At 41.0% G+C, this 72,089-nt stretch overlaps 2 protein-coding genes across 6 annotated transcripts in view; both read right to left on the reverse strand.

Annotated features, from left to right (window-relative positions):
* Positions 1 to 10,621: 10,621 nt before the first annotated feature.
* GPR83 (G protein-coupled receptor 83) lies at positions 10,622 to 36,035 on the reverse strand. 2 transcript variants are annotated; one of them, XR_004250289.2, is made up of 5 exons: positions 35,306 to 36,035; positions 30,851 to 30,976; positions 27,860 to 27,993; positions 12,936 to 14,075; positions 11,456 to 12,360 (listed from the first exon to the last, which is right to left on the reverse strand). XR_004250289.2 is itself a non-coding variant. In XM_032167175.2 (4 exons), exons 1-4 carry the CDS (start codon positions 35,690 to 35,692, stop codon positions 13,451 to 13,453), a joined length of 1,272 nt encoding a protein of 423 aa, XP_032023066.1. In that variant the 5' UTR covers positions 35,693 to 36,035; the 3' UTR covers positions 10,622 to 13,450. The 2 variants fall into 2 exon arrangements, 1 of the variants encoding a protein (XP_032023066.1); XM_032167175.2 differs by having other exon boundaries at positions 10,622 to 14,075.
* An 18,263-nt stretch (positions 36,036 to 54,298) lies between these two features.
* The window catches only part of MRE11 (MRE11 homolog, double strand break repair nuclease), a 353,252-nt gene continuing 335,461 nt past the window's right edge, over positions 54,299 to 72,089 (reverse strand). For all 4 annotated transcript variants that reach the window (XM_058446191.1, XM_058446190.1, XM_032167179.2 and 1 more), the window contains 4 exons: positions 71,702 to 71,760; positions 70,371 to 70,438; positions 64,453 to 64,528; positions 54,299 to 54,746 (listed from right to left, as the gene is read on the reverse strand). In XM_058446191.1, the coding sequence (XP_058302174.1) occupies positions 54,690 to 54,746; positions 64,453 to 64,528; positions 70,371 to 70,438; positions 71,702 to 71,760 (260 nt within the window). In that variant the 3' untranslated portion in view covers positions 54,299 to 54,689. The remainder of the gene's footprint in view (positions 54,747 to 64,452; positions 64,529 to 70,370; positions 70,439 to 71,701; positions 71,761 to 72,089) is intronic.

Here is a 72,089-nt window from a genome sequence, read left to right on the forward strand (position 1 = left end):
ATCCAGGAGAACTTCCCAACCTAGTGAGGCAGGCCAACATTCAAATTCAGGAAATACAGAGAATGCCGCAAAGATACTCCTCAAGAAGAGCAACTCCAAAACACATAATTGTCAGATTTACCAAGGTTGAAATGAAGGAAAAAATGTTAAGGGCAGCCAGAGAGAAAGGTTGGGTTACCCACAAAGTGAAGCCCATCAGACTAATAGCGGATCTCTCGGCAGAAACTCTACAAGCCAGAAGAGAGTGGGGGCCAATATTCAACATTCTTAAAGAAAAGAATTTGCAACCCAGAATTTCATATCCAGCCAAACTAACCTTCATAAGTGAAGGAGAAATAAAATCCTTTACAGAAAAGCAAATGCTGAGAGACTCTGTAACCACCAGGCCTGCCTTACAAGAGCTCCTAAAGAAAGCACTAAACGTAGAAAGGAACAACTGGTACCAGCCACTGCAAAAACATGCCAAATTGTAAAGACCATCGATGCTAGGAAGAAACTGCATCAACTAACAAGCAAAATAAACAGCTAACATCATAATGACAGGATCAAATTCACACATAACAATATTAACCTTAAATATAAATGGGCTAAATTGTCCAATTAAAAGACACAGGCTGGCAAATTGGATAAAGAGTCAAGTCCCATCAGTGTGCTGTATTCAGGAGACCATCTCAAATGCAGAGACACACACAGGCTCAAAATAAAGGGATGGAGGAATATCTGCCAAGCAAATGGAAAACAAAAAAAGGCAGGGGTTGCAGTCTTAGTCTCAGATAAAACAGACTTTAAACCAACAAAGATCAAAAGAGACAAAGAAGGCCATTACATAATGGTAAAAGGATCAATTCAACGAGAAGAGCTAACTATCCTAAATATATATACACCCAATACAGGAGGACCCAGATTCGTAAAGCAAGTCCTTAGAGACACACAAAGAGACTTAGACTCCAACACAAAAATAATGGGAGACTTTAACACCCCCCTGTCAACATTAGACAGATCAACGAGACAGAAAGTTAACAAGGATATCCAGAAATTGAACTCAGCTCTGCATCAAGCAGACCTAATAGACATCTACAGAATTCTCCACCCCAAATCAACAGAATATACATTCTTCTCAGCACCACATCACATTTATTCCAAAATTGACCACATAGTTGGAAGTAAAGCACTCCTCAGCAAATGTAAAAGAAAAGAAATTATAACAAACTGGCTCTCAGATCACAATGCAATCAAATTAGAACTCAGGATTAAGAAACTCACTCAAAAACCACAAAACTACATGGAAACTGAATAATCTGCTCCTGAATGATTACTAGATAAATAACGAAATGAAGGCAGAAATAAAGATATTCTTTGAAACCAATGAGAACAAAGACACAACATACCAGAATCTCTGGGACACATTTAAAGCAGTGTGTAGAGGGAAATTTATAGCACCAAATGCCCACAAGAGAAAGCAGGAAAGATCTAAAATTGACACCCTAACATCACAATTATAAGAACTGGAGAAGCAAGAGCAAACACATTTAAAACTAGCAGAAGGCAAGAAATAACTAAGATCATAGCAGAACTTTAGGAGTTAGAGACACACAAAACCCTTCAAAAAATCAGTGAATCCAGGAGGTGGTTTTTTGAAAAGATCAACAAAATTGATAGACCGCTAGCAAGACTAATAAAGAAGAAAAGAGGGAAGAATCAAATAGACGCAATAAAAAATGATAAAAGGGATATCACCACTGATCCCACAGAAATACGAACTACCGTCAGAGAATACTATAAACACCTCTATGCAAATAAACTAGAAAATCTAGAAGAAATGGATAAATTCCTGGACACATACATCCTCCTAAGACTAAACCAGGAAGAAGAATCTCTGAATAGACCAATAACAGGTTCTGAAATTGAGGCAATAATTAATAGCCTACCAACCAAAAAAAGTCCAGGACCAGATGGATTCACAGCCAAAGTCTACCAGAGGTACAAAGAGGAGCTGGGACCATTCCTTCTGAAACTATTCTAATCAATAGAAAAAGAAGGAATACTCCCTTACTCATTTTATGAGGCCAACATCATCCTGATACCAAAGCCTGGCAGAGAAACAAAAAAAAAAGAGAATTTTAGACCAATGTCCCTGATGAACATCGATGCAAAAATCCTCAATAAAACACTGGCAAACTGAATCCAGCAGCACATCAAAAAGCTTATCCACCACAATCAAGTTGGCTTCATCCCTGGGATGCAAGGCTGGTTCAACATATGCAAATCAACAAACATAATCCATCATATAAACAGAACCAAAGACAAAAACCACATGATTTTCTCAATAGATGCAGAAAAGCCTTTGACAAAATTCAACAGCCCTTCATGCTAAAAACTCTCAATAAACTAGGTATTGATGGGACGTATCTCAAAATAATAAGAGCTATTTGTGACAAACCCGCAGCCAATATCATACTGAATGGACAAAAACTGGAAGCATTCCCTTTGAAAACTGGCATAAGACAGGGATGCCCTCTCTCACTGCTCTTATTCAACATAGTGTTGGAAATTCTGGCCAGGGTAATCAGGCAAGAGAAAGAAATAAATGGTATTCAATTAGGAAAAGAGGAAGTCAAATTGTCCCTGTTTGCAGATGACACGATTGTATATGTAGAAAAACCTGTCGTCTCAGCCCAAAATCTCCTTAAGCTGATAAGCAACTTCAGCAAAGTCTCAGGATACAAAATCAATGTGCAAAAATCACAAGCATTCCTATGCACCAATAATAGACAAACAGAGAGCCAAATCATGAGTGAACTCACATTCACGATTCCTTCAAAGAGAATAAAATACCTAGGAATCCAACTTATAGGGATGTGAAGGACCTCTTCAAGGAGAGCTACATACCACTGCTCAATAAAATAAAAGAGGACACAAACAAATGGAAGAACACTCCATGTTCATGGGTAGGAAGAATCAATATCGTGAAAATGGCCATACTGCCCAAGGTAAATTATAGATTCAATGCCATCCCCATCAAGCCACCAATGACTTTCTTCACAGAATTCAAAAAACCACTTTAAATTCATATGGAACCAAAAATGAGCCCACATTGCCAAGACAATCCTAAGTGAAAAGAACAAAGTTGGAGGCATCACGCTACCTGACTTCAAACTATACCACAAGGCTACAGTAACCAAAACAGCATGGTACTTGTACCAAAACAGAGATATAGACCAATGGAACAGAACAGAGCCCTCAGAAATAATACCACACGTCTACAACCATCTGATCTTTGACAAACCTGACAAAAACAAGAAATGGGGAAAGGATTTCCTATTTAATAAATGGTGCTGGGAAAATTGGCTAGCCACATGTAGAAAGCTGAAACTGGATCCCTTCCTTACACCTTATACAAAAATTAATTCAAGATGGATTAAAGACTTAAATGTTAGACCTAAAACCATAAAAACCCTAGAAGAAAACCTAGGCAATACCATTCAGGACACAGGCATGTGCAAGGACTTCACGTCTAAAACACCAAAAGCAATGGCAACAGAAGCCAAAATTGACAAATGGGATCTAATTAAACTAAAGAGCGTCTACACAGCAAAAGAAACTACCATCAGAGTGAACAGGCAACCTACAGAATGGGAGAAAATGGGAGATGAGTAGATTTGCAATCTACTCATCTGACAAAGGGCTAATATCCAGAATCTACAATGAACTCAAACACATTTACAAGAAAAAAACAACTCCATCAACAAGTGGGCAAACAATATGAACAGACACTTCTCAAAAGAAGACATTTATGCAGCCAGCAGACACATGAAAAAATGCTCATCATCACTGGCCATCAGAGAAATGCAAATCAAAACCACAATGAGATACCATCTCACACCAGTTAGAATGGCCATCATTAAAAAGTCAGGAAACAACAGGTGCTGGAGAGGATGTGGAGAAATAGGAACACTTTTACACTGTTGGTGGGACTGTAAACTAGTTCAACCATTGTGGAAATCAGTGTGGCGATTCCTCAGGGATCTAGAAATAGAAATACCATTTGACCCAGCCATCCTATTCCTGGGTATATACCCAAAGGATTATAAGTCATGCTGCTGTAAAGACACATGCAGACATATGTTTATTGCAGCACTATTCACAATAGCAAAGACTTGGAACCAACTCAAATGTCCAACAATGATAGACTGGATTAAGAAAATGTGGCACATATACACCATGGAATACTATGCAGCCATAAAAAAGGATGAGTTCATGTCCTTTGTAGGGACATGGATGAAGCTGGAAACCATCATTGTGAGCAAACTATCGCAAGGACAGAAAACCAAACACCGCATGTTCTCACTCATAGGTGGTAATTGAACCCTGAGAACACTTGGACACAAAGTGGGGAACATTATACACTGGGGCCTGTTGTGGGGTGGGGGGAGGTGGGAGGGATAGCTTTAGGAGAAATATCTAATGTAAATGATGCATTAATGGGTGCAGCACACCAACATGGCACATGTATACATATGTAACAAACCTGCACGTTGTGCACATGTACCCTAGAACTTAAAGTATAATAATTAAAAAAAAAAAACAGTAAGAAGATTTTAAAAAGTGTGTGGTGGCACATGCCTGTAGTCCCAGCTAACTCTGGAGGCCGAGGCAAGGAGGATCGCTTGAACACAGGAGGTTGGGGCTATGGTGAGCCATGATTCCACCACTGCAGTCCAGCCTGGGTGACAGAGTGAGACTCTGTCTCAAAAAAAAAAAAGAAAAAAAGTCATTTGAATTTCTTAAAATGCAGTAAGTAGTAGACTTGATTCAACTGAAGAGAGAAAGAATAGAATAAAATATCTCCAGAAATTATATGGATGTAACACGGAGACATAAAGAGATGAAAAATATGAAAGAGAAATTAAGAGTCAAAGGAGATCTAATAGGAAGCTCCCAAAAAATGACAGTGCTCCAGAGTGAGGAACAGAGAAAATGGGGATAGGTAATTTATATGGTTTGGATGTTTGTCCCCTCCAAATCCCATGTTGAAATGTGATTCCCGATGTTGGAGGTGGGGTGTGCTGGGAGGTGATTGGACCATGGGGATGAATCCCTCATGAATGGTTTAGCAACAACCCCTTGGTGGTAAGTGAGTTCTCTGTCCATTAGTTCATGCACGATCTGGTTGTTTAAAAAAAAATCTGGGACCTCCCCGCCGCTCCCTTGCTCCCACTCTTGCCATGTGACATGCCTGCTGCCTGATCCCACTTCGTCTTCTACCATGAGTAAAAGCTCCCTGAGGCCCTCACCAGAAGTCAGGCAGATACCAGTGCCAAGTTTCTTGTAAAGCCTGCAGAACGATGAGCTAATTAGACCTCTTTTCTTAATAAATTACTCAGTCTCAGATACTTCTGTAGAGAAACACAAAAATGGACTAATGCAATGATATTCAATATGATAATGTCAGTTTATTTTTCAGAACTGTAAAAACTATAATCTTTAGAGTGAGGATCATAGAGTTCTAAACAGAATAAATAAGAACAAATATGCACCCAAATACTCAATAGTAAAAATTCAAAATGTCAAAGATAAAATCTTAAAAGCTACCTACAAATGAACCTGAAGAACTTTATGTCAAGTGAAATGAGCCAGGCACAGAAATACAAATACTGCATGATTTCATTTATATGCGAAATCTAAAAAGTTGAACTCATAGAAGTAGACAGTAGAATGGTGGTTACCAAGGACTGGGTCATGCCAGGAGGGAGGTGAGAGAAATGGGGAGATGTTGGTCAAAGGCCACAAAGCTTCAGTTAGCTAGACAGGATGAATAAATGCTGGAATCACAGCACAATGACTACAGTTAGTAATATTGTAGGATATACTTGAAAACTGCTAAGAGTAGATCTTAAATGTTCTCCCCACTAGTAAAATGATTATTATATGAGATAATGGGTGTGTTGATTATCTTGATTTAATCATTTCACAATGGATATTTATATCAAAATGTTACACTGTACACCATAAATCTATATAATTTTTATTTGTCAATTATGCCCTAATAAAGCTAGAAAATAAAAAATCAGATAAAATAAAAAGGAAATATTTTTCCTACCAAGGAAAGATATTCCAAAAGCAGATTCTGCAACATTAATAACAGATGCCAGAAACAATAAAATAAGGTTCTAAAAATGTTAAGGGAAAATGACAGTCAACCTGCTATTCATCACACAGCTAAACTAATATTCCAGAGTGAGTGCATAGTAAAGTGACTTTTAGACTTTCAAAGTCTGAGAGTGATTACTTCCTATAATCTTTGCTATAACTAATACATCAGACTGGTTCCTTTTTGATATCCATTCCAATGGCTTTCTTACGTTGTAGAGGCTGGAATGCTTTTTAAAAATGACATATCCTGAACCCTTTTGTAGTTAGTGATCTGCATGTGACCCAGGTTCTGGTAGGGGACAAACTTACAGGGACTTGGAAAGCAAAAGAGCTAGTAGAGACTGTGAGAAGGTCAAGGAGCTCTTCTAGTGAATACTAAGTTGGGGGCATTTTGTTCATTTGTGGCATTTGCAGCAGAGATTCTACTATCTTAAGTGTTCATTGATAACCAATTGCAGCAATAGGTTTTCTTCCAGTGCAGTCCCATAGAATAATTGGGCATTTCTCTTGGCTGACTACTTCTGATTGTTAAACTTCCAAACCCCTCTAGTGTTCCTGACAATCTTGCAATCTCTCTGATATTGTGTAAAATTGCTTTTACATTTAAGCTAGCTAGAATGATTTTTGTTTTCTACAACAAAGAACAGTGATCAATAAAGAATTCATTCCAGAAATGGTGGCAGACTACAGATTTGAAGGACATGGGAATCTGGAGTTTATTCTTATTTCATAGGGTTTGAAGGCAATGAGGATTGGGTAGCGTTACAGGATGAGGCACAGGTGTCCCAGAGCCTACAGTGGCCAAGCAGTCACCATTCACATTCCCACCAAAAGTGAATTTGTGAGGGGTCAAATGATAGAGGGAATATCGACTTATGTCTTGCTCATGAGTTGGGGGCATGCATCTAGCCTGTAGTTAGTCCCTGACTTCCTAAGTGTAGAGTTGGAATACTTAAAACTGTCAGAATGTACACATGAGAACAATTATAGCAGTGTCACATGCAGGCCCCTGAAGCTTCTCCTCCCAGTGAAGACAGTAAACCGAAAGCAATATCGCGTCCTTGGAGGAACCACAAAGCCTTGTGCTAACTTCAAATATTTGAAAGGTATGGAGATGGGGATTCCTATTAAAGCCTATTCGAGTCACTTGCTTGGTCTCTACCTAAGACAGATGGGTCTTAGTTCTCATACATAGAACTGGGAATAAGCAAAGTATCCAGTTTCTCAACCGAAGTGCTGGAAAATAGAAAAGAGAAATGCTGATTGGCAGCATAATGGCCTCCCAATGATGTTCGTCCCAACCCCTAGAAGCCGTGAATATGTTCAGGCAAAGGAAAAGTACGTTTGCAGATGGATTTAAGGTTACTAATTAGTTGACTTTAATAGATTATCCTGGATTACTAGGTAGATCCAATGTAATCACAAAAGTCCTGAAAAGTAGAAGGCAGGGGCAGAAGAAGCAAGTCAGGGAAATATGACTATAAAAGAAGTTCAGAAAAGTACAAAGTGGATGGCTTTGAAGCTGGAGGAAGGGACCAAGGGCCATGGGATATGGACAGTCACAAGAAGCTGAAAAAGGCAAGGAGACGGATGCTTCCCAGAGCCAGTAGAAAGGAGTGCAGCACTGCTGATGCCTTAATTTTAGCTCCAGGACACCTGTGTCAGACTTCTGATGTACCTACGGAACTGTAAGAGAATCCATTTGTGTTGTTTAAGCAACTTAGACTGTGGTAACTTGTTAAGGCAGAAATATAAAACTAATCAAATGTCTTCAAAATTCTAAGAGAAAATGCTTTTCAACCTATTATCCTGTATTTAGACATACTAATTAAATGTGAGTTTAAATTAAAGACATTTTCAGGCATGCAAGGTCTCAAAAAAATGAGGTCCTATGCACCTAAGCAGTCTTGGGAAACTCCTGAAAGATATGGACTTCCAAAATAAAAGAGTAAACTAAATAAGAGGAAGACAGGAACCTTGGAAACTTGACTATAGCTAACACTGGAGAAAGTAGAAGGAAAGTCCTGGGAGGACAGGTATTCTGCAGATGTGGAGAGCAACTAGCCCAGAGCAAAGCAGCATAGATAGCTTAGGAGGTCGAAGGGAACCAATTCTGGTGGTGGCTGGCAGAGCACTCGATGTGTATGGCCATGTCACAAAGGGGTTTTAACTTGGCAGTGAACTGTATTTGCATGTTTTAATAATGCAAATATAGATTCAACTTGATTGGAAGGCTCTAGGGAAGAAAAGTGAAGGCCTAGACCTTTAGGCCTCCATTTTCATTGGCTGTTTGTTTGTTTGTTTATTTATACACCACAGGGTTACAGAATTGGACTCATCATACTCCAAATCTGGCAATCTTTTAATGTTGGTCCATGTATGACCTACTTTTAGCCATTGGTTATTTTAAATAATGTAATAAGAACACATGAACTCACTGCCCAAAACAAAATCTAGAACCTAGACAATTATCTAACCTTGTCCCAACCCCATACTAACCCATACCCCTTCTCCCCCATCTGAGGTCACAAACATCCTGAATTTGGTGTTCAAGATTCCTTTGCCTTCCTCATATTTCAGCTGAAGATCTTAAATTCATGACTAGTCTGAAGACAGCATCCCCAGTGGACTAGACGCAGAAATAAAGAAGGAGCTATTAAAATCAACCACTTGTCCCGATGAAGTAGCAGATAGCTTCTTCTCTGCAAGAGAGTTTATAAAACCTCAGAAAGGAGACTAAGCTCCAGAGTTTTCTCACATTAAACACATCATTGTTGTTGTTTTATTATTTCAAAAATGCATCTAGCATTGCATGTATTTCATTTCTTCCTTCCCTAACTACTCCTTGAAATGAAAGAGAATTGGGGGGTGCATAGAGATGCAGAAGATGATGAAGTAAGTTTTACCTGTGCTACCTGAGGACCTTTAGGCCCAGGCTGGCTATGGAATGGCTGTTTTCCTTGACAACCTGCCATCATCAGTGATGCAGTTTAGATATTTGTCCCCTCCAAATCTCATGTTGAAATTTGATCCCCAATGTTGGAAGTGCACATGGTGGGAAGTGTTTGGGTCATGGGGACAGATCCCTCATGACCAGCTTGGTGCCATCCTTGTGGTAATGCATGAGTTCTCACTCTATTTGTTCCCGGAGGAATTGACTGTTAAAAAGAACCAGGCACCTCCCTCCTCTCTCTTGCTTCCTTCCTCTCGTCATGTGATGCCTGGTCCCTTCGCCTTCTGCCATGAATGGAGCTTCCTGAGGTCCCTCAGCAGTGGCAGATGCTGATGCCATGCTTCCTGTACAGCCTTCAGAACTGTGAGCCAAATAAATCTCTTTTCTTTATAAATTACCCAGTCTCAAGTATTCCTTTACAGCAACTCAAAACGGACTAAGACAATTAAGCAGGATTCAGCAAACTTGGGAGTCACTTAGAAGCTTTTTTGGAAGATAATTCTAATCAGAATTGACCTCACAAAGCAGTCATAGATCTTGCCTGTACTACAATGATGGATTCCTTGACCACTGAGCTGCAAGAGACTTTGGAGCTCATCTAGTTAAGCATTTCCCAAAGTATGGAACTCAAGCACTGGTTTTTTAGGATGGTTGATAGATTTTACCCAAAAAGATGTCTCTTAATCAGGGAAATTTGGAGAATGTTAGATTTTTTAAAAATTAAGATTCTATTCTATACACCTTCTCAGAACCTAATCTCCAAGAGGATAGCCTTTTCCCAGTTGAGCTGTGCATGATCTTTAGCAGGCTGCCTAAGTTAGCTGAGCCTCTGTTTCCTCATCTGCAGTAATAATGCCCACCTTGGAGGACTGCTGTGAAGGTGAGTGAGATAATGAGCTCTGAGGCATTTAGCACAATACTGCACATAGGCAGTGGTAACAAATTCTTAGTTCCCTCTCCTTCTCCCACGCCTTTCATTTTTCTTTCAAATTTTTCTCTAGGCTTAGCAAATTACTCCTATTTACAACCTTCTGTGAAATTGTTTGAAACTAATTTCCTGAACACTGAATGGCATCAGGTAATTATGTATGTAATGAAGGCTTACCCAGCTTACCTGGTAGGATAGTAGGACCCCAGGCTACAGTGGCAGAATGGTAAACACAGGGAATGTGGTGTGCACTGCACACTGCCAAGTAGGAGAATTGCTCTCAAGGCTTGAGTGGCAGCTTTGTCACCTCATGAGTCACTGAGGAATAGATGGAGTCCCAGGTTAAAACATGCAGCACAGATTTATAACTACAAAAGAGGGAACTTGGGCAGCTGATCAGTGGAAGAAACACTAGACAAAGAGGCAGAGGATCCTCAACTGGCTATTTAATTTCTCAGGGCTTGAATCTCAGCATCTGTAAAATGCAGGGTTGAGTAGATACTCTTCATGCTCCCTTCCTCTAATCCCTGCTGACCCCATTTTAAAGGTTACCAGTTGTGACATAATTGCAAGTCCAAGAGGCACAGTCCACACACCTGAAATAAATTTTATTGAGATGAGCAATTTACAATAAAACACTTTACAGCACATTGGAAAAACTCAAGTTTCACAAATTTTACCTTCACAAACACAATTCACTTTTTGCTCAAAGGCACACAGGGACCTCGGGGAAGGGACAGATCTAATGAGCCATCAGTGGGTGCTCCCCAGAGAAAAAAGGTTTTCTTTGGGACTTGGCAGTACTGAAGGTCCCTAACAATGGTTCAACTTAGGATTTTTTAAAATTTTATGATGATGTGAATGCAATACACATTCAGTAGAAACCATACTTCGCATATCCATACAACCACTCTGGTTTTCACTCTGAGTACAGGATTCAATAAATTACATGAGATATTCAATACTTCATTACAAGATAGGCTTTGTGTTAAATGATTTTTCCCAACTGTAGGCTAATGTAAGTGTTCTCAGAACATTTAAGGTAGGCCTGGCTAAGCTACAATGTTCAGTAGGTTGGGTTTATTCAACGCATTTTCGACTTCCAATATTTTGGACTTACAATGAGTTTATTGAGATGTAAGTCAAGGAGCTTCTGTATTCCTAGATACCCTCAGAGAGGAGTGAAGTGCAACATCCTCCATGCTTCCCAGAGCAGGATAAACCTTCTGTGTGCCTGCTGCCTTGTCTCATTCTGGTTCATAGAATTTCTATGGCAGCTTTCAGATGAAACCATTAGCTACTTCTTGACACACCACAGAGATAATAAGTACAGGCACATGAGCCATTTGTGCTGAAAAATCCATCTGGGGATCCCTGTGGGCTTAGAAGACTCTGTCTGCCCAATGAAAGTCACGGTTTTGCCCATAATTCAGTAAGTGAGTTTTCAAAATCTTGTCTTGAAAATTTTCAACCATCTTCATAAATAGAAACTAGGATAAAGAACCCTCATAGTTCATTACAGGGAAGCAGATGACGTGACCAAGTTCAGTTTCAGTTAACAGCCAAGAGGTCTAAGTGACAAACTCTCCCTCAAACCTTAGTTTCCTACTGAGCTCATATCCATGCTTTGCTTTCAGAGTTTATCTGGTGCTAGAAGAAAACCTAAAAGCAGTGTGTCAGTAGCAATTGTTTAGAGCAGGTGAATTAAGCTTGATTCTGCCTGACAGGTCTCTTTTCTGGGTGACACAGTGAGTCACTCAGGACCAGACGGAAGGTGATTAAAAACAATCAGTCCCTGGAATGAGATTTCTCTGGCACGTTAGACCCTTAAGAATTGAGGTTTCTTAAGGAGGCATAGGTTTCTGTAAGTGAAATTGACACCTGAAGCACTAAAATCATGTTGACAGCGAATCTCCTTTTGAGAAATGGTGTGACAAAACCCTCATTATTCAGACAACACAGCGAAATGGCCTTTCTAGACAGCTTGGGAGGATGAGGTGTCTAAGCACAATTACTTCCAGCATATTGGAATGCCTGCTCCTTCATCTCTTGTAAAAACAGAACAATGTTTCATGACCACTTGTTTTTGCGGAATTGCAGGAGAGAAGCAATCATGCCTCCTGGCTGAGTTTGATTCCCTGGTTCATCTTGAGGCTGCCTCTAAGGAGGGGCATGTGAGCCAGGCCCTTCCCACCACTGTCTACAATAGGGGGCAGTTCTCTCTGCGTGGTGACAGGCTTCACCTTGGGTTCTTCTCACCTCTTCTTCAACTCTTCTGGTGGACATCCTTGGGAAAGGTACCCCTGTTTCTGTTAATCATTAGAACCTAAATGAAAAAGTATAAATGAAAAAAAGGGCCGGGCACGGTGGCTCATGCCTGTAATCCCAACACTTTGGGAGGCCTAGGCAGGCAGATCACGAGGTCAGGAGATCGAGACCATCCTGGCTAACACGGTGAAACCCCATCTCTACTAAAAGTACAAAAGATTAGCCAGGCATGGTGGTGGGTGCCTGTAGTCCCAGCTACTTGGGAGGCTGAGGCAGGAGAATGGCGTGAACCTGGGAGGCAGAGCTTGCAGTGAGCCGAGATCATGCCACTGAACTCCAACCTGGGTGACAGAGTGAGACTCCATCTCAAAAAAAAAAAAAGAAAAAAAAAAAGGTCATGCACACATGCACACAGTCACACACACAAAGGAAAACATTGCAAATAGAGCCACAGCATGTTCACAGATGTTATCACAAATGGATGGGATGAGAGAGTGATTTTCTGTGTGTGTGTGTGTGTGTGTGTGTGTGTTTTCTGAATTTTTCTAAGTGGCAATAATAATTTCCCTTTGTTTCAAGGAACCAAAGTTTGTCCTTTCTTGTCTGGATATTGCTAGGCCACTGAAGACTTACGATTCATCATGGCCCAGTGACTCCAGAAAGTGAGGCATAAAAATCTCCACGCCCGCTCTGGCTTGCTGGCATTTCCCTGGCCCGTGTACCTGTTTCAAGCAGAGCTCTGTGCATCTGGGTCACCACACCCAAAGTATGATTTAGGTCTCCCTTCGGGATACTCAGCAGTAGGAAGGGCTGTAAGGCAGCAGCTGCCCCATAGATGGAGGCAGTTGAATGATTCAGCCCCCATCTGGGCCAAAGTTATCCTCGCTCCTCTTGCTCAGAGATCTAGGCTGCTGTGCCTCCCAGTGTTTCTTAGATGGGAATTTATGAACACATGTCTAGTTGGTGGTGCCTTTTAGTTTTCACATCACATGGGGCTAGGAGGCAGGATAGTTTCCAAGGAATTCAAGAGTCCTACAGCTTCTGCAGGAGTGTGTTTCCAGCACTCTGAAGATCATGTGTGAGAATAGGCTCTCTTTCCCTGCCTCAGGTAGAGACAGACCCCTCCCACTCCCTCTTCCCAACCTCCTCTAATTCATAGTCACAATGGGTTCCACAGATGACAGGTCTGTCTTCCCAGACTGGAGTTGGGAGGTGGGCAGGAGGTTATTGGCAAGGGGAGCCCTCTGGCCATCATTCTTCTCTGTCCAGGCCACCCTGAAGGAAGGAACCGGGGAGGGTGGCCTGTCCTCCTGAGTCTTGGGAGGTCTTTGGCACATGCTCAGTAATGCCTTTAGCTCAATCCTGAAGTTCTCGTTCAGCCAGCAGTATATGAAGGGGTTATAGCAGGTGCTGCTCATGGCAAACCAGTGGAAGGCAAAGTAGAGGGCATTGTTGGTGCGGATGACCTTGCTGGACAGGAGGAGGACGTAGCAGTTGAGGGGGAACCAGCAGAGGGCGAAAAGGACCACCACCAGCATCAACATCTTGATGGTCTTCTTCTTTTTGCACCGCAGGGCAAGGTACTGCTCCGTGGTCACATCGCCAATCATGTTACACAGCCACAGTTTCCTGGCCACACGAGCGTAGGCCACAGAGATGATGAGGAGGGGCAGGATGTAGAGCAGGATGAAGGTGGCCAAGTCCAGGTACTTCCAGAAGAGGTCAGCTGGCTCAGGGAAATCTGGCAGGCAGAGGGAGCGCACTACGTCCTCGCTGGGGGCAGGAAGTGGGGAGGGGGAAAGAGGTAACAGAAAGGAGATATTAGTGTGGAAAGGCTTCATCCCAAGAAGCACTGGCCTCTCCTTCCACTGGGCTCCTGGTACATCCATCTAATATACCACTTTTGATGCTGTAGCCTAATTATCTGATTACATTTCTTCCTCCCCCACTAGGCTGGAAATTGCATAGAGGTAAATAATACACCTGAATTTCTCTGTGTTCTCTTAATCTTGTGCAATTCCTATCCCACAGTAGAGACCCAATAAATATTTGTTGAATGAATGAATGAAATGCTCGTGTTCCAAGGTTGAAAATTAACTCATCCTTGAGGAAATCCTAGAATTTCCCATTGTTCTACTTCCCCATTTTAAAGGGAAAACTAAGGCATAAAGAAAAGAAATGATGGATCTTGAGCATATAGTGGTAAAGCCTGAACTAACATCCCTTCAACCACTCATAGAACAAGTATTTATTTTATGTGGAATGTACCCCGGTCCTCTTCAGCCTTTTTAGGAATATCCATGTGGCTTGGTGCTCTAGTTCTATGTCCCAGTGGTCATCACTAACAAAAGAGAAAGGAAACTTCCTTTGCTTTTGTTAGGGGGAAAAATAAAGTCCTCCATGTGGAAAGGTAGAAGGGCAGCCTGGATGTTGGGGGATCTGGGTGTGTGATTCATTTTAATGTCCTAGAATTCCTGGAGGGGGCCTTTATAAATTAGTTGAAATCCGCCTTCCGGAAATGTTTCTCTTGACCCTGCTTTTGTCACAGGAGTGAGAGTGTGTGTGTGTGTGTGTGTGTGTGCGTGCTTGTTGCAGGTGGGGTGGCACATGGCTCCTGTGGCAGACACTCCCTGGATCCCTGCAGAGCCCCTTTGCCAGTCTGGAGAACCAACTCCCTAGCAAGAAACAGCTGGCACCTGTGATCTTCTAGGTGCCTAGGACTCCCCTAAGGCCACTCAAGGCCCTTCCCACGATTCACCACAGCCATAATTGGCCGGGAGTTTCCAATTTTCCTAGGAAAGACCTGTAACAAAAGACCGAGAGACGGAGAAATAGGAAAGCCCAGTTACCTGGCCTCAAGGTGAGACAAACTCTGCATTTTCAGTTCTGCCCCAGAGCCTCTTGTGGGGCAGGGGAAGCTTCCTCTGAAATCATGCCCTTCCTTAGTCTCTCCCTGGTCCTGGTCTAGCCTCTGCCACTCTCTTTCCCATTGCTCCTGGGAGCACTGCCTCAATTAGCCACTTGCAGGTGCACCTGCCTTTATCGTAAAAAATATCCAGAATCTACAATGAACTCAAACAAACTTACAAGAATAAAACAAACAACCCCATCAAAAAGTGGGTGAAGGATATGAACAGACACTTCTCAAAAGAAGACATTTATGCAGCCAAAAAACACATGAAAAAATGCTCATCATCACTGGCCATCAGAGAAATGCAAATCAAAACCACAATGAGATACCATCTCACACCAGTTAGAATGGCCTTCATTAAAAAGTCAGGAAACAACAGGTGCTGGAGAGGATGTGGAGAAATAGGAACACTTTTACACTGTTGGTGGGACTGTAAACTAGTTCAACCATTGTGGAAGTCGGTGTGGCGATTCCTCGGGGATCTAGAACTAGAAATACCATTCGACCCAGCCATCCCATTACTGGGTATATACCCAAAGGATTGTAAATCATGCTGCTATAAAGACACATGCACACATATGTTTATTGCGGCACTATTCACAATAGCAAAGACTTGGAACCAACCCAAATGTCCATCAATGACAGACTAGATTAAGAAAATGTGGCACATATACACCATGGAATACTATGCAGCCATAAAAAATGATGAGTTCATGTCCTTTGTAGGGACATGGATGAAGCTGGAAACCATTATTCTCAGCAAACTACTGCAAGGACAAAAAACCAAACACCGCATGTTCTCACTCATAGGTGGGAACTGAACAATGAGAACACATGGACACAGGAAGGGGAACATCACACATTGGGGACTGTTGTGAGGTGGGGGGGAGGGGGGAGGGATAGCATTAGGAGATATACCTAATGTTAAATGATGAGTTAATGGTTGCAGCACACCAGCATGCACATGTATACATATGTAACAAAACTGCACATTGTGCACATGTACCCTAAAACTTAAAGTTTAAAAAAAGAAATCTGTCTCTAAGGAAGCTCATCTAACACAACAAATGAAGCCTGGCATGGTGGCTCATGCCTGTAATCCCAGCACTTTGTGAGGCCGAGATGGGCGGATCACCTGAGGTAAGGAGTTCGAGACCAGCCTGACCAACATGGAGAAACCCTGTTTCTACTAAAAATACAAAATTAGCTGGGCATGGTGACGCATGCCTATAATCCCAGCTACTCGGGAGGCTGAGGCAGGAGAACCCAGGAGGCAGAGTTTGCGTTGAGCCAAGATTGCACCATTGCACTCCAGCATGGGCAACAAGAGTGAAACTCCATCTCAAAAAAAAAAAAAAAAAAAAAAGCAGGAGTTACAATCCTAATCTCTGATAAAACAGACTTTAAGCCAACAAATATCAAAGGAGACAAAGAAGGGCATTACATAATGGTAAAGGGATCAATGCAGCAAGAAAAGCTAACTATCCTAAATATATATGTACCCAATACAGGAGCACCCAGATTCATAAAGTAAGTTCTTAGAGACCTACAAAGAGGCTCAGACTCTCACACAATAATAGTGGGAGACTTTAAAACCCCACGGTCAATATTACACAGATCAATGAGACAGAAAATTAACAAGGATATTCAGCACTTGAACTCAGTTCTGGACCAAATGGACCTAATAGACATCTACAGAACTCTCCACCCCAAATCAACAGAATACACATTCTTCTCAGTACCTCATCACACTTATTCTAAAATTGACCACATAATTGGAAATAAAACACTCCTCAGCAAATGCAAAAGAACGGAAATCATAACAGTCTCTCAAAGCACAGTGCAATCAAACTAGAACTCAGGATTAAGGAACACACTCAAGGCCCGGCACGGTGGCTCATGCCTGTAATCCTAGCACATTGGGAGGCCAAGGCGGGTGGATCACGAGGTCAGGAAATCGAGGCCATCCTGGCTAACATGGTGAAACCTGTCTCTACTAAAAATACAAAAAAAAAATTAGCCGGGCTTGGTAGTGGGCGCCTGTAGTCCCAGCTACTCGGGAGGCTGAGGGAGGAGAGGCAGAGCTTGCAGTGAGCTGAGATCATGCCACTGCACTCCAGCCTGGGCGACAGAGTGAGACTCCGTCTCAAAAAAAAAAAAAAGAAACTCACTCAAAATCACACAGCTACATGGAAACTAAACAACCAGCTACGAAATGACTACTGAGTAAATAACAAAATGAAGGTAGAAAAAAAGATGCTCTTTGAAACCAAGGAGAATGAAGACACAACATATCATAATCTCTGGGACACATTTAAAGCAGTGTGCAGAGGGAAATTTACAGCACTAAGTGCCCACAAGAGAAAGCAGGAAAGATCTAACATTGACACCTTAACATCAAAATTAAAAGAACTCAAGAAGCAACAGCAAACAAATTCAAATGCTAGCAGAAGGCAAGAAATAACAAAGGTCAGAGCAGAACTGATGGAGATAGAGACAAAAAAACCTTCAAAAAAATCAATGAACCCAGGAGCTGGTTTTTTGAAAAGATCAACAAACTTGATAGACCACTAGCAAGATTAATAAAGAAGAAAAGAGAGAAGAATCAAATAGATGCAATAAAAAATGATAAAGGGGATATCACCACTGATCCCACAGAAATACAAACTCCCATCACAGAATACTATAAACACCTTTACACAAATAAACTAGAAAATCTAGAAGAAATGGATAATTGCTGGACACATACACCCTCCCAAGTCTAAACCAGGAAGAAGTCAAATCCCTGAATAAACCACTAACAAGTTCTGAAATTGAGGCAGTAATTAATAGTCTACCAACCAAAAAAAGTCCAGGACTAGACGGATTCACAGCCAGATTCTACCAGAAGTACAAACAGGAGCTGGTACAATTCCTTCTGAAACTATTCCAAACAATAGAAAAAGAAGGAATCCTCCTTAACTCATTTTATTAGGCCAGCATCATGCTGATACCAAAACCTGGCATAGACACAACAAAAAAAAGAAAATTTCAGGCCAATATCCCTGAGGAACATGAATGCGAAAATCCTCAATAAAATACTGGCAAACCGAATCCAGCAGCACATCAAAAAGCTTATCCACCATGATCAAGTCGGCTTCATCCCTGGGATGCAAGGCTGGTTCAACATATGCAAATCAATAAATATGATGCATCATATAAACAGAACAAATGACAAAAACCACGATTATCTCAATGATGCAGAAAAGGCCTTCAACAAAATTCAGCACCCTTTCATGCTAAAAACTCTCAATAAACTGGATATCGATGGAATGTATCTCAAAGTAATAAGAACTATTTATGGGGTGGTTCCAAGATGGCCAAATAGGAACAGCTCCAGTCTACAGCTCCCAGCGTGAGCGATGCAGAAGACAAATGATTTCTGCATTTCCAACAGAGGTACTGGGTTCAACTCATGGGGGATTGTTGGACAGTGGGTGCAGCACACTTAGCATGAGCCAAAGCAGGGCGAGGCATTGCCTCACCTGGGAAGTGCAAGGGGTCAGGGAATTCCCCTTCCTAGCCAAGGAAAGGGGTGACAGATGGCACCTGGAAAATCAGGTCACTCCCACCCTAATACTGCGCTTTTCCAACAGTCTTAGCAAACGGCACACCAGGAGATTATATCCCGTGCCCAGCTGAGGGTCCTACGCCCACGGAGTCTCACTCATTGCTAGCACAGCAGTCTGAGATCAAACTGCAAGGTGGCAGCGAGGCTAGGGGAGGGGCACCCGCCATTGCTGAGGCTTGAGTAGGTAAACAAAGCAGCCAGGAAGCTTGAACTGGGTGAAGCCCACCGCAGCTCAAGGAGGCCTGCCTGCCTCTGTACACTCCACCTCTGGGGACAGGGCATAGCCAAACAAAAGGCAGCAGAAACCTCTGCAGACTTAAATGTCCCTGTCTGACAGCTTGGAAGACATTAGTGCTTCTCCCAGCATGCAGCTTGAGATCTGAGAATGGACAGACTGCCTTCTCAAGTGGGTCCTTGACCCCCGAGTAGCCTAACTGGGAGGCACCCCCCAGTAGGGGCAGAATGACATCTCACATGGCCGGGTACTCCTCTGAGACAAAATTTCCAGAGGAACAATCAGGCAGCAACCTTTGCTGTTCACCATTATTTGCTGTTCTGCAGCCTCTGCTGCTGATACCCAGGAAAACAGGGTCTGGAGTGGACCTCCGGCAAACTCCAACAGACCTGCAGCTGAGGGTCCTGACTGTTAGAAGGAAAACTAACAAACAGAAAGGACATCCACACCAAAACCCCATCTGTATGTCACCATCATCAAAGACCAAAGGTAGATAAAATCACAAAGATGGGGAAAAAACAGAGTAGAAAAACTGAAAATTCTAAAAATCAGAGTGCCTCTCCTCCTCCAAAGGAATGCAGCTCCTCACCAGCAATGGAAAAAAGCTGGACGGAGAATGACTTTGATGAGCTGAGAGAAGAAGGCTTCAAACAATCAAACTTCTCTGAGCTAAAGGAGGAAGTTCCAACCCATGGCAAAGAAGTTAAAACCTTGAAAAAAGATTAGACTAATGGCTAACTAGAATAATTAATGCTGAGAAGTCCTTAAAGGACCTGATGGAGTTGAAAACCATGGCACAAGAACTACGTGATGAATGCACAAGCTTCAGTAGCCAATTCGATCAACTGGAAGAAAGGGTATCAGTGATAGAAGATCAAATGAATGAAATGAAGCAAGAAGAGGAGTTTAGAGAAAAAAGAATAAAAAGAAATGAACAAAGCCTCCAAGAAATATGGGACTACGTGAAAAGACCAAATCTATGCCTGATTGGTGCACCTGAAAGTGATGGGGAGAATGGAATCAAGTTGGAAAACACTCTGCAGGATATTATCCAGGAGAACTTCCCCAATCTAGCAAGGCAGGCCAACATTCAAATTCAGGAAATACAGAGAATGCCACAAAGGTACTCCTTGAGAAGAGCAACTCCAAGACACATAATTGTCAGATTCACCAAAGTTGAAACAAAGGAAAAAATGTTAAGGGCAGCCAGAGAGAAAGGTCGGGTTACCCACAAAGGAAAGCCCATCAGACTAACAGCGGATCTCTCAGCAGAAACTCTATAAGCCAGAAGAGAGTGGGGGCCAATATTCAACAAACTTAAAGAAAAATTTTCAACCCAAAATTACATATCCAGCCAAACTAAGCTTCATAACTGAAGGAGAAATAAAATACTTTACAGACAAGCAAATGCTGAGAGACTCTGTAACCACCAGGCCTGCCCTAAAAGAGCTCCTGAAGGAAGCACTAAACATGGAAAGGAACAACTTGTACCAGCCACTGCAAAACCATGCCAAATTGTAAAGACGATCGAGGCTAGGAAGAAACTGCATCAACTAACGAGCAAAATAACCAGCTAACATCATAATGACAGGATCAAATTCACACATAACAATATTAACCTTAAATGTAAATGGGCTAAATGCTCCAATTAAAAGACACAGGCTGGCAAATTGGATAAAGAGTCAAGACCCATCAGTGCGCTGTATTCAGGAAACCCATCTCACGTGCAGAGACACACATAGGCTCAAAATAAAGGGATAGAGGAAGATCTACCAAGCAAATGGAAAACAAAAAAAGGCAGGGGTTGCAATCTTAGTCTTGGATAAAACAGACATTAAACCAACAAAGATCAAAAGAGACAAAGAAGGCCATTACATAATGGTAAAGGGATAAATCCAACAAGAAGAGCTAACTAACCTAAATATATATACACCCAATACAGGAGCACCCAGATTCATTAAGCAAGTCCTTAGAGACCGACAAAGAGACTTAGACTCTCACACAATAATAATGGGAGACTTTAACACCCCCCTGTCAACATTAGACAGATCAACGAGACAGAAAGTTAACAAGGATATCCAGGAATTGAACTCAGCTCTGCATTAAGCAAACCTAATAGACATCTACAGAACTCTCCACCCCAAATCAACAGAATATACATTCTTCTCAGCACCACATCGCACTTATTCCAAAATTGACCACATAGTTGGAAGTAAAGCACTCCTCAGCAAATGTAAAAGAACAGAAATTATAACAAACTGTCTCTGAGACCACAGTGCAATCAAACTAGATCTCAGGATTAGGAAGCTCACTAAGAAACCGCAAAACTACATGGAAACTGAACAACCTGCTCCTGAATGACTACTGGATACATAACGAAATGAAGGCAGAAATAAAGATGTTCTCTGAAACCAACGAGAACAAAGACACAACATGTTAGAATCTCTGGGACACATTTAAAATAGTGTGTAGAGGGAAATTTATAGCACTAAATGCCCACAAGAGAAAGCAGGAAAGATCTAAAATTGACACCCTAACATCACAATTAAAAGAACTAGAGAAGCAAGAGCAAACACATTCAAAAGCTAGCAGAAGGCAAAAAATAACTAAGATCAGAGCAGAACTGAAGGAGATAGAGACACAAAAAACCCTTCAAAAAAATCAATGAACCCAGGAGCTGGTTTTTTTAAAAGATCAACAAAATTGATAAACCACTAGCAAGACTAATAAAGAAGAAAAGAGAAAAGAATCAAATAGATGCAATAAAAAACGATAAAGCAGATATCACCACTGATCCCACAGAAATACAAACTACCATCAGAGAATACTGTAAACACCTCTATGCAAATAAACTAGAAAATCTAGAAGAAATGGATAAATTCCTCAACACATACACCCTCCCAAGACTAAACCAGGAAGAAGCTGAATCTCTGAATAGACCAATAACAGGCTCTGAAATTGAGGCAATAATTAATACCCTACCAACCAAAAAAAGTCCAGGACCAGAAGAATTCACAGCCGAATTCTACCAGAGGTACAAGAAGGAGCTGGTACCATTCCTTCTGAAACTATTCCAATTAAAAGAAAAAGAGGGAATACTCCCTAACTCATTTCATGAGGCCAGCATCATCCTGATACCACAGCCTGGCAGAGACACAACAAAAAAAGAGAATTTTAGACCAATATCACTGATGAATATCAATGCAAAAATCCTAAATAAAATACTGGCAAACTGAATCCAGCAGCACATCAAAAAGCTTATACACCATAATCAAGTGGGCTTCATCCCTGGGATGCAAGGCTGGTTCAATATGTGCAAATCAATAAACATAATCCAGCATATAAACAGAACCAATGACAAAAACCACATGATTATCTCAATAGACGGCAAAAAGGCCTCTGACAAAATTCAACAACACTTCATGCTAAAAACTCTCAATAAATTAGGTATTGATGGGATGTATCTCAAAATAATAAGAGTTATCTATGACAAACCCACAGCCAATATCATACTGAAGGGGCAAAAACTGGAAGTATTCCCTTTGAAAACTGCCACAAGAGAGGGATGCCCTCTCTCACCACTCCCATTCAACATAGTGTTGTAAGTTCTGGCCAGGGCAATCAGGCAGGAGAAGGAAATAAAGGGTATTCAATTAGGAAAAGAGGAAGTCAAATTGTCCCTGTTTGCAGATGACATGATTGTATATTTAGAAAACCCCATCATCTCAGCCCAAAATCTCCTTAAGCTGATAAGCAACTTCAGCAAAGTCTCAGGATACAAAATCAATGTGCAAAAATCACAAGCATTCTTATACACCAATAACAGACAGACAGAGAGCCAAATCATGAGTGAACTCCCATTCACAATTGCTTCAAAGAGAATAAAATACCTAGGAATCCAACTTACAAGGGATGTGAAGGACCTCTTCAAGGAGAACTACAAACCACTGCTCAACAAAATAAAAGAGGATACAAACAAATGGAGGAACATTCCATGCTCATGGGTAGGAAGAATCAATATCGTGAAAATGGCCATACTGCCGAAGGTAATTTATAGATTCAATGCCATCCCCATCAAGCTACCAATGACTTTCTTCACAGAATTGGAAAAACTATTTTAAAGTTCATATGGAACCAAAAAAGAGCCCACATTGCCAAGTCAATTCTAAGCAAAAAGAACAAAGCTGGAGGCATCACGCTACCTGACTTCAAACTATACTACAAGGCTACAGTAACCACAACAGCATGGTACTGGTACGAAAACAGAGATATAGATCAATGGAACAGAACAGAGCCCTCAGAAATAATGCCACATATCTACAACTATCTGACCCTTGGCAAAGCTGACAAAAACAAGAAATGGGGAAAGGACTCCCTATTTAATAAATGGTGCTGGGAAAATTGGCTAGCCACATGTAGAAAGCTGAAACTGGATCCCTTCCTTACACCTTATACAAAAATTAATTCAAGATGGATTAAAGACTTAAATGTTAGACCTAAAACCATAAAAACCCTAGAAGAAAACCTAGGCAATACCATTCAGGACACAGGCATGTACAAGGACTTCATGTCTAAAACACCAAAAGCAATGGCAACAAAAGCCAAAATTGACAAATGGGATCTAATTAAACTAAAGAGCTTCTGCACAGCAAAAGAAACTATCATCAGAGTGAACAGGCAACCTACAGAATGGGAGAAAATGGGAGATGAGTAGATCTGCAATCTACTGATCTGACAAAGGGCTAATATCCAGAATCTACAAAGAACTCAAACAAATTTACAAGAAAAAAACAACTCCATCAACAAGTGGGCAAAGGATATGAACAGACACTTCTCAAAAGAAGACATTTATGCAGCCAACAGACACATGAAAAAATGCTCATCATCACTGGCCATCAGAGAAATGCAAATCAAAACCACAATGAGATACCATCTCACACCAGTTAGAATGGCCATCATTAAAAAGTCAGGAAACAACAGGTGCTGGAGAGGATGTGGAGAAATAGGAACACTTTTACACTGTTGGTGGGACTGTAAACTAGTTCAACCATTGTGGATGTCAGTGTGGCGATTCCTCAGGGATCTAGAACTAGAAATACCATTTGACTCAGCCATCCTCTTCCTGGGTATATACCCAAAGGATTATAAATCATGCTGCTATAAAGACACATGCAGACATATGTTTATTGCGGCACTATTCACAATAGCAAAGACTTGGAACCAACCCAAATGTCCAACAACAATAGACTAGATTAAGAAAATGTGGCACATATACACCATGGAATATTATGCAGCCATAAAAAATGATGAGTTCATGTCCTTTGTGGGGACGTGGATGAAGCTGGAAACCATCATTCTCAGCAAACTATCGCAAGAACAAAAAACCAAACATCCCATGTTCTCACTCATAGGTGGGAATTGAACAATGAGAACACTTGGACACAGGAAGGGGAAATCACACACCAGGGCCTGTTGAGGGGTGGGGGTAGGTGGTAGGGATAGCATTAGGAAATATACCTAATGTAAATGACGAGTTAATGGGTGCAGCACACCAACATGGCACATGTATACATATGTAACAAACCTGCACGTTGTGCACACCTACCCTAAAACTTAAAGCATAAAAAAAAAAAAGAACGATTTATGACAAACCCACAGCCAATATCATACTGAGTGGACAAAAACTGGAAGCATTCCCTTGGAAAACCAGCATAAAAAGGGATGCCGTCTCTCACCACTCCTACTCAACATAGTATTGGAAGTTCTGGCCAGGGCAATCAGGCAGAAGAAAGAAAGAAAGGATATTCAAATGGGAAGACAGGAAGTCAAATTGTCTCTGTTTGCAGATGACATGATTGTATATTTAGAAAACCCCATCATCTCAGCCCAAAATCTCCTTAAGATGATAAGCAACTTCAGCAAAATCTCAGAATACAAAATAATGTGCAAAAATCACAAGCATTTCTATACACCAATAACAGACAAACAGAGAGCCAAATCATGAGCAAACTCCCATTCACAATTGCTACTAAGGGAATAAAATACCTAGGAATACAACTTACAAGAGACGTGAAGGACCTCTTCAAGGAGAACTACAAACCACTGCTCAACAGAAGAAAAGACAAACAAATGCAAAAACATTCCATGCTCATGGATAGGAAGAATCAATATCATGAAAATGGGCATACTGCTCAAAGTAATTTATAGATTCAATGCTATCCCCATCAAGCTACCACTGAGTTTCTTCACAGAATTGGAAAAAACTACTTTAAAATTCATATGGAACCAAAAAAGAGCCCGCATTGCCAAGACATTCCTGGGCAAGAAGAACAAAGCTGGAGGCATCACGCTACCTGACTTGAAACTATACTACAAGGCTACAGTAACCAAAACAGCATGTTGCTGGTACCAAAACAGAGATATAGACCAATGGAATGGAACAGAGCCCTCAGAAATAACACCACACGTCTAAAACCATGTGATCTTTGACAAACCTGACACAAACACACAATGGGGGAAAGATTCCCTATTTAATAAATGTTGTTGGAAAAACTGGCTAGCCATATGTAGAAAACTGAAACTGGACCCCTTCTTCACACCTTATACAAAAATCAACTCAAGATGGATCAAAGACTTAAACTAAGACCTAGGATCATAAAAATCCTAGAAGAAAGCCTGGATACCATTCAGGACATAGGCATGGGCAAAGACTTCATGTCTAAAACACCTAAAGCAATGGCAACAAAAGCCTAAATAGACAAATGGGATCTAATTAAACTAAAGAGCTTCTACACAGCAAAAGAAACTAGCAATCAGAGTGAACAGGCAACCTACAGAATGGACAAAATTTTTGCAATCTATCCATCTAACAAAGGGCTAATCTCCAGGATCTACAAAGAACTTAAACAAATTTGCAAGAAAAAAAACAAACAACCCCATCAACAAGTGGGCAAAGGATATGAACAGACACTTCTCAAAAGAAGACATTTATGCAGCCAAGAGACATTTGAAAAAATGCTTGTCATCAGTCGTCATCAGAGAAATGCAAATCAAAATTACAATGAGATACCATCTCATGCCAGTTAGAATGGCAATCATTAAAAAGTCAGGAAACAATTGATGCTGGAGAGGATGTGGAGAAATAGGAACGCTTTTACACTGTTGGTGGGAGTGTAAATTAGTTCAACCACTGTGGAAGACAGTGTGATGATTCCTCAAGGATCTAGAACTAGAAATACCATTTGACTGAGCAATCACATTATTGGGTATATACCGAAAGGATTATAAATCATTCTACTATAAAGACACATGCACATATATGTTTACTGCGGCACTATTAACAATAGCAAAGACTTGGAACCAACCCAAATGTCCATCAATGATAGACTGGATAAAGAAAATGTGGCACATATACACCATGGAATACTATGCAGCAATAAAAAAGGATGAGTTCATGTCCTTTGTGGGGACATGGATGAAGCTGGAAACCATCATTCTCAGCAAACTATCACAAGAACAGAAAACCAAACACCACATATTCTCACTCATAAGTGAGAGTTTAACAATGAGAACACATGGACCTAGGGAGGAGAACACCACACAGTGGGTCCTGTCGGGAGGTGGGGGGCTAGCGGAGGGACAACATTAGGAAAAATACCTAATGTAGGTGACGGTTTGATGGGTGCAGCAAACCCCCATGGCATGGTTTGATGGGTGCAGCAAACCCCCGTGGTAACAAAACTGCACATTGTGTACATGTACCCCAGAATTTAAAGTATAATAAAAAATTTTTTTTAAAAAAGACATACCAGTGACCAACACCACCACCATCAATAAATGACAAAAATCACTCTATGGGGCCGGGCGTGGTGGGTCATGCCTGTAATCTCAGCACTTTGGGAGCCCAAGATGGGCGGATAACCTGAGATCAGAAGTTCCAGACCAGCCTGCCCAACATGGTGAAACCCCGTCTCTACTAAAAATACAAAAAATTAGCTAGGCATGATGGTGCGTGCCTGTAATCCCAGCTACTTGGGAAGCTGAGGCAGGAGAATTGCTTGAACCCAGGTGGCAGAGGTTACAGTGATCTGAGATCCTACCATTGCACTCCAGCCTGGGCAATAGAACGAGACTCTGTCTCAAAAAAAAAAAAAAAATCACTCTAAGATGATTCATTCATTCAGTAAATATGTACCAAGAGCTTGTTATGTGGAGGTGGTAAGCTAAGTGTTGAGATCACTGAGATAACAAAGAAACAGGGCCAGTTCTTCCCAAACTGACAGTCCAGCAGGGAGATCACCTAATGAACCAGTTGAAGTTTTAAAAAACTGAGTGTTGAAAGAAAGACGTTCTCATTCAGTGAGAGCATATGATAAACACGCACGGTAGGTGGGGGAGGTAGAGAAGCCTGTCTCAGGCTCAGGTGCATGCAGATTTTGTTTGTAGATAGTGTGAGAGGTTTACACCTTGCTCCTTTTCAACAAGGCCTTGGTGACTCGGATCTCAGGCTGTGTAAGTACGGCACCCTGGTGACAGATGCTGATAATTATTGCTTTGTCCTTGCAGAGAACCCGGAAAGAGAATAAGGGAGAAGCTAAAGAAGAGAGAAAGCAGACAAAATGTAGAGGACAGGCATGGACCAGGAGGTAACAGAATGGGAGCGAGCCAGAGAAAGACTCAGTAAGGCAGGTACTAGTTGCTCAGAGAGTTGTGAGCTCCTGGGGACCTCAAGTATCCCTTGGTCAAGCCTGATTCGGGAGAAGACACAAGTCCCCAGGTGGATACCTACGAATTCACCTCACCTGTATTTGAAGGTAAATAATTTCTGGCAGATAGCATGTGGGAGTGAAAAGAACGTAGCCATGGTCCAGATGACAGCGATGTAGATGACACCCTTTGTGATTGAGATCCGGGGTTTCAAGGGGTGCATAATGACCTGGAAAACAAGCAAACCACATCACTAACTGAAGACGTTTTGGGGCAAATCAGAAATCTGGGTCAGGCGCAGATGCTCGCGCCTGTAATCCCAGCACTTTGGGAGGCTGAGGCAGAAGGATCACTTGAGCCCAAGAGTTCTAGACCAGACAGGGCAACACAGTGAGACCCTGTCTCTATATGTTTAAAAAAATGAAAATACATAAATAAATAAAAAGAAATCTGGATGGCACAGCTCACTTGTCACATAAGGCAGGCCCTATTGATAAAGTCAAGCACCGCTTGTGTTCATTATTGAGCCCCTGAGCTACACCAGGTAGCTGCTGGGGGAGAGGAGGCCCAGCCATGCCCCATCCAACAGCCCACTTCTAGAGGAGGAAAGAAAGGGTCATCTGGATTCAGAGACCCGGGGCAGGTTATCTGCCTCGCTGGTCATACTCAGGCTGAAACAGGGTCCAGTGAGAGGACTGGGGAGGGGTCCAGGAGGAAAGCTGCTTGCATGGCACCACAGCAAGGCTGGGAGAGGAGCAAGCCCATGGTCAGCCCCCACCTTCTCGGGACCTGAGCTCATCTTCCCATGATTCTGGACCCCTTAAGTTATGATGGACTCTGGGAGGGTCTGAGCTGACAGACAGGAAGAGGCCATTCTCATCTCTCATCCTGGGAAGCTGCACGGACACTTATGTGGGAACTCCCAACATGTTTATGAAAGTCATTACTAAAACCGCACCAGGGCCCAGCTCTCACACAACTATAATAAAGTCAATGTTACAGGCTTCAGGCTGAAATGCATCTTGGAGTTGCTACTGTATATCAATCAATTATCCTAAAATGTTTAAATAAAGACTTAGGGATTTAAAACCATCCTCATTTTCAGATGAGAAACATTATTTTTTGAAAAAGGCCTTTGGGATAGGTTAGTCCAGGGTTGGGGGAAGAGGTCAGGAAGAGCTGGCACCACCTCTAGATGCCATCCCAGAACACACTGGACATCCTGGCTGTGTCCTGAGCTTTTTTTATTCCTCCCAATGTTTTCAAGGTTTTATGGGAGGAAGCAATGAGGCTTCAGAAGTTGACAGCACATCTCTGTTCTGGATTCAGCCATCTCTGCCCCTCATACTCTTGTGTTCAGATTGCTGAAGGGAGTGGCAGCCTGGGGCAGAGGCTCCAAGCACTTCTCAAGGACTCTGTTGGCCTCGGGACAGAGCCCCTTGTTGGGGTATATGTTGCAGTAACATGGTCAACATGAGCAAGGCTTTGCCCCCATTCCCCAGACCCACCCTTAGCCCATGGTCAATGCTCGGTTGCATTAATCTGGGGTAAGCATAGGCCAGGTAAAATAATCAGAAGTCCTTCTAGTTAAATTAAGGGAGACGGTTAAGAAAAGGCAGGAAATATTTGTATGCAAACTTTTCACACTTTACACTAAAGCACCTGCAACATAAATTAAGAGTTGATTCTAACAAAATTATGGCATTTCAGAGATAAAGAGATCTCAAATTTTGACTAGTCCCATTCCTTATCAGATGCAGGAATCTCCTCGAATACCTCCCCATCAAGTTGTCATCCTCACTTTGCTCTAATATGGCTGGTGAAATGAAACTCATTGCCTCCCAGGCAGGTTTGACCACCTTTAGACACTTCTGTGAGAGAATTCTTCCCACATTGGACTGTATCTTTGAATTTGCATCTTTGAAGCCTCCTATCCTGTGGTCCTTGCTGCATCTCATGGTGCTACTCAGAAGAAATCTCATCTTTCTGTGTCTGGTGGCCCTTATAATATGGCCTTGTAGATTCCTTTGAGTCTTCTCAGAGCAGCATGGTCTAGTGACTGGAACATGGGCTTGGAGCCAGACAGACCTCAGTCCTAATCCTAGTGTCACCATTCACAGGTACATGATCTCAGAAAAGCTACATATGCACTTTCCTGAGCCTCCATTCTATAATTCAGCATAGGTCTAAGCGTACAACGTGAGTTCATTGAGTAAGCATGGAAAAGGCGCCTGTCACGAAGCTGTCCTACTTAGATGTCCTGGTCAGTTCCTTTTCACCATATATACCCATGAGCTTTCCATGGAGGCAAAACTGTTAGAATACCTTCCTGACCCAGGGCCGCCATGCTTCACTGCAATGCCTGCTCCTGCCACCTGGACATCCTGGCTTGTTTTCTGCCTGAACAGCCCGAATTGGTGAACATTCATCTCTCACTCATCTCTGGCCTGCAATTACTCCTCTCTCCTTTCATCTGTGATTTTTCAGCTTTGCTTTCCCTATCCTCAAAACAAGCTCACTAATTTCTGAGACAGAAAATGCCAGCAATGGCCGGACATGATGGCTCATGCCTGTAATTCCAGCACTTTGGGAGGCTGAGGGGGGGTGGATCACCTGAGGTCAGGAGTTCGAGACCAGCCTGGCCAACATGGCAAAACCCCATCTCTACTAAAAGTGCAAAAATTAGCCGGGCATGGTGGTGGGCGCCTGTAATCCCAGCTACTCAGGAGGCTGAGACAGGAGATTTGCTTGAACCCAGGAGGCGGAGGTTGCAGTGAGTCGAGATGGCACCACTGCACTCCTGCCTGAGCGACCAGAGTGAGACTCTGTCTCAAAAAAAAAAAAAAAGAAAAACAAAAAAGGAAAATGCCAGCAATGAGTATTCATTGGATCAACAGACTAATAACTTCTGTGACAATTAAGACAAAGGGTTTAATATCCCTAACCTATGTGTTCATGTGGATCAATAAGAAGAGAAACACACTCATTGAAAACTGGGCTAAAACACTGTCTTCAGAGCCCCTGCAACTTCCAGGAAAGGGAAGCAAGAGAGGGAAGAGCAGAGCATTAGGGGTAGGTGCCCTCACCTGGTGGCGATCCACCGCAATGGCTGTCAGCGTCAGTGCTGAGACGTGCAGTGAGCAGTACTGGGCAAAGCGGCTGACATGGCACATGCCCTTCCCAAATATCCATGTGCTGTTCACAAAGCGAACCTGGAGATGAGCCCAAAGATGTTAGGAGACAGACAGGCCTTGACTTTGACACCCATCCCTAGAGGTCTCTGAGGAGCATGCCCTCAGGAGGATTCCTCCAGCTCCTCCCTTCTTTCTGTCTATGTTACTGAATTGTGGAGTAAACGTGATTTTCTCCAGCACAACTCATTTTCATTCATTCAATTCAACAAACCCTGATCATGCTTCTGGGCCAGGCTCCATTAGGTGCCAGGAGAGCCTGGGAAGGATGTGTGCTTTGTAGTTGGACTTCCCACCTCTAACAGTTTCTTACTGTGACGGCTTGGGCAAGATAGGTAACCTCTCTGAATCTGTTTCCTCATTTGCAAAAAAAAAAGCCCTCAGAAATCTCTTCCTTATAGGCTTAGTGTAAGGTTTAAATTTTTTAAATGTCTGTAAAGGGCAAAACACAATGTCTGGCAGATTGTTCAGATATTACTAGAAGTAAATAGTAGCTATCTTTATGTGCAATAACAAAATTCATTCTTAGTCCACACAAGTTCACTCTAGTAGAGGAGACACATCTGAATTGCCACAACATAGCATGTGGGCTGTGCTGGCAAATCTTGGCTAAACTGGCCTTGCAAGTCATCATCTGGGGAGGAGACCCAGGGACCTGGAGAGGTGTGGACAGGTGTGGGGAGAGAAGACAAGCTCCCAAAACCATGTAGGGCCCTAGAAGCAGGCCCGGTCCTTATCCGCCATCACCCAGCACTATTTACTCATTCAATTAGTACTTGAGCAGCTCCTGTGAGTAACATCCCATGCCTGAGAGAGATTGAGCATTGACTCTGATTAAGGAGTTTGCAGCCAGGGCGGAGGCGGGCTCAACTCAAGTGCAAGACAGAAAGTAATCAGTGCTCTGTAGAGACTGATTAAAGGGTAATGGGGCCACCAGGTAGGAATGGGAGTGGGCAGAGGCACAGAGGCATAGAAATAGGGCAAGTCGGCCCAAGAGAAGGAGTATAATGTAGTGACTTAGAGCAGAGTGTTTGCCACTGATCACTGTGACCTTGGGCAAGGCATTGGGCCCTCTGAGCCCCATTTTCCTCATCTGTAAAATGGGCTAACCCTTTTCACATGGTTGTTACATCAATCAAGATTGATAACACATGTAAAGTAGGTACAACAGTGCCTAGTACATAGCAAGTACTTAACGCTATCAACTGCCATTATTACAACATATGAGACATTTGAACTGAGGAGGGATTTGCACACGTGGAGATGAGGACAAAAGGCATTGGCACTGGATCAGAAATCCCAGGACCTGTTTGGGGAATAAGGAGTGGATTGGTTTGTCTGGAGTGTGTGAACGAGAGTCATGACAAGTCTGGCCAGATCTTGAAACTAGGACAACAGACCAGGGATGTTACTTTCTTTGTGGAGGGCAGGGAGGAGCCATTGAGGCTTTTGAGCAGTTCAGTAACATTATACAGCTAGAAATCTTCAGCTATTCCTACTTCTTACCTCTCACATTGGAATTACCAAATCCAACCAGTTCTGCCTCTCACTGGTTTTCAAAACTGTTCCCTCTTCTTCAGTCCCAAGGCCATGGGCCTTGTGGGGTACCTCGTTATCTCTCCCTCAGACTATTATAGCCTCTGAACAGCTTTCCCAGTTCTCCAGGTTTGTCACCTTGGAATTCAGCCTTCACACTCCTGACAGCATCTCTGCTAACCACAATCATATTGTTGTCACTCTCCTGCTTGAAAATCATCCTGGCTCTCAGGACAGAGTATCCAGGCCCCTTCACAACCTGGCCCCGCCTTTCTTTCTGGCCATCTCCGCTTCTCCCTCCCCTGCCCACTCCTGCACTGTGCTTCTTGATGCTTCAGCTTCATTGAGCCACTCAACGTTCCCTCAACACACCATGAACTTTGATGCTTCGATGCCTTTGTTCTCCCTGATCCCTCTGTCTGCACTAAGTGTTCATCTCGACCTGGAAAATTCCTATTCAGCCAGGTCCCATTGAAATGTCACATTCTTTGCAGTCTCCTTTGACCCTCTCATGGGACTCTGATGGGTCAGAATGAAAGACTCCCTCCTCCAGGCTCCACTACATTCTGTGTGCATCTATCTCTGTCTACCATGGGAACTGCAAGTAATTGCTTTTCTCTCCATCATCAGAGCTAGGCTTCACGCTGACTGCAGTAGATGAAGCGGATAGGAAGGGAGACCAGGGAAGAAGGATATTGTTGCCAATCAGGCAAAGGCAGTGATGCCTTTCCCAGTGGGGGAGCCTGTGCTGAGTAGGCTGAGGGGTTGGAAGCCCCTCCCCACAACCTTCTTCCTTTCCTACCTGCCAGCGCCTTATAAGCTGTAATCCGAGTTTGGATTGGGGCAGCTTGATGGGCCAGGTTCAAGGCTGAGCTGCTTTGGCTCATACTGGAGGGGGTGCTGGGTTCTGAGGACCTTGACATCCTGTCTCTTGCAGGAGATCTCTGGGGCAGGTATTGCCAGCTCTCAGGTGTAGCCTGTCCTCACGTCCATGGCCTCCTTACCCCTTCTTGTGTCTGCTGCAGATCCAGCCCTGTATGCTGGCTCTGGGCAGCAGCAAAAAAGGCCATGTTCTGTGGCTTCCCAGTTCCCAACCTGGGTAGCGCAGTCCAACCGCACCATTGTAGGTTCTCAGGTCAGAAACCAAGGGAGGTGCCAACGGGTGGCAGGGATGCTGTTGTCTTGTGCTTTGAGATACCCAGGGAGGAGGGGAGTATTTGAAAGCCCACTCATCCTTGGGTAATGCCCAGGGGATACCGAGCAGCCATCAATATGTTAGACGTAGGCTGAAAGGAGATCAGAACAAGTCCAGGGTTTGGAGTAGCAGAAGCTAAACATGGTCCAAGAGTGTCCTTCACTGCCAGCTAGCTGGTTAGTGGACCAACCTCTGGACTTGAGTTAGGGGATGGAATTCTCATCCTGGCTCTGCCAACTACTGGCAGGTGGCTTTGGACAAGGGATTGAACTTCTCTGTGCCCTAGTTTTCTCATCTGCAAAATGTGAGTAATATTCTAATAAGTGAGGACGAGAAAGAGAATGTGAGGGTACTTTTTCAATATAAGATTTGGAAGGATGTTCACACAGGCGATGGACTTGTGGGGGTTCATCCTGTGTTTTTTGCTTGTCTGTTATATCTGGTTGTGTATGAGAGATAGCGGGGAGAGAGACAAAGAGGGATTAATAGATATTGCTTTAGTAATCACTCAAATAACAAAGTTATTCCATAAAGTGAAAAAATATAACACACTAGAGAAACATGCAGTATAACTGTCACTATGGTTGCTCAGTCATCACCCTCACAGTCCCAAATCATCCATGAGAGCCACACTCCCGGGTCACAGCAGGACACCACCAGTGCTAAGTAGCCAGGGCTTGGGGAAGAATCCCATCAGCTGCCAATGTGCAAATGCCCCCAGCTTGCCCAATCTCTGGGGCCCAAGCCCACCTCCCCTCATTTCTTCCTCAACGCAGACCTCAAACACAGCCTCATTATCAACCCACAGAAGGGAAATGCACTTTAAATAAGTGGTCTGGGAAAATGCACTTAATGTTCCATTAACAATTAGCAATTGTTTGATATTTCAGTTGTAGCACAAAGCAGCATCCCATGGGTACGGGTGGGCACTGAATAGGCTGCAATTCAGAGGGAGGGGGACCTGATCATCTCTGCTGACATTTCAGGGGCATTGATTTACTGCTCAATTATCAAGCAAGCCCAGACCCAGTGAGATTAAACAGGAAATGGTCATTCATTTCCAGCTGGCTGCAGACACTCAAACCATTTACCCAATGCCACCTCCGCAGAAGCTCTGGCTGATAAGGTGATGAGACAGAAAGAAGTGGAGAGGAATCAGAGAGTGAGGCAGGAGAGAGAGAGGAAGAGAGGAGAGGTAGGGAGAGGAGAGGAGAGAGAACAGAAAAATAAAATCACAGGGACTGACAAGAAAAAGAGATAAGAGGTGAGGAGACAGAGACAGACGAATAGGGAGGCCGAAAGACAGAAAAAAAAGATAAGGACACTGAGAGATAGAGACAGAGAAGAGAGACAGAAAGACTTCAGAGAGAGAGACAGAGACTGAAAGAAAGACTAAGAAAAACAGGAGAGAGACAAGAACCGAGATGACAGAGGAGAGAAAAAAGAGACTAGGACAGGAAGACAGAGGCAGAGGAGAGGAGAAATGAGGAGGAAGAGAGACGTGGAGAGAGAAGTGGGGACCCACAGAGAGACACAGAACGGCAGAGGGAAGCCAGAGAATTGAGAGAGGAAAGGGAGACGAAGACAGAAGGTGGGGCGGCAGGCAGCGGGCCCCTTACCAAGGTGAAAGGGGTGTTGAGCAGCGTGATCATTATGTCGGCAACTGCCAGGTTGACGATGAAGAGGCTGGTGGCCGAGTGCATTCGCTGGTTCTTGAAGATGACATGACAGACCAGGACGTTGCCAAAGAGTGAGAAGACAATGATGAAGGAGTAAGCCACGATGAGCAGGGCTTTCACCGTGGGGTTCTGGGACTCCGCACCGTAGCGCCTCCTGCCCACAAAGTTCTGCCAGTCGGAGAAGGTGTAGTTGTTCCAGGAGAAGAAGTGCGAGGCATTGGGCACGGCCAGGGCCGCCTCCAGGCTCTGCTCGTCGGCCCGGCCCTCGTGGGGCTCGGTGGCTCGCACCAAGGGAAGGAGACAGAGCAGCAAGAGGTGAGGGACCATTTTGCAGGAGCCACCCCTCCCCTGGGAGCCTGCGGGCCGGGCGTCCCCTCCCGCTGGGCTAGGAGCGCGCAGCAGGGATGCGGGGCGCAGAGCATGCAAGGCAGTCCCGAGGAGCCAGGGAGCCCGGACCCCCGGAGCACCGCGCCGCCCGCCACCAGCCCGCGGTCGGCACGCCAGCTCCGGGTTTGTTGGAGCACTTTTATATCTCTGCTCCCACCAGGCTGCTAGGGAGCGCCTCTGCCAATTGGGCAGCGCGGCGTCTCCTGCGGCGACGGTGACGCGCTCTGGCTCTGACAAGCCTGGCTCCCCACGCCCTGCCCGGTGGCGCCGTTGCTGACCCCACGCCCAGCCGTTCCCACTCCCGCCCGAAACTCCTCCGACAGGGCTTCGCTTCGGTGGCTCCGTCCCCAGCGCGTACACACTCGCGTGGTGTCGGCTTAGCCTCTCGTAAAGGAAGCAGGCAGGCAGGTGGGAGGAAGCCCACAGGGGCACTTGGGATGATGAGGGGGCATGCTGGCAAAGCCGGGTCAGTGACAAGGATATATTCCATTTGTTTCCACCTAAGCCTTAGCCTTGGCACAGTTTCAATATCGAAGTGGATCGCTGCGTCCCGGCGGTCCCAGGAAAAAGGCAAACCAAAAAATAGAGACGTACGGATTCTCCAAGTCCCCCGAGTATCCAGATACCAGAGGTGCTGGAGGGCTTATTAAAGGCTTACAGTTTCTTTGACAGCCCCCAGGAATGCAATCTGGGGAGCTTTGTTTTTCAAGGAAACTCTTCAAAGCAGTTCTGATACCATCAAAGAAGCGAAGGAAAAGAGTTTAGCTATGTGCTCACCTCTTGGGTAACTGAGTTTTTCTGCCATGGAAGTCCTTGAAGCTGTATCTTTAAGGGGTATTATGACCCATGCTGTTTTTCATTCGCCACCTACTTCTCCAGGAAACCTTGCTATCCTGCTCACCTGTTTTCACTTCCACTGTGAAAACTCTCCCAGTCATTGGGTCCTCTGCCACCCACATGCCTGTGGTAAAGACCATGGGCTCTGTAATTAGGGTTTAATCCCAGCTTTGTCACTTCCTAGCTGTGAAATCTTGAGCAAGCCATTTAACATTTTTGGCCTTGGTTAGAAGGCTTTCTTTTCCTAAATGTGAGGTTTTCAGAGACCCCTGTACACATCTCTCACTGCATTGCCCTCTGGTGCAACAGATGCAATATCTGGTTGACTACTCGTAACCACCCCTGACCCAAAACAGGAAACACCATGTAGATTCTTTACATTGTGTCAACGTGCCCTGGGGAGCAGTGTCCTTGGGCTGGGACCCAAACAATGATTCAAACCTAGGTATCACTCTTGTCTCCAGTTTTCCACTTCACGTGTACTCTTCAAGCAACTGTGTCTGGAGGAAAGGATGGCTAGCAGATATCCCTTAATTATAGTGAAGGACCTGGCAGGTCTCACAGGATTAAATGGCTGAAATAGGGGATTATGTGACAGATCCTAGAAGGGACAAGGTACTAGCCTGATGAAATAATACATCTTTAGCTCCAGGAGATAAACCAAGAGACTGCCTGTAAACACTTAACTCAAAGCTTGGTAGACTTGCTGCTCCATCAAGATGACTTGGCATCATCTTGAGAGGCAAGGCTGGAATATGATGGTCATTTAGAAAACAATCCTAGTCAATCGAACTGTACCCAGTGTCAAGAAAGAGTGTATGGATAGATGAGGAATAGTCAGCGTCAAGTTCAGAGAAAGAAATCAAAGGTAGCCAGTGCCCTTTCAAGCACTCTCTTCCAAGTATCCAAGCAGGTGCTTGCTAACAGGCATATTTGTAATCTGGGCCACCTAACTGATGTCTTCACTTTGATTCCCTCCTCATCATGCCCACCTTGTAAGTGTGAGGGCATTTACACCAGAAGCCTGAAACTTTCTTTCTGAAAGAAGTGAGGTGTTTTAGTTCTTAGCTTTTCCCAAAAGCATCTCCTGAGACAAATACTCTAGTGAGAGGGTTCTTTTGGGAGATGAAGGCAAACACCAATAGGGAAGTGGAGAAGTGCGACAAGAAAGGGAAAGCAACCAATAAAGAGTGTTGTCAAGCCAGCTACCACTGTGAGTGACAAGCTGAAGCCTGCTGGGAAGCCAGTGTAAGATGTACACATCAGCTATCCAAGCCAAGGGGTGACAGAGCTGTGGTATCTGTACTCCACCTCCTGTTAGTCACTGGTTGAAGGCTTCTCCCAGGGGTCTGCTCCTTCTGCCAGGATGCTCCTGAACTTCTGGCCTGCCATGTGGATAGCCATAATGGGCTCCAGAGGCCAAAGAAGGGCTCAGGCAAATAAATGCTACTGCTAGCAGTTACAGGTTGCACTGGTGTCCTCTGAAGGGGGAGGCGGTCCTGACAAAATCCAAGGGTAGGCATGAGGTCTGGAATCACTTCCTCTTCCTCTTCCCCAGGCATTCAGCTCTCCACTCAGCCAGGCCTGGGCCTCCTGAGCCCTGCCAAGCCCTCCTCTTAGCCGAGCACCACTGCCCCAATCTTATCCTGAACTTCTGAAGTCACAGTCTTTTTTTGAGACGGAGTCTCGCTCTGTCACCCAGGCTGGAGTGCAGTGGTGCGATGTCGGCTCACTGCAAGCTCCACCTCCTGGGTTCACACCATTCTCCTGCCTCAGCCTCCTGAGTAGCTGGGACTACAGGCGCCCGCCACCTATGCCTGGCTAATTTTTTCTATTTTTTCGTAGAGACAGGGTTTCACCATGTTAGCCAGGATGGTCTCGATCCCCTGACCTCGTGATCCACCTGCCTCGGCCTCCCAAAGTGCTGGGATTACAGGCGTGAGCCATTGTGCCTGGCCGAAGTCAGTCTTTAATGAAACAAGAATATCCCCTCACAAGGCCGGGTGTGGTGGCTCACGCTTGTAATCCCAGCACTTTGGGAGGCCGAGGCGGGCCGATCACGAGGTCAAGAGATGGAGACCACGGTGAAACCCCGTCTCTACTAAAAATACAAAAAGTTAGCCGGGCATGGTGGCGGGCGCCTGTAGTCCCAGCTACTCGGAGAGGCTGAGGCAGGAGAATGGCGTGAACCCGGGAGGCGGAGCTTGCAGTGAGCCGAGATCGCGCCACTGCACTCCAGCCTGGGTGACAGAGCGAGACACCGTCTCAAAAAAAAAAAAAAAGAAAAAGAATATCCCCTCACCTTACCCCACACGAAGGCTGAGTTATTAAAAGAAGTTCTTTTCTCAGAGGCGTTATGGGTCCTGTAAATCACTGTTGCTCTTACCAAGTGGTTACGGGAAGATACAAGCAGCTCTTACAGTGAACCAGCCTCTTGTTTTGTACATTACAAATAAAACCAAGGACAGTGAATAGTCAGCTTGTGCCAAATAGTAAGTATATTCCTAGATCTCTAGTAATAGTCACACACAGTAAACACAGAAAAGAGCAGAGGGTTTCACTCTCTCAAATATACTTGAAACAAACCAAACCAATAAATCACTTAACACTATTTTAATAAAAATGAGACCAAGAATTATAGAATATAGTAGTCCCCCCTTATTCATGGGGTAAACATTCCAAGATTCCCAGTGGATGCCCAAAACTGTGGATAGTACCAAACCCTATACAGGCTATACATGAATTTCTTTTTCCTTCTTCACAATTTCATGGATAGAAGATTCGTTCTTATTACAGATCTTAGCAGCCTCAGCTTACGATTTTTCCCTTCTTCCTTATTAAATCAAGAACTTTCACCTTTTCACATAAAGGGAGTATTTTATAACTTCTAGCTGGCATATGCTAATTGCCAGCATTGCTACTCTTGCAGCTTTGGGGCTACTATAAGTAAAATAAAGGTTAGTTGAACACAAGCACTGCAATACCTTGACGGGAGCTCTGACAACTGAGGTGGCTACTGAGTGACTGAGGAGAAGGTACTGCATGGATATGCTGAACAAAGGGAGGATTCACATCCTGAATGGACAGAGTAGAGTGGTGCAAGAAACGAAACCTTGGATAAAGTGAGACTACTGTAACATCACATACAAGCCTACGAAAGAGGTTTTGAGAGCCTCACATCAGTATTCCTGACACTGCAAACAATGCCTTTTTAACACCAATATTGTTCTCTGAAAAGGCCCTACTTGAGTTAAAAACTCACCACACTCACAGTTCCTTATGGTACTAATCACAGTGGCAGAAGGGAACAAACAGCAATTCAACACAGTGCCAGGCACATGACAGTCACTCTTAGTTTAATTGTACCAGTTGTATGTCATCATACTTGAATTACAAATGAACCAAGTAAGCCTGAAATACCAAGTACAGCTGAAGATATGCTCAAATGCAATAAAAATGCGAAGTGTGTAGGCAGGCTAAGCTAGGAATTGCTTCCCAAGTTCCAGCACACTGAGCCATAGAGTAAAAATGTATATTTAGGATATGTAAAAAGAAGTACAACCAAGCTCCAACTTCAGTTTGTGGCCCCAAATTAAATTCTAAGTTGCTTGAACTTACTCTGCACTTCTACATAGAAACTTTTCTAAATGGTGGCTAGGGTCTTAAGCCAACTCCAACAACCCATTTAACCCATATGCAGATAAATGGTAGCATTTATTGTAGGATTGCTAGCTAAAGTTCAGGGCTCCAAGGTGTTATGCTGCATTATCTGCTCCTCTTGAATTAAATATCTCCCTGGGTGATCTCAGCCACCTTCACTGGTTTAACCATCCATTACTCACCAATGACTCCAAGATCTGTACCTCACCACCTGTTAAAAGCTCCAAATCTGTATTATGTAACATTTCACTGTTGATTGGACATTTTGACTTGGAATACCCACCCACTTCAACAAGCTCCAAACTCAATTCGTTATATCCTGCTCTTCCCTCACTTTCTTGTACTTGCTCCTTTTCCTATTCACTTGTCCACCGTGGTTAGAATCTTGTGGTCATCTCATACGTCAGCAATTACATGACACTGTGTATTTGAGGATGCTGTTTCTCTGCCTACAGTCATCCTCTCCACCACCTTAGAGCCAGAAAAACTCTTTATTCAAGACCCAGCTCAAATGTTATCTCCCCTCTGAAGACTGTCTGACCCCCTTGACTGCCACAATCCCAGAACAAGCAAAGTCAGTGTTCCCAAATCTGCTCTTTTAAAAGTGCTCCCATAACATATGATTCATTCTTTGATACTATACTTTCCTTCTTGGGGTCTCATGATTTGCTACATGTGTATTTCCTACGAAACTGTCAGCATTACCAGGCCAGGAACTACTGTCTTCCTAATGCTGTCTCCTACCGCCTAGTACTAAGACAGGGAAAACAGGCAATACGGAGTTCGAGATACTGGCTCTGGAATCAGACAACCCAGGATGCAGGTCTTTCTCTCTCTAAATACTTTTATCTGTCTAGTAAGTTCCTGGGACATATCTAATTTTATTTTATTTTATTTTTCCATAAGCTATTGGGGTACAGGTGGTATTTGGTTACATGAGTAAATTCTTTAGTGGTGATATGTGAGATTTTGGTGCACCCATCACCCGAGCAGTATACGCTGCACCATATTTGTAGTCTTTTATCCCTCACCCCTCTCCCACTCTTCCCCCCAAGTTCCCAAAGTCCATTGTATCATTCTTATGCCTTTGCATCCTCATAGCTTAGCTCCCACATATCAGTGAGGACATACAATGTTTGGTTTTCCATTCCTGAGTTACTTCACTTAGAATAATAGTCTCCAATCTCATCCAGGTCACTGCAAATGCTGTTAATTCATTCCTTTTTATGGCTGAGTGGTATTCCATGGCATATATATATCACAGCTTCTTTATCCACTTGTTGATTGATGGGCATTTGGGTTGGTTCCACGACTTTGCAATTGTGAATTGCACTACTATAAACATGCATGTGCAAGTACCTTTTTCGAATAGTGACTTATTTTCCTCTGGGTAGATACCCAGTAGTGGAATTGCTGGATCAAACGGTAGTTCTATTTTTAGTTCTTTAAGGAATCTCCACACTGTTTTCCATAGTGGCTGTATTAGTTTACATTCCCACCAGCAGTGTAGAAGTGTTCCCTGATCACTGCATCTATGCCAACATCTACTGTTTTTTGATTTTTTGATTATGGCCATTCTCGCAGGAGTAACGTGGTATTGCATTGCGGTTTTGATGCATTTCCCTGATGATTAGTGATGGTGAACATTTTTTTCGTATGTTTGTTGGCCATTTGTATATATCTTCTTTTGAGAACAGTCCATTCAGGTCCTTAGCCCACTTTTTGACGGGATTGTATTTTTTCTTACTGACATGAGTTGGTTGTAGATTCTGGATATTAGTCCTTTGTCAGATGTATAGATTGTGAAGATTTTCTCCCACTCTGTGGGTTGTCTGTTTACTCTGCTGACTGTTCCTTTTGCCATGCAAAAGCTCTTTAGTTTAATTAGGTCCCAGCTATTTATCTTTGTTTTTATTGCATTTGTTTTTGGGTTCTTGGTCATGAAACCCTTGCCTAAGCCAATGTCTAGAAGGGTTTTTCCAATGTTATCTTCTATAATTAGTCCTTTCCCCACTTTACGTTTTTGTTTGCTTTGTTGAAGACCAATTGGCTGTTTAAGTATTTGGGTTTATTTCTGGGTTCTCTATTCTGTTCCATTGGTCTACGTGCCTATTTTTATACCAGTACCATGCTGTTTTGGTGACTATGGCCTTATGCTATAGTTCGAAGTGAGGTAGTGTGATGCCTCCAGATTTTTTTTTTTTTTTTTGCTTAGTCTTGCTTTGGCTATGCGGGCTCTTTTTTGGTTCTATATGAATTTTAGAATTTTTTTTTCTAACTGTGAAGAATGACGGTGGTACTTTGATGGTGATTGCATTGAATTTCTAGATTGCTTTTGGCAGTATGGTCATTTTCACAATATTGATTCCACCCATCCATGAGCATGGGATGTGTTTCCATTTGTTTGTGTTGTCTATGATTTCTTTCAGCAGTGTTTTGTAGTTTTCCTTGTAGAGGACTTTCAACTCCTTTGTTAGGTACATTCCTAAGTATTTTACTTTATTTTTTTTGCAGCTGTTTTAAAAGGGGTTGAGCTCTTGATTTGATTCTCCGCTTGGTCGCTGTTGATGCATAGAAGAGCTACCGATTTGTGTACATTCATCTTGTATCTTGAAACTTTGCTGAATTATTTTATCAGTTCTAGTAGCTTTCTGGGGGATCCCTTAGGGTTTGGAAATTAAATAACCTGCTCCTGAATGAGCTATGGGTCAAAAACAAAAACAAGATGGAAATTAAAAAATTCTTTGAACTGAAAGACAATAATGACCCAACCTATCAAAACCTCTGGGATACAGCTAAGGTGGTGCTAAGAGGATCGTTCATTGCCCTAAATGCCTACATCAAAAATTCTGAAAGAGCACAAACAGACAATCTAAGGTCACAACTCAAGGAACTAGAGAACTAGAACAAACCAAACCCAAACCCAGCAGAAGAAAGGAAATAACCAAGATCAGAGCAGAACTAAATGAAATTGAAACAAACAAAAAATACAAAAGATAAATGAAACAAAAAGCTGGTTCTTTCAAAAGATAAATAAAATTGATAGGCCATTAGCAAGATTAACCAAGAAAAGAAGAGGGAAAATCTAAATAACCTCACTAAGAAACAAAACAGGAGATCTTACAACTGACACCACCAAAATACAAAAGATCACTCAAGACTACAGTGAACACCTTTATGCACATAAACTAGAAAACCTAGAAGAGATGGATACATTCCTGGAAAAATACAACCCTCCTAGCTTAAATCAGGAAGAATTAGATACCCTGAACAGAAGGAGCGAGATTGAAATGGTAATTTAAAAATCACCAACACAAAAAAGTCCAGAACCAGACGGATTCACAGCAGAATTCTACCAGGCATTCAAAGAAGGATCGGTACCAATTCTTTTGACACTATTCCACAAGATAGAGAAAGAAGGAACCCTCTCTAATTCATCCTATGAAGCCAGCATCATCCTAATACCAAAATCAGGAAAGGATACAACCAAAAAAGAAAACTACAGATAAATATCCTTGATGAACATAGATGCTAAAATCCTTAACAAAACACTAGCTGAGTGAATCCAACAACATATCAAAAAGATAATCCACCATGATCAAGTGGGTTTCATACCAGGGATGCAGGGATGGTTTAACATACGCAAGTCAATAAATGTGATATACCAGATAAACAGAATTAAAACCAAAAATCACATGACCATCTCAATAGATGCAGAAAAAGCATTCGACAAAATCCAGCTTCCCTTTATGATTAAAACATTCAGCAAAATCGGCATCCAAGGGACATACGTTAATGTAATAAAAGCCATCTATGACAAATGCACAGCCAACATAATACTGAATGGGGAAAAGTTGGAAGCATTCTGAGAATGGGAACAAGACAGGGATGCCCACTCTCACCACTCCTCTTCAACATAGTGCCAGAAGTCCTAGCCAGAGCAATCAGACAAAAGAGAAAGAGCATCTAAATCAGTAAAGAGGAAGTCAAACTGTCCTTGTTTGCTGATAAGATCGTTTACCTTGGACATATCTAATTTAAAATATCAATATCCATCTTGTATATGCAATAAAACTTACTTTCTGTAAAAGTAACAATTTTCTGGTTCTGTTGCTGGATAAACACTTAAAATGAGAATTTTTTTTTAAATTACACTTTAAGTTCTAGGGTACATGTGCACAACATGCAGGTTCGTTACATAGGTATACACGTACCATGTTGGTTTGCTGTACCCATTAACTCGTCATTTACATTAGGTATTTCTCCTAATGCTATCCCTTCCCCTCCACCCCACGACAGGCCTCGGGGTGTGATGTTCCCCGCCCTGTGTCCAAGTGTTCTCATAAAATGAGAATTTCTTCATTAGCTCTCAGAGGAGGCAAAAGAAGATACAGTTCCTCTAATGAGTAGAGCTGTGCAATTAATGTTGCAAGGGGATTTTCTATAATTCTATAGGTTGAGTCACATTTCTTAACATCAGCTCTCATTCTATGCTCTTAATTGCCATTGGGCTATTTTTTTACTAATTCGTTTTCATTTCTGTTGTGTGCTTTGTTTTGAATCAGATCCTCAGAACGAGAAAGAGGATAATTAGCCATATTTAAGCTATTTTATTAATATTGCATCTTACAGAGGGAGAACGATGATTAAAGTGTTTTTTAAAAAATAGCAATACCAAGTAAAAAAATTGTTAAGGATATTTCTAGAAAGCATCACAGGATCAGCAACTCATTTTCACAGGATGTAAGCAACAGCTATCATTGATCTTAGGCTCTTTTGAAAATGCTTTAATAGGATTTTTTTTATTTTTTGAATTACCACTTGAGGCCATTAATTTTGAGCATCAGAAAAAGAAGTCTTTTTTCATATTAATTTTACACTGACTTCTATTTCATAAAGTTCATGCTATGATAAAAGAAATTCTAGCAATTACAGTTGAAGATGCTACTTGCAGCCTGCTAATCACATCATAAGCATCATTGCATTTAATCACAAAACACACAAGGTAGGCATTTTTATCTACTGAATGGGGAAGCAGATATTCCGAGACTGACTTGTATAAGTTACATAGCTAAAAGGATTGGAAGATTGAAGCCCAGGTCTGACTGATGAACAATCTTATCATTAGCTTCTGGGTGAAGAGTACTGTTAAAGCCTAAAACCAAATGGAAGAAACCTTTTACTGTGAAGTTCACAAAATCAAATAAATGACTAGGTATTGGGTAGGGTGCAGTGAAGAAGGTGCTCTCATGTTGCTGGTGGGAGTATAAATGGATATATCCTTTCTGCAATGGAATCTGGTAAAACTGTCATAAGCCTTAAAATATTTTCATCTCCTTTACCTGAAATTCTATTTTTTACTCTATCCTAGCCTACGGATATAATTTTTAAAATGTGGTCAAAGATTTATGTACAACTGACAGTATATTTTATTTAAAAAGAGTCCTTGCTGTTTATTGTATATACGCATGTGCATATATATATGCAGATTAAATAACACAATGTCTGGAATTTGCTTCAAAATCATCTGGACCAGAGGAAGAGAAATGGATCGAAGCAGGATGATGGATACATGTAGGTTTCTCACACCCTATCTCCACATAAAAAGTATAAAAATATTATGTAAAAAGATGACTCCATCAAGCATTATTTATTATAGTGAAAAATATATTATGCTGTAGTATTCCATGACTCAAAACATTATGCAACCATTAAAAGAAATGTTTATGAGAAAAATTCAGTAACTCAGAAAATGCTTTCAGAATTACACAAGCAGGACACAAACTGATACAATTTCACTTCAATTATGTGAAGAGTTAAAGGGCGCACAGTGAAATGTTAATAGCAGGATTATGGTATCCTTTTTCTTCATATTCTTTTGCATTCTTCACAAGTACTATTTATACTCGGAAAAAACTCAGCAGTTTACAGAGGATAACAGTCCATCTTTATCTGTAATAGGTTCCTAATTATTGCCACTGTCACAGATGGGTCACTGGTCTGATCAGCCAACTGAACCAATCTGACTAGGGTGGCAATTTTGGGTAAGGAGGTGTTTGGAAATCAAGTCGTTGGCTTCATAACTTAAGACTCTTAATGCCTCTACTGCGTAACACAGTCATTTGTGTTTACGAGAGGTATTTCCATTGTCAAGGAGGGCGAAATTAACAGCTCTGCTTTATTTCTGTGAGTGCTTTGGAATTTTTTTCTTTTAACAAAATCTATTTATGTCTTCACATAGTCATGCATTCAGTATTTACTAAGAGCCTGCTCTGTGCCAGGCACCATGCTAGGCTTGGTTTAGAGACAAAAACAGCAAGGGGCCTTCCCTTAAGGAAACTCAATTCAATAGGAAAGGCAGTGTCGAGAGTTATGGCATCACATAATAAAAGGTTGTGGAAGAGGTGAATTCAGGATGAACCCACGCTGGGAGTCCACAGCCTGCCAGAAGGCACTTGCGGTTAAGAATCGTTATTTAGGGGCCGGGCGCGGTGGCTCAAGCCTATAATCCCAGCACTTTCGGAGGCTGGGGCAGGCGGATCACGAGATCAGGAAATCGAGACCATCCTGGCTAACACGGTGAAACCCCATCTCTACTAAAAATACAAAAATTAGCCAGGCGTAGTGGCGGGCGCCTGTAGTCCCAGCTGCTGGGGAAGCTGAGGCAGGAGAATGGCGTGAACCCGGGAGGCGGAGCTTGCAGTGAGCCGAAATTGCGCCACTGCACTCCCGGCTGAGAGAAAGAGAAATTCGTCGTCCCACAAAAAAAAAAAAAAAAAAAAAAAAAAAAATTATTTAAGGAATTAAACTTGTAAGTATAGCATAAATGGCATGGTCTGAGCATGGTGGCTCATGCCTGTAATCCCAGCACTTTGAGAGGTCGAGGTGGGTGGATCACCTGAGGTTGGGAGTTCGAGACCAGCCTGGCCAACACAGTGAAAACCTGTCTCTACTAAAGATAGAAAAAAAATAGCTGGGTGTGATGGCTCATGCCTGTAATCCCAGCTACTTGGGAGGCTGAGGCATGAGAATCACTTGAATCTGGGAGAGATGGAGGTTGCAGTGAGCCAAGATCACATCACTGCACTCCAGCCTGGACAACAAAGCAAGACTCTCTCGAATTTCAAAAAAAAAAAAAAGGGCATGGTAATTTTCTTCACATAATTTCGATTTTTATCACTCTGCCCTTAATTTCAGCCTTTTATAATATTGTATGATTTTGTTGAATAGTCTAACTGGTGGGTCAAGAACGGACTTTCACCTTCAGATCCTACATGTTCCTTCACTGTGTACAGACTTTTTCCCTGAGATGTATTATCATCACAACCTTCCCTGTTCCACTGCCTGCAAGCTGTGTCTTCAACTGTAATTGCTAGAATTTGTCTTTATCATAGCATGAACCTTATGAAACACAAGGCAGTTAGAGCCAGTATGAAAAAAACACAACTTTTCTTTCTCTGGTGCTCAAAAATAATGGCCTCAAATAGCAATTAAAAAAATCTTATTAGAAGGATTTTTTAAAAGCATGTAAGATCAATGATAGCTATTGCTCGCATCCTGTGAAAATGAGTTGCTGATCTGGTGATGTTTTCTAGAAATATCCTTAAAGACATTTTTACATGGTATTGCTGTTAAAACAAAAACAATCCACTTTAAAAATTATTTCCCCCTCTGTAAGATGCAATATTAATCAATGGCTTAAATTAACAGATAATTATTTTCTTTCATGTTGTGAGGATCTGATTTGAAACAAAGCACACAGCAGAAACAAAATAGAAAAAACAGCCAAATAGCAATTAAGAGCATAGAAATCAATTCCCAGCTGGACTGTGGAGCTGAATTGGAAAGGCAAAACATAAAGTTCTGAAGATAACACAGAAGAAGTTACACGACCTTAGGGTAAGCAATGGTTTTCTTGAACAGAACACAAAAACGTTACACCTTAATCAATGTAAGTTGGACTTCATAAAGTCCAATTATGCAATTATAAAAATAAAAAAGTTATGTTCCTTAAAAGACCCTCTGTTCAATTAGACACCATTTATACAACAAAAACCAAGTCCAGATGCAAAACCAGATAAATTTGACTACATTAAAAACAAACTGCTGCACTGCAAAAAAATCACCATAAACAAAATAAAAATACAAATAAGAAGTTGGGAAAACATTTTACAGCATATTCTAGACAAAGGGTTAATATCTAATATTTAAAAAATATTTTTTATATTGAGTGAAGAAAAAGGGGACCAGACATTCTAGAAAAATGAGTAAGATACACAAACAAGCAATTCACCAAAAATGGATGTAAAAATGTACCTTAAGCATATTTTTACAAATCCAACTTAATTCATAAGAGAAATGCAAATTATAATTACACTAAGATGCCATTTCTTGTCCATCAGTTTGGCAAATAGTCAAAAATTTGACAATACATTCTTCTGATGGTGAGGCTATAGAGAAATAGGTAGTCCACACATTGTTGGTGCGAATACAACTTTTATAAAAGGAACTTGGCAACAGCTAACAAAACTACATGTACATTTACTCTTTTACTGAATAATCACACTTCCAGGAATTTACTCTGAAGATAACACTTCTAAAAATTTTAAAATACTAGCATTAGTATTGCAGTATTAAAAATACTAGTATTAGCACTGCAGTATTATTTGTAATTGTAAATATCAGAACTACCAAAAGGCACAAGTATAGGAGGACAGAATAAACTACAGCATTTAAACTCAATGGAGTACCATGAGGCTATAAAAAAGGAAGATCTCCATAAAATGACATGGAGTAGTTTGTAGGACAAAAAACTCCATTTGTTCAGACAAAAAGAGTATATATAGCATAAAACTTTTTATGTAAGAAAATAGGGGACATGAAAAAATGTACAAATCTGCATTATTTTGGTGAAAAGAATATACAAAAATGAAATTGGTTACCTACAATGGGTGGGGCAAAAAGGGATGAAAGGAATAGGGAAGGGAGTAAGACTTGAGTGTACATTTGCATGATTTAGACTTCAGGAAGCACGTTGATACTCTACATATTCACAAAATAAAACTAAATCCTAGACTAGAGGGAAAAACATGCTATATAAGGAAAGTATTGGAACAAATAACAAAACTGGAAAATGAACTGTAGATTAACAGTATGGTGGTTATAAAAGAGGATATTCTTGTTCCTAGGGAACATACAATGAAGTATTAAAGAGTAAAGGGACATGACATTCCAACCTAGTGTCAAAAGATTGAGAAATTGTATGTGTGTGTTCACATTTGATATGAAAATATATGTATATAACATATACATATATGCACATATAGAATTTTTTAATGACAAAATGTCAAAAATTGGTTAATCTGAATAAACGATAAAAAGTTCTCCATTATTCTTGCAATTTTCTGTAAAGTTGATACTATTTCAAGTTTTAAAAATATTATCTGGACTTAAAACTACTAAAAACCTCAGAAATCAGTACTGGAATGATAAACCACTAGAAACTTTCAGGATACCTATGATGGGTTTACTTATTTATCTCATTGTTTATGGTAAAACACTTTAATGAGTGTAAAATGGATGCCGTCATTTCCAGACTACCCAAGAACCAACGGAAATGCAGTTGGGCCTCTCAGCCTATTAAGCAATGGCCTTTTGCCTCTGGCAAAATGTACTCAAAGTCAGATATACCATGCAATCAGTTCAAATGCACTAACAGGTAGACTGCAGTTATAAGCTTCTATGTAGAAAATTCTGATTTTTACATAAAATATAAACATGAAACACTTGGTATTGATATTAAACAGGCACTGTGATCAAGGGTACTTATGCCCTAGTTCTGGGTATTTGTACATGAACCATCTTGACTACACAGTGGCTCAGAGGCAGAACAAAGTTTGCATGGGCCAACCAGCCTAATATCCATTAAACCTCTTTTGTTAATCAGCCATAATGTGCAACAGCCAGCCAAGAGCCCTTTAAAATCACTTTACCACTTTTAATGTCAAGGCACCACAGATTAAATATCCTTTTATTTGACTCAAACTGAACAATAACATTTAAAACACACAATGGGAAGCAGTGCAGTTATCTCTCAAAATTGACAATGATGGTTTAATTAAGAGGTTGATAAAGCATATGTGGAAAAATCAGAATGTCAAAATAAGTACCAAGGAGAACATATACTTTGAAAAGGGGGCTAAAACATGTAGCTATACAATCTGGGGTTCTTACTGATTGATGGATTGATTGATTGATTGTGACAGAGTCTTGCTCTGTTGCCCAGGCTGGAGTGCAATGGCACGATATCGGCTGACCGCAACCTCCAACTCCCAGATTCAAGCAATTCTCCTGCCTCAGTCTCCTGAGTAGTTGGGATTACAGGTGCCCACCACCATGCCTGGGTAATTTTTGTATTTTTAGTAGAGTCGGGGTTTTGCCATGTTGGCCCTGCTGGTCTCGAACTCCTGACCTCAGGTGATCTGCCTGCTTCAGCCTCCCAAAGTGCTAGGATTACAGGCGTGAGCCACCGTGCCTGGCGCTGGGGTTCTAATTCAACAATTTTTCTTGGTAGTCTTGCCAACAGTAGTTGGAGAAACATGTTCCTAATTGTTGATGGGGAGAGGATTACAGGTAAGCATACACATTTTAATACGTATTCAATGTCTGAATTTGAAGAATAAAAATGCATTGCTTTTACCACTTAAAAAGAGCTAAAATCAGATCCAGTTATTTGACACAGCAAAGACATACAAATGTACATGGCAACAGAAAGTTATGTAAGCTGGTTCTTTAGATCAAACTAAAATTCTAGTATTTTCTAACCAAACTAAGTTCAAAAGTACTAAAAGAAAATGAAACAGGAAAATGATGAAATGTGGATCTTTTTCATTCAAGAATATGGAAACTCATTGGACTGAAAAACCCAAATCTTTATTATACCAAACTTCTATAATGATCTTAATGGGTGGCCAGGCTGTAATCCAGATTTGGAGGCCGGGGGATCATCAGGTCCGAACCATCCTGGTAAACGGTGTGGCGGGCGCCTGTAGTCCCAGCTAACTGGGAGGCTGAGGCAGGAGAATGGCGTGAGGGAGGCGGAGCTTGCAGTGAGCCAAGATCACACCACTGCACTCCAGCCTGGGCAAGAGTGCGAGACTCCATCTCAAAAACACACACACACACACAGACACACACACACACACAAAATACTATGAATTAAATATATGACAGATACAAAAAGGACATCGGATTACTTTGGGTGAAAGTTGCTTTTAAATTCTATATTTCCAAAGAAGATATTTTACATTGAGATACTTTTTTTTTTTGAGACTGAGTTTCACTCTTGTTGCCCAGGCTGCAGTGCAATGGCACAATCTCGGCTCACTGCAACCTCCGCCTCCCGGGTTCAAGCGATTCTCCAGCTTCAGCCTCCTGAGTAGCTATGAGTACAGGCACACGCCACCATGCGCAGTTAATTTTTTGTATTTTTAGTAGAGACGAGGTTTCACCATGTTGGTCAGGCTGGTTTCGAACTCCTGATCTCAGGTGATCCCCCTCCTGAGCCTCCCAAAGTGCTGGGATTAAAGGCATGAGCCACTGCGCCCAGCCCATTGAGATACTTTTTTACTCAGATTTTTTCTAAGAATGGATTTTTCTCTTTATAAAAACAAAATATTCCTTTTCTTTATAAACCTTTATATGCAAAATTTATCAAGCTGGTAAATTCCATAACAGGCTGAACCAAATGAAATACCTAATAAAGCAATTTACATGATTAAAAGGCTAATTATGGTATTACTGCATAGGTTTAGTATTAATGCATAATTCTAAGTTTATTGCAACTACACTAACTTCCTAATTTTAGATTTGCAGTTGCAGCCTCCTAACTGCATCTAACGGCAGAAGCACCACCTTGTGGCAAAAGTAGGAGCTTTTGAATTACAGAAGTCAGGACTGGTTACCCAGAAAGGAGAAAACAATATAATGGGCGTCCAAGACATTGCGCTATTTCTTGACCTGTAGAGGGGTTCCATCAGTGCTCAATTTATAATTATTTATTCAACCATATGACTTTCCTGTATTTATTGTTATTTCCTACTTTTAAAAGTTTGGGAAAAAAAGTCTTTTACGTACCTGAATTAAAGGTCACATTCCTAAATGCTTGAATTTTCTAAGCACCACTTACATTTTCTAGAATTTCCTAGAACTTCGAGGAATCTTTAACCTTGTAAATGCACTGTTGTATTTTTATGATAGGAAATAAAACACCAGAAAGATAATTATTCTTTGGTAAGTGACAGAAGAATTCCCTACAGATGTTCTCCTCTGAATGTTTTCATTCCTGCTCTCCCAAAGCCTCCAAGAGCAAATGCAGCTGCTTTCAAATCATCTGAAAGACCTCTACATTCCTATACCAACAGGTCTGAAAATTGTTAGAAACAAAAAACAAAATTCCCCTAAAATCAACAGATTTTGCAGGATCAATATAAAATATTAAGGATATACAGCACATTTAACTATGTAACAATATTCAATAAAAAAAAGGTTTCCCTGTCACGTTTTATTTACCATATTTTCAGGGCTTGATACATACTATTCACAAAATGACCTGAATTAGCTGGAGAGATTTTTCACCCTCTGTAACTGCTATGGCATCACTTTCCTTAGCGGTGAACTGAATCACATTTAGTACCTCTTTTCACAGCCAGAGCAATTTTTTTTTTTAAGGAAAAAAGCCTTATTCCTTTTTTCCTAGGAACTTGTCAGGATACTTTAGTGACCATTCCCTCACTATTACTCTCACCCAGACCCACCTAACTGATGAATGAGAAGAGCCACTAGCTGATGTGGCCCACAGCTCAGTCCGAGTCAGCATGGTTTGTGCAGGGGTAGGTAGCATGGCATCAACCAGACACTGCCTCCCCTGGTAGCTTCCATTCCATCATGGACAGCACTGCTCTTCCCTGACTTAACCCTCTGCTTTGTTCAAATACTAGAAATATTAGACTTTAAGTTCAATAAAGATGTGGGCAGATCTGCCTAAGAATATTTCACAGGACAATGCCTTCCACTGAGTTAATGTTACTTGCTCAAATAACCCTTATGCTCAAGTTAGGTACAGAAAAAATATTTTTAAGAAAGTGAATAGAATGTTATATTGCAAGTTTTGACTTAGGCCTCTTCAAAAGTGCTATATGAGGCAGCCACTAACCAAGTGTCTGCGTCTTATAATTTGACACATTCCAAGTATGATTATTCTAATGGTCATGAGTATCACTGAGTCAAGTATTTGTTTCTACCTATGAAGAAATGTCGGGCCGTTGTACTCTCAAGATCTATAACTTCCTTAGAGAATTTTAAGTAAAGCTGTCGCATAAGACTAAAAGAAGGAATAATCTCAGGGATCTTTTTACAGAGGATTATAGAGAATAATGGCATTATTTAACTTAAATCTGAAGATGTCTAATTCTTATTTCTCCCTGAAAACAAGTAAAAAATAGAAACTTAACATGGGCTACTAAGATTTCTGGAATTGCCCATTCAGAAATGTTTCACAGGAACCAAAGTTGAGATAAAATATTGTTAATGAGAAATCCTGGCATTGACATTCTACATTAAATATATTTCTATACTTTACTGTAAGGTTCAACTGACCACTCTACCTAAAACAAATTCTCCAATATTTTCAAGAAGATGTAGTTTAAGACAAATTTTAACCCTTTTCCTCCTAGAAATAGGCACACACATATGTGTAAAGAGAAGAAAAAGAAAGGGAGAAAGGGAGAGGGGAGAACGGGGTGGGGGGAGAGAGAGAACACCATTAAGGATACAGAATAATAAAGGAAATTACTACCACTTAATGGGAACATAATCTTTTGAAATCTTTGCTACAACTGGAATAAAAAACTCAGTAATTCTGACAGGTTATTCTACTCTTTTAAATAAAAACATATCTGTTCAAATGATTAGGTACTTCTAATCATTTAGTCTTATAAGAAGCATTAGAAAAAAACATACATAGTAACAAACAGCGAATTTAGGCACAGGTTCACATAAATTGTTTTACTTTCAGGAAACCCAGAACCTCTAGGAAATTACTAAAATTATGAAGAAGTTAAATTTTATAAGCTCTTTCCCTCAACTTTGGCTAAATGTAACCATATTAAAATACTGACATAGTTTTTGATCATGAAGTAGAAATGTAAAATGGTAGTTTTATTTTAATCTTTACTCAAGAATGATATTGAAACAAAGCTCTTACTGTAACAACCAGGTTAAAAAAACAAGGTGAATCAATGCTACCGTATATGTCTGTGAGCTAGAAATTTCCTACTTATGGAGTCATGCTCAGGAAACAATACTTAAAATCTTAAACTCTGAGCTTGTAACGCTTTCATTTTTCCTGTATCTTGCATGTTTCTTAGTGCCATTAAATATATTATCTTCTATTTCTTCTTAAAGAACTAGTGTTCATAAAAGGATCATCATCGTCATCCTGAAATGAGATACAAATATTGTATTAGTGATTGTTCCATGCTTCACTGAAAAAAGACAGAAGTTCTTACGGGCAAAACAATACCAGTGAGAGTCATTTCACATGGGGTAGACTTTATTTTTCTATTTCCTTTATAACTTCGAAATATATAAGTACAATTAAATTCTTAATGAGCATTAAAATGAAAATTTATCCTGCTGTGTGTGCATGTATCTACAATATAAACCACACACATTTGCCTCACTAACCTTAATAAAGACAAATGAAGTATAGGTAAGCCAGAAAAATAATTCCTCAAGTCATTTTATATTTGGTTTTTGAATATATTTTCTCATTTACATTTTATTACAGTTGTATCTACTCTTCTGGAAATTCACAGCGAAAAAATAACGAAGCCACATGGAGATCTCACTCAGAAACAGCTGTAATTTTTATTTCCCATTACCCATTTAATGCTAGAAATACCTAGCTACTCTCACACTCATGCAAAAAACAACCTAGCAAAGCAAGCTTTCAAATATTTTTTTGGATAAAAAAAGAAATACATGCAGTATTTCAAGAGTTCCCATGCTGGCCGGGCACGGTGGCTCATGCCTGTAATCCCAGCACTTTGGGAGGCCGAGGCGGGCGGATCATGAAGTCAGGAGATCGAGACCATCGTGGCTAGCCCGGTGAAACCCCGTCTCTACTAGAAATATGAAAAATTGGCCGGGCGTGGTGGCAGGCACCTGTAGTCCCAGCTACTCAGGAGGCTGAGGCAGGAGAATGGCTTGAACCTGGGAGGCAGAGCTTACAGTGAGCTGAGATCGCGCCACTGCACTCCAGCTTGGGCAACAGAGCGAGACTCCGTCTCAAAAAAAAAAAAAAAAAAAAAAGTTCCCATGCTATTGGGCTATAGATTGTATGCATGGTAAGAATAAATAGGAATATCAGATATTAACTAATAATTTAATTAAAGAGAATGAAAACAAACCTCAGATAAGCCCAATTATACAATTTTACGAAGATAACATAAACCAATTCTTATGTATTCTGTAAATATTCAGAAAATAAAGCAAATTCGTTTGTAAATCTTTTGTGTTTAAGACATTAAAAGAAATTATTTGATGCTAGGCTTTGTTGCTGGTATCAGCACTTCCAAATGTTAGCTAAATTAGCTATCTCTGATGAGAAATGGATGCCTTAAGAGATATAAATTCATTTTCATTTATTGATTCATTTTCTGCTACTATCAAAGACAAAACTTAAATAAACCAGAGACAAATCCAAATGAAGTCTAACAGATAATCTGCTAATAGTTTGTCTTTGCAGTTAACATGAACTAGTACACAAATTTTTAACTGTAACATATAACCGCATATATATCCAGATGTTTTGGAATAAACAAACAATAATTGCTCACTTCCCTCCTGGAAGCAACATGTTAGTATTTAATAGGTAGAATGAGCTCTTGCTGCCATTTTTCTTGGCAGCCTGAGTTGAGTTCTTTCAAGCTGTTTTAAACCACAGCTGAAATATAGGGAACATGGCAGCAGCAGCCAAAGCTAAAAATGAAAGGTGTAAGTCACAGGCTACAACGTAGATAAACCTTCAGGAACTTATGCTATGTGAAATAAGCCAGTCACAAAAAGGCAAATACTATATGATTCTACTTATATGAAGTACCTAGAGTAGTTGAATTCATAGGAAGTGAAAGAGGAATGGTGGTTACCAGGGGATGAAGAAGGGGAAACGGAGACTTGTTATTTCAGGGATATAGATTTTCAGTTTTGCAAAATGAAAAAGTGCTGAAGATCTGTTTAATATGGATCTATTTAACACTACTGAACTGTACACTTAATAATGGTTAGTTTTATGTTATGCTTTTGCTACAATTAACAATTTTTTAAATTAAAAAAAAATGAAAGGGGTGATGAGCCTAAAAGAAACACCTTCAAGAAATTCAACAAAAACTAGCAAAGGCCCTTCAAATGGCAGCCATGAAGGAAAGGGGAAGGGCAGTATCCTTCAGTCATGTAGTTTTATTTAAACTTAATTGAAACAGCAAATTAATAAAGGCAAGAGGCAACTCCTGACTTATAACTCTTCCTCTTCCTCATCCTCCTCATTCATGGTGGAGATTTCATGGTTGCAGACATGATCTGGAATTGGAGTTTTCCAGGCATCCTCCCAGAGAACATTTCAGACAATGCCTGAATACCTACATGTCATGAAATCACCACCATGTGCCACCCTCTACATGACACATGTAGAGCATATAGTGAGTACTTGATAAATATTCATTAAAGTAATATTAAAAGCTCTTGGGTTATCATCATCATCATCATCATCATCATTTCTCCAAATATAAATAAATGGTAGAAGCTAAAAAAAATTCTGATCCCACTGTTAACTGGGCAAATAAGAACTGAGTGAATATCGTATTTTAAAAATCTACAGGACTTTTATATCTGAGGTAATTACACTAATGGGCACTCAACATATGTTACTTGTTAACTCTTAACATTAACTATAGTTCAAAGGAAGGTTATCAATGAAACTATTTTTTTTTTTTTTTTTTGAGATGGAGTTTGGCTCTTGTTGCCCAAGCTGGAGTGCAATGGTGCAATCTTGACTCACTGCAACCTCCACCTCCCAGGTTCAAGCGATTCTCCTGCCTCAGCCTCCTGAGTAGCTGGGACTACAGGCATGTGCCACCATGCCCGGCTAATTTTGTATTTTTAGTAGAGACGGGGTTTCACCATGTTGGTCAGGCTGGTCTTGAACTCCCGACCTCAGGTGATCCGCCTGCCTCAGCCTCCCAAAGTGCTGGGATTACAGGCATGAGCTACCACGCCCGGCCTGAAACTATTTTTAAGAATAAATTTTAGTGGAAGAAGGACAAGATGGCCAACTAGACAGGGCCAAGAAGCACCACTGCCACTGATAAAGACCAAAATATCAAGTAAGCCAACATATTTTGAGCAGATCTTTGGAGAAAAAACACCAAGAGTTGATAGAGAGGTGATACAAACTGGAAGCTGAAGAGGGAGGAAGCTGGGAACCTTGTGGGGGTTGCCCAATGCCAGGGCTGGTTCTTGGCCTTGAAAGCCTCCTAGAAAGGGGTGAGTGAATGGATGATGGGGCAGCACACTCTCACTATGGACCTCAAGGATCCTAGCTACAAGATTCCATGCCCCCTGGAGACATTTCAACTGGCAGGGGGATCGGCCCAAACAGTAGGCAGAGACAGAGCTCCAGAATACATGGAGCCCAGGGGTTTTCATACGTAAGGCAGCTGCAGCAGAAGGTGGCCATAGGCGCCCATCCCCCAAGACTTCTTAGTTCCCTTGGAGTAGGACTAGCCCCACCTGAATGCTGGGGCAGGACAGAGTGGGGCCAGCTTCCCTGTGGGACAGAGGAACATCTTTTCTGCAGGCCCTCCTCCCCTACAGCCCCTTCCAGGGCCCCTGCCAAGCTGCCCTGCAGGAATGTGTGCACAGGGCAGCCTCTGCTGCCCAGCCTTGTTTTTTGCTGGTGGTTCCACCTGAGTACCTTCCTGGCAGCCTGGGAGCATTTCAGATTCCCCAGCACAGCTGGTGCCTGACCCTGAGGGTCCACACAATGGAGCCACAGGCTGGTCCCAGTGCTACAGGGCTACAGCACACAGCTGGGGCTGGCACTCAAGTGGGGGAGAAATCCCACTTTCAGAACACTGAGAGAAGGGAGACACGTGGGTTCGTGGGCTGATGCAGGAATGGGACATGCCTTCCTCCACAGTGCTGCTCTGGGAAGGCTGTGGCCTGTCTGGCAGCCGTGGCCTCTTTCTGAGGGAGCCCTGCAACCCAAGACACCAAACAACAGTAATGCAGGTGCAGTGCCAGTGATAGGAGGGACCTCACCCATGGCCCAGGAGTGGCCCTTGTGAGTGGTCATCTCTCTCCCCAACCCCACCACAGAGCACGGCTGCAAACACGCAGAAATACAAAAGAACTATGCAGCTGAGTAACAGCCTATCCGCTGGACACTAATGTTAAATGCCAGCTACTGGATCACAGCCAAAACTACAACACCAAAATAATTCTGCCAATATACATCTGTGACACCCAGGGCAAGAATCTAGCCACAGTAAAGATCTATATAGAGCTGTGGCCCTCTGAAAGCACCCAGAAGCAAGGCCAATTGACTATACTCAACTTACACTGCAGTTAAAGGAACAACAGCCCTCTAACATTAGAAGGAATCAGTGCAAGAATTCTGGCAATTCAAAAAGCCAGAATGTCCCCTTACCTCCAAATGAGCCTGCCAGCTCACCAACAATAGTTCTTAACCAGATTGAAATTACTGAAATGACAGATATAGAATTTAGAATCTGGATGGCAGGGAAGCTCATCAAGATTCAGGAGAAAGTTAAAACTCAATCCAATGAATACAGTAAAACAATCCAAGAGCTGAAAGATAAAATAGCCATTTTAAGAAAGAACCATACTGAACTTCTGGAACTGAAAAATTCACTACAAGGATTTCATAATACAACTGAAAGTATTAACAACATAACAGACCAAGCTGAGGAAAGAATCTCAGAGCTTAAAAACCAGTTCTTCAAATCTACTTGGTCAGAGAAAAATAAAGAAAAAAGAATGAAGAAGAATGGAAAAAAAAACCTCTGAGAAATATGAGATTATGGAAAGAGGCAAAACCTATGACTCATTGGCATTCCTGAGAGAGGAGACAGAATAAGCAATATGGAAAACATATTTGAGGATACAGTCCAGAAAAATTTCTCCAATCTTGCTAGAAAGGTTGATATGCAAATTAAGAAATACAGAGAATTCCTATCAGACATAATATAAGATGACCATCCCCAAGGCACACAGTCATGAGATTCACCAAGGTCAACACGAAAGAAAAGATCTTAAAGGCAGCTAGACAGAAAGGTCATGTTACTTACAAAGGGAACCCCATCAGGCTACCAGCGGACATCTAGGCAGAAACCTTACAAGCCAGAAGAGACTGGGGACCTATTTTCTGCATCCTTAAAGAAAAAAGAAATTCTAACCAAGAATTTCATATCCCACTAAACTAAGCTTCATAAGCAAAGGAGAAATAAAATCCTTCTCAGGCAAGCAAATGCTGAGGAATTCATTACAACTAGATCAGCCTTACAAGAGGTCCTTAAGAGAGTGCTAAACATGGAAACAAAAAAACACCACCTACTACCACAAAAACACACTTAAGCACATAGCTATAAAGCAACTACATAATCAAGTCTACAAAACCACCAGTTAACAATACGATGGCAGGATCAAAATCTCATATATCAATACTAACTCTGAATATAAATTGTCTAAATGTCCCTACTTAAAAGGAATACAGTGGCAAGTTGGATAAAAGGACAAGACCTGACTGCTGTCATCAAGAGACCCATTTCACATGTAATGACACACACAGGCTCATAGTAAAGGGATGGAGAAATATCTAACATGCAAATGAGAAACAAAAAAGAGCAGGAGTCACAACTCTTTTATCAGATATAGCCGACTTTAAACCAACCAACAGTAAAAAGGGACAAAGAAGGGCATTACATAATGATAAACGGTTTGATTCAACAGGAAGACCTAACTATGCCAAATATATACACGCCCAGATTCATAAATCAAGTTCTTCTTAACCTAAAAAAAGACTCAGACAGCAACAGAGTAATAGTGGGAGGCTTCAACACCCCACTGATAGTGTTAGAAAGAACATCCAGGCAGAAAACTAACAAATTCAGGACTTAAACTTGACATTTGACCAATTAGACCTAATTGACAGCTACAAAATACTTCATCATCCAATAACTGCAGATTCCTCCCATCTACACACAGAACATATTCTAAGATAGATCACGTGTTCAGTCATAAAGTAAGTCTAAATAAATTCAAAAAAATCAAAATCATACCAAGTATACTCTTGGACCACAGTGCAATAAAAAAAGATATCAATATTAAGAAGATCTCTCAAAACTACACAAACACATGGAACTTAAACAATTTACTCCTGGATAACTCCTGGATCAATAATGAAATTAAGGCAGAAATAAAAAAATTCTTTGAAATTAATAAAAATTCATTCATTAATTAATGAAATTAATTTCATTAATGAAAATAAAAATTGAATCACAACTTACAAAATCTTAGGGATGCAGCTAAAACTGTTAAAAGGAAAGCTTACAGAACTAAACGCCTTCATTAAGAGAATCAAATTAACAATTTAATTTGTTAATTTAAATCAAATTAACAATTTAACATTGTACCTAGAGGAACTAGAAATAAAAGAACAAAACAGCCCCCAAATTAGCAGAAGAAAAGAAATAAATTAGAGAAGAACTGAACAAAACTGAGATGCAAAAATCCATACCAAAGATCAATGAAATCAAGAATTGGTTCTTTAAAACAATAAACAAAATTGATAGGCTGCTAGCTAGATTAACAAAGGAAAAAAAGAGAAGATCCAAATAAGTACAATCAGAAATGACAAAGATGACATTACAATTGACCCCACAGAAATACAAAAGATCTTTAGAGACTACTATAAATAACTATTCACACACAGCAGAAAATCTACCGGAAATGGATAAATCCCTCGAAACACACAAACTCCCAAGACTGAACCAGGAAGAAAGTGAAAACCTGAACAGACCAATAATAAATTCTGAAATTAATCAGTAATAAAAAACTGACCAACCAAAAAAGCCCTAGACTACATGGATTCACAGCCATATTCTATCAGACATACAAAGAACTGGTACCGATCCTACAGAAATTATTCCAAAAAAATCGAGGGGAGCTCCTCCCTAACTCACTCTACAAAGCCAGCATCAGCCTGATACCAAAATCTGGCAGAGACACAACAAAAAAAGGAAACTTCAGTCCAATATCCCTGACGAACACAGATGCAAAAATCCTCAAGAAACTAGTAAACCAAATCTCACAGCACATCAAAAAGTTAATATACCATGATCAAGTACGCTTTATTCTTGGGATACAAGGTTGATTCAACATATGCAAATGCATAAATGTGACTCACCACAAAAGCAGAATTAAAATCAAAAACGATATGATCACTTCAACAGACACAGAAAAAGCTTTTGATAAAATCCAACATCCCTTCATGATGAAAACCCTCAACAGACTAGGCACTGAAGGAACATACCTCAAAATAATAAGAGCCATCTATGAAAATCCACAGCCAACATCATGCTGAACAAGTAAAAGCTAGAACCATTCTCCCTGAGAACTGGAAAAAGACAAGAATGCCCACTCTCACCACTCCTATTCAACATAGTACTGGAGGTCCTAGCCAGAGCAATCAGGCAAGAGAAAGAAAGAAAAGGCATCCAAAGAGGAAAGTAAGTCAAACTATCTCGTTTTGCTGACGATATGATTCTGTACCTGGAAAACCCTAAAGACTCTGCCAAAAGGCTCCTAGAACTGATAAACGACTTCAGCAAAGTTTCAGAATTGAAAAAAAAAAAAGTGTACAAAAGTCAGTAGCATTTCTATACACCAGTAACGTTCAAACTGAGAGTCAAATCAAGAACACAATCCCATTTACAATAGCTACAGACAAAATTAAATACACAGCTATATAGCTAACCAAGGAGGTGAAAGATCTCTACAAGGAGAACTATGAAACACTGCTGAAAGAAATCACAGATAACACAAACGCAAAAACATTCCATGCTTAGGAACTGGAAGAATCAGTATCATTAAAATGACTATACTGCCCAGGGCTACCTACAGATTCAATGCTATCCCTATCAAACTATCAACGTCATTTTTCACAGAAATTAGAAAAAAACTATCCTAAAATTCACATGGAACCAAAGAAGAACCCAGATAGACAAAGCAACCCTAAGCAAAAAGAACAAAGCCAGAAGTATAACACTACCCAACTTTGAACTATATTATAAGGCTATAGTAACCAAAACAATACGGTACTGGTACAAGAACAGACACACAGACCAATGGAACAGAACAGAGAACTCAGAAATAAAGCTGCGCATCTATAGCCATCTGATCTTTGACAATGCTGACAAAAACAAGCAATGGGGAAAGGACTCCCTATTCAATAAATGGTGCTAGGATAACTGGCTAGCAATGTGCAGAAGAAAATGGATCCCTACCTTTCACCATATACAAAAATTAACTCAAGATGAATTAAAGATTTTATAGTAAGACCTCAAACTATAATAATCCTAGAAGAAAACCAAGAAAATACCCTTCTCAACATTGGCGTTGGCAAATAATTTTTGGCTAAGTCCCCAAAAGCAACTGCAACAAAAACACAAATGGACAAGTAGGACCTCATTAAACTAAAGAGCTTCTGCACAGTAAAATAAACTATCAGGCTGGGCACAGTGGCTCACGTCTGTAATCCTAGCACTTTGGGAGGCTGAGGCAGGCGGATCATAAGGTCAGGAGTTTGAGACCAGCCTGGCCAACATGGTGAAACCCTGTCTGTACTAAAGATTCAAAAAATTAGCCAGGCGTGGTGACGTGCACCTGTAATCCCAGCTACTTGGGAGGCTGAGGCAGGAGAATTGCTTGAACCCAGGAGGCGGAGACTGCAGCGAGCCAAGGTCGCACCATTGCACTCCAGCCCAGGCAACAAGAGCGAAACTCCATCTCAAAAAAAAAAAAGAGAAAAGAAACTATCAGCAGAGTAAACAAAAAGCCTACAGAATGGGAGAAAATATTCACAAAATATGCATCCAACAAAGGTGTAATATCAAGAATCTAAAAGGAATGTAAATAAATCAGTAAGGAAAAATCAAATAACTTCATCAGAAAATGGGCAAAGGACATGAACAGGCACATTACAAAGAAGAAGACATACAAACCAGCCAACAAACAACAAAATGTGCTTATCATTGCTAATCATCAGAGAAATGTAAATCAAAACCACAATGATACCATTTCACACCAGTCAGAATGGCTATTACTAAAAAGTCAAAAAACAACAGATGCTAGTGAGGTTGTCAAGAAAAGGGAATGCTTATACACTGTTGGAATGTAAATTCGTTCAGCCATTATAAGCCATCTGGAAATTTCTCGAAGAACTTAAAACAGAGCTACCATTTGACCCAGCAATCCCATTACTGGCTATATAACCAAAGGAAAAGAAATCATTCTACCATAAAGACACATGCACTCATATGTTTACTGCAGCACTTACTCACAGTAGCAAAGACATGGAATCAACTTAAGTGCCCATCAATATGGATTGGATAAAGAAAATGGTGGTACATATGTAACATGGAACACTATGCAGCCATAAAAAGAACAAAATTATGTCCTTTGCAGCTGGAGGCCACTATCCTAAGCAAATTAACAGGAACAGAAAACCAAATACCACATGTCCTCACTTATAAGTGGGAGCTAAACACTGAGTTCACGTGGACATGAAGATGGGAAAAACAGACACTGGGGACTACTAGAGAGGGGAGGCTGAGAGTGGGATGTGTGTTGGAAAACTGCCTACTGCTCACTACCTGGGTGATGGGATCTGTACCAAACCTCAGCATCACGCAATTCCCATGTAACAAACCTGCACATGTACTCCCTGAATGTAAAAGATGAAGTTATTTATCAAAGAAAAAAAAGTTCAGCAACTAGCTGGCAGTCTCTATTTAAATTTTACAAAGTTGAAAATTAATTAAAATTTAACAATATTACTTATTTACCTCACTTGATTCAAAATCAACTCCTTTCGATACTTGACTCTGGGACATGATTTTGCTGGATGATGTGCTGGACCACCTGAGGCAAAACAAAAGCAAAAACAAACACAATGAACTACATAATTCATCAAGTGTGCCTTTCTGGCTAAGTTTTTCAATCCATCAGCTGCCATGAATATAAATAACACACAATTCCCTTAAAATCTACATTAGAGGCAAAAAAACTTAACTGTAAGGAAAAGGACTCTGGGGCCGAGGTTTGAATTCTGGTTTTGCCCTTTACTACCTATGTGGCTTCGAGCAAGTTACTTAACTTCTCTGTGCTTCAATTTCCTCATTGTAAAATGGGGATAATAGTTTTATAAAGACTAAATGTGATAATATGCTTAAACACTTAGAACAGTGCCTGACACATATTAAGTACTACAACGATACTTACTTATATTATTATAGTACTTATCATATACCAAAATGTATCCATTACCATCTTCCACTTCTGAAAACCATAGGAACATTGAAATATTTTCTATTCAAATCTCAGTTAATAAGAAAATCATAATTCCTACTCTTTTTACTCTTTTTTTTGAGATCGAGTCTCACTCTGTCGCCAGGCTGGAGTGCAGTGGCACCATCTAGGCTCACTGGAACCTCCACCTCCCAGTTCAAGTGATTCTCCTGCATCAGCCCCCTCAGCATGCCACCATGCCCGGCTAATTTTTGTATTTTTAGTAGAGACGGGGTTTCACCATGTTGGCCAGGATGGTCTCTATCTCCTCTATCTCTTGACCTCATGATCCGCCTACCTCAGCCTCCCAAAGTGCTAGGATTACAGGCGTGAGCCACCACGCCCAGCGGATTCCTACTCTTATAAAGCTTAACTTGTAGTAAATTCCTATGTCTTTTAATTAATAAGAAATTTAAGTCATTTTAGATCGGGGCCAGTAAGCAAATCTAGCCCACCACCAGGTTTTGTTTTTTTTATGGCCTATAAGCTAAGAATGGTTTTCACATTTTGAAATGGTTACATTTTAAATGGTTATACAAGTGTCTACCTATATAATATCCCTGGTTTTGCCTCTTGACCTGCCAAGCCTAAAATACTCCCTATCTGGCCCGTTAAGAAAAAGTCTGCTGATTCCTGTCTTCAATAAAAGTAGTGTTTATAAATTCTTAGTCTACAATTTTATTAACATGCTTTGGGATGTCATTATAGCAAAAGAAATATGTCCAAAAGTTTTATCTGGAAAAAAGAATGAGAATCACGAGATCTTATGTCAGAAGTAAACAGAAAAATTCACAGGTCCTTTGCACAAAAGGAAAGGACAGAAGGATTTATCAGCCAAACTTGAAGAGCAACTAAAGTTCAGAGGTAGCAGATCAGCACATTTATCAAGGTCCACTCTAGTAAGTGGCAGAGCTTAAATAGTTTAAATTATAAATAAAACACCATGCATAACCTGCAATTACTAAAAAATTCTGCAAAAACAGTCTAAATTATCATTTAGATGCTGTAATTAGAAACACCAATCTGCCAAAGCTGATTTCTGATGTGTTTCCAAAATGTCAATTTTGGAAATTGCCTCTAAAATTTTAAACAGCCTCTCAAAACTTAAGTGATTCTTATTGCTTGCACAATGGCCAGAGAAGTTAGTTACTGTACCAAGAAGCAACAACAGAGATGAGTTTGGGGTCAGAATGCCTGGCTTGTATGACTAGTTGGGTGACCTTAGGTAAGTTACTTAGCCACTGTGCTTCACACTTCATCTGTAAAATGGGGATGATAAAGTTATAACTATAATCTATCTCCTGGGGAAGTTGTGAGCACTACAGAAGCTAATTCAGGTGTAAAATGCTCAGAGAAGTGCCTGGCACATAGGAAGTGCCAAACAACTGTGAGTTATATTACTATTTCATGTCTAAAGAAATCGGCAGACATTCATACAGCTGAAAAGTAAACAATCTACTGTGATATCAAAAGCAAACTATTTTTTCTTTAATATCCTTAAGCATATATAAAAAATATCAAAATAGCATTTTGATCCATTTCTGGGAAAAAAAAAAAACAAAAACTTAGAAAGCTAGATCTGATTTGTGTATGCTTCAATTTACAGAGACAAGAACAACCAAACAAGGACTCAGAAACGGGCCCTTACTTCCTTCCAAAACCTGAGGTATCCTGATAATCTTCCAATAAATCTCCTTCTCTGTAAGAGAATCTGGTTGGTTTCTATCAGCTAGAACCAAAGGAGTCCTGTTAAATACACAGAAATGAGCCTGAGAAATTCAAGTAAACCTTCGTGAGCTAAAATAAGTCCCTCCACTACTTACCATAAACATATAAAATGACTTGCATCTGTGCCCATCTTGGTATTTTTTTACTCCTATAAAGGCCAGTACAGCCTTCTGCAACTCTATACTCTCCTGGATTTTTCTCATGTCTTTATTGTTTTTTTCTACTCTACCCAAAGGTTGAGTAAGGTTAAAACTGCAGACTAGGAAAACAAACCCTCTTCTGCTCTGCCTTCTTTTTTGAGGTGATCCTATCCATCCCAATGGTTTTAAGTACCATCTGCATGCTGTCCAGAGGTAAATCTAAGTATCATTTCAAACCCCTTATCTGGGCTGGGCACGGTGGCTCATGGCTGTAATCCCAGCACTTTGGGAGGCCGAGGCAGGCGGATCACGAGGTCAGGAGATCGAGACCATCCTGGCTAACACGGTGAAACCCCGTCTCTACTAAAAATACAAAAAATTAGCCGGGCATGGTAGCAGGGCATGTAGTCCCAGCTACTCGGGAGGCTGAGGCAGGAGAATGGCGTGAATCCAGGAGGCAGAGCTTGCAGTGAGCTGAGATCTTACCACTGCACTCCAGCCTGGGAGACAGAGCGAGACTCCGTCTCAAAAAAACAAAACAAAACAAAACCCTTATCTGAGTTCTGAATTCACACATTCAATTGCCTATAACCTCCCTTCATGTAAGTTTGTAGGCATCTCAAACTTTTCATATCTAAAGTGGAACTTTTAATTATATGCCTATCATTCCCTACAACACATCTGTCCCTCCTTCTTTTATGACCTTCTCAATATATAGCACAATGTAAATGCTCAAGCAAGAAACCAGAAAATCAATCTTGATTCCTTATTCTCCCTCACTCCAAATATTTAATCCATCCTCAAGTTTTCTCATGTCTATCTTCAAAATATATCCTGAAACCATCTGTTTTCTCCACTTCACCTACCACCAGCCTGTGCAAGCCTCCATCATCTCTTAGCTCGGGCTACCAGGAGCACCCTCCTTTCAGGTAAGCTTGTTTACACTTGTTCTGCAACCACAGTGATCCTTTGTAAATGTAAATCAGAAGGTGCTTCTCCTCTCTTAAAATCCTCCTGTGGATTCCCACTGCATTTATAATAACATCCAAAACCTTTGTAGTGCTCACCTGTTCCTGCAGCATGATTTACCCTGCCTCTCTTTTCTATTCTCATCTCAAACCACCTTTTCCACCACACTTTAGTCACTGGCTCCTAAATAACATTAGTACACTTGCTTCTTCAATAGACTGTGATATGGTTTGGCTGTGTCCCTACCCAAATCTCATCTTGAATTGTAGCTCTCATAACTCCTAAGTATTCTGGGAGGGACCTGGTGGGAGATAATTGAATCACGGGGGCAGTTCCCCCATACTATTCTCGTGGTAGTGAATAAGTCTCACAAGATCTTTCACTTGGCTCTTTTTCTCTTCTTTTGTCTGCTGCCATGTGAGACATGCCTTTCACCTTCTGCCATGATTGTGAGGCCTCCCCAGCTATGCAGAAATTTGAGTCCACTAAACCTCTTTGTTTTGTAATTGCCCAGTCTCCAGTATGTCTTTATCAGCAGTGAGAAAATGGACTAATACAGGCTGCATGCACTTGCCCCTCTGCTTTTCTCAAGGCCACGTTTCCCTTATTAAAATTTCAGCTTAAATGCAGCCTCCTCAGAGGCTTTCCCTGACCATCCTTCAAAGTAGATGCCCGTGTCCTATGCCACTGTTTCTTCTCTCTACACCAGATCGTTTCCTTTAATGCGTGCTAACTGATCGGCTGATCACCAGCTCAAATGCCACCTATCTTCTTTGTAAAACCTTCAATGACCTTTCCCAAGAAGACACTGGCACATCCCTTAGATTTCATTACACCTGAATAAAACATTTATCTTGGTGGATTAGCAGTGCCCTGTAATTAGCATACCACTAAAGTGTAAATTCCTTGAAGTTAGAGACATTTATCTTTCTATCCCCAGAACCTAGCATGATGTTTAAAGGATCTAATAAGTGAACATGGAACTATACTTACACTTGTTCTAACATTAACCTTTAAGTCACATACAGCTTATATTCTCAGTGGGGTCAATATCACAAAGAACAAAAACTGGCTCCAGGGGATAGAGTGGGATGAAAAACCGTAGCTATTACAATAGTTTTTGGCCCTCTCAAACTCAACCCTACCCAAAAAAATTTCATTCTTTAAGTATTTAATTTCTAATGTTAGGGAGAAATTGACTTACATCTAAGTTACTTAATTCTTCTCCTTGGATAATCAAGAAATGGCTGAGATCATGAAAAAAAAGCTTGAGAAACACTGATATAAGGCTTTTTCCTCAATCACCCTTCTTTCTGGAGTTCCTGCTCATGCCCTTACTCTCAGCTGGGACCACCATTCTCCACCCTACTAAGCCAAATCTTATCTTTGAAACCTCAGGTCAATTTTACTTCCTCCATGAAGCTGCTTCTTCTAGCCCATATTTCTTGTTCCTCTTTTCACCAGCCCATAAGCACTCACACTTACAGGTCTGTAATATAAAATTCTACACCTAATTATGTACTAATTCATTCTCTGATGAATTCAAATATGTTCATTTCTCTTTTCCGCTACAATTGAAGTTACCCGAAGGCAGAGGCCATATTAAAACATTCATTATGCCCTTCCCTCATCAGACCTAATATAATGCTCAAACAGAAAATAAGTACAAAATAAGGCAGTTGATTAATTTATTAAGTAGAAATTCTCATTAATGGAGCTTTTGTTAAGCAGTATTCAACCAAAATGTTAATGTATAAAAGCAAATGGTAATAGTGAATCAAGTCAAGCTTAACAGCAATGGACAAAAAATCCCAAAACACACAGGAAGAGCATGCAAGTCCTCTGAAGGCAGACTGAGTCTATGTGATCCCCTTTTTAGTGTTTAATACAGCACGATGTGTAGTTGAGAATATAAAAATAAGACAATGACAAAAAGCTGAAATCAAATGTTAGCAAAATACAAAATTATTTTCTGTTACTTGGAGAGAACATAGTCTTCCATTAAGAAAAGCACTGAGGCCAAGCGTGGTGGCTCACATCTGCAATCCAAGCACTTTGGGAGGTTGAGGTGGATGGATCACCTGACCTCAGGAGTTCAAGACCAGCTTGGGCAACATGGCAAAACCCTGTGTCTACCAAAAATACAAAAAATTAGCCAGGTGTGGTGGTGCATGTCTGTAATCCCAACTATTCAGGAGGCTGAGGTGGGAGAATTGCTTGAGCCCAGGAGGTGGTGGTTGCAGTGAGCCAAGATCACACTACTGCACTCCAGTCTAGGCAACAGAGTGAGGCACTGTCTCAAAAAAAAAAAATAAATAAATAAAAAGAAAGAAAAGCACTAATAAAGTCAAAAGGAAAAAAATTACAGGCTATTTCAATTTTCACTGAAAATCCTTGTACTAATGCTGCAGCAACTCTATAAACTAGCCCTTGGTCTGTTTTCATTCCTCTACATACTTTGCTAGTTGAAAATAAGTCTGTTAAACTTCTATGGCATAGAAAAATGTGTAACTTTGGAATTCTGGATAATTTTAAATTTTTTTCAGATGTTTCTTTTTGCAGAAAATCACTGCACCTACCTTTGATCTGTCTTTGAAGTGGTAGGAAAAATGTCTTCTTCCGTATCTGATTCATCTACCTCAATCACCTGGCAAGGAAACAAAGCAACAAACAGTTTTTGTAAGAATAGACTCTCTGAATAAAAATGAAAATAAAGAAATGAATTACACGATTAAATCTGAGTTATATACGAGCCACAAAAAAGGAGACAGAAAGCCATAACCATTAAAACTAACACTCAGTCTGACCTCCCTCCAATGTCCCTCTTCATTCACAAATGTTACTTTCTGCTCACCTCTCTCCTGGCCATCCCAGGAGCCTGAGCACCTAAGGGAACACAGTTACATTGGTGAATGACTTGCATAGCCTCGTATGCAGACCTTGTGACTTTCCTCTTAGTTTCTTATGAGAGGTGAGACCATCAGTGTTCCATCTCCAACTTTAAATGAGGTATCAGACCACGTGGGAAATACTAGATCTCTTTCTGTTAAATTTGTCCCTCTTAAATACCATTTGTTAGTGTTAAGTCCCAATAAAGGTATTTCTGACTGTTGACTCTACCACCCAAAATACTATGTCTCTATATTTTCTGTTATGTTGACATTTGATACAAACATTTGCCATATCTTCATCTAACTTAAGTACAGATGAGGATGAAGCCAAACACCAAATACTGAACGAACAGCCCCTGAAGCTAAGGATGCTGTTAAATATCCTACAATGCATAGGACAATCCTTCACAACGAAGAATTATCTGGTCCAAAATGTCAACAGTGCCACTATGGAGAAACCCTGATGCATTAGCTCATGAGTTAAGACACACAGTTTTGAAAGTGAAATAATAAGAGAATCAAGCCCATATTGGACTCTCCTTAGAATCGAAAGGAAGAGCAGAAGGCCCAGACTACCTAGGACAAACCACATGGATCGCTGGACTCCAGCCTTTTCGTTCATCTTAAGTCTAGCATCAGCTGTTAAGGCACAGCTAGTATTTTGGGAAGATAAGTAACAAAAGGAAACCCAGTATAGAAAAAACCTCTATATCCACTGAACTCACCTTCAATATTAGTATTCCATGTATGAGCTCTTTGGGTTCAACACTGTTATCCTTGAAAACATTACTGTATACATAACATTTATGGATTTCTATGATAACCATTATTTAAAAAAAGAGAGCAACCAAGAAAAAAATCAAATCCTGGGAGCCCTAGAGATAATTGGTAAAGCTCCTTCCAGCTTTAATATTCCATTATTTTTCTTCTTTTATTTACTTTGTAAATCAGAGAGCTGACAATTCATAATGCAGAAAACATAAATTATTAATACACAACTATAAAACTTTTTTTCTTACCTCTGAATAATTCTTAGTAGTGACATTTCGGGAAGGCTGCTGTCTTGTAGATTTAAAGGCTAGAATGAAAAAGATGAAATATGCATTATGTTATTCTTAGAATAACTTATAAAACTTGCATCTTTCTTTAGCTAAAGATTTTCTGAGTCCTATCTGCAAAACTGCATGATGCCTAATTATAAAACTATTTGTATTTTTAAAAATCTAAAGGGAAATAGAATTATAGGTACACATAACTCAATGCCCAACTGTCAGTCTCATTATTTCCCAGCTTATTGAGATACTGTAGTGTTTATAAATACACACACACTAAAAATATTTCATAGAAAAATACCTGAAGGATAAAATCTAATCACCTAACCAAATGAACTACAAATGTATTGAAGGC

This window comes from Hylobates moloch, unplaced genomic scaffold, assembly GCF_009828535.3.
Source record: "Hylobates moloch isolate HMO894 unplaced genomic scaffold, HMol_V3 SCAFFOLD_11, whole genome shotgun sequence".
NCBI classification, from domain to species: Eukaryota; Metazoa; Chordata; class Mammalia; order Primates; family Hylobatidae; genus Hylobates; species Hylobates moloch.

Excerpts from the sequence above, each read along its gene's own strand:
- GPR83 (XM_032167175.2), bottom strand. The coding sequence starts at position 35,692 with ATGGTCCCTCACCTCTTGCTGCTCTGTCTCCTTCCCTTGGTGCGAGCC. Across the intron at positions 30,977-35,305 it reads TCAACACCCCTTTCACCTTG|GTTCGCTTTGTGAACAGCAC; the intron begins GTAAGGGGCCCG and ends GCTCATCTCCAG. Across the intron at positions 14,076-27,859 it reads TTATTTACCTTCAAATACAG|CGAGGACGTAGTGCGCTCCC; the intron begins GTGAGGTGAATT and ends TCCTGCCCCCAG.